The following is a 72,089-nucleotide window of genomic DNA, read 5'->3' as shown; positions in this document are numbered from 1 at the left end:
ATTTTCTTCCAGAAAGAACTGGCTTCACTGCCTGGAGTTCAGACTAGAGATGAGCGCCTGAAATTTTTCGGGTTTTGTGTTTTGGTTTTGGGTTCGGTTCCGCGGCCGTGTTTTGGGTTCGAACGCGTTTTGGCAAAACCTCACCGAATTTTTTTTGTCGGATTCGGGTGTGTTTTGGATTCGGGTGTTTTTTTCAAAAAACACTAAAAAACAGCTTAAATCATAGAATTTGGGGGTCATTTTGATCCCAAAGTATTATTAACCTCAAAAACCATAATTTACACTCATTTTCAGTCTATTCTGAATACCTCACACCTCACAATATTATTTTTAGTCCTAAAATTTGCACCGAGGTCGCTGTGTGAGTAAGATAAGCGACCCTAGTGGCCGACACAAACACCGGGCCCATCTAGGAGTGGCACTGCAGTGTCACGCAGGATGTCCCTTCCAAAAAACCCTCCCCAAACAGCACATGACGCAAAGAAAAAAGAGGCGCAATGAGGTAGCTGTGTGAGTAAGATTAGCGACCCTAGTGGCCGACACAAACACCGGGCCCATCTAGGAGTGGCACTGCAGTGTCACGCAGGATGGCCCTTCCAAAAAACCCTCCCCAAACAGCACATGACGCAAAGAAAAAAAGAGGCGCAATGAGGTAGCTGTGTGAGTAAGATTAGCGACCCTAGTGGCCGACACAAACACCGGGCCCATCTAGGAGTGGCACTGCAGTGTCACGCAGGATGTCCCTTCCAAAAAACCCTCCCCAAACAGCACATGACGCAAAGAAAAAAAGAGGCGCAATGAGGTAGCTGACTGTGTGAGTAAGATTAGCGACCCTAGTGGCCGACACAAACACCGGGCCCATCTAGGAGTGGCACTGCAGTGTCACGCAGGATGTCCCTTCCAAAAAACCCTCCCCAATCAGCACATGATGCAAAGAAAAAGAAAAGAAAAAAGAGGTGCAAGATGGAATTGTCCTTGGGCCCTCCCACCCACCCTTATGTTGTATAAACAAAACAGGACATGCACACTTTAACCAACCCATCATTTCAGTGACAGGGTCTGCCACACGACTGTGACTGATATGACGGGTTGGTTTGGACCCCCCCCAAAAAAGAAGCAATTAATCTCTCCTTGCACAAACTGGCTCTACAGAGGCAAGATGTCCACCTCATCTTCACCCTCCGATATATCACCGTGTACATCCCCCTCCTCACAGATTATCAATTCGTCCCCACTGGAATCCACCATCTCAGCTCCCTGTGTACTTTGTGGAGGCAATTGCTGCTGGTCAATGTCTCCGCGGAGGAATTGATTATAATTCATTTTAATGAACATCATCTTCTCCACATTTTCTGGATGTAACCTCGTACGCCGATTGCTGACAAGGTGAGCGGCGGCACTAAACACTCTTTCGGAGTACACACTTGTGGGAGGGCAACTTAGGTAGAATAAAGCCAGTTTGTGCAAGGGCCTCCAAATTGCCTCTTTTTCCTGCCAGTATAAGTACGGACTGTGTGACGTGCCTACTTGGATGCGGTCACTCATATAATCCTCCACCATTCTATCAATGTTGAGAGAATCATATGCAGTGACAGTAGACGACATGTCCGTAATCGTTGTCAGGTCCTTCAGTCCGGACCAGATGTCAGCATCAGCAGTCGCTCCAGACTGCCCTGCATCACCGCCAGCGGGTGGGCTCGGAATTCTGAGCCTTTTCCTCGCACCCCCAGTTGCGGGAGAATGTGAAGGAGGAGATGTTGACAGGTCGCGTTCCGCTTGACTTGACAATTTTGTCACCAGCAGGTCTTTGCACCCCAGCAGACTTGTGTCTGCCGGAAAGAGAGATCCAAGGTAGGCTTTAAATCTAGGATCGAGCACGGTGGCCAAAATGTAGTGCTCTGATTTCAACAGATTGACCACCCGTGAATCCTTGTTAAGCGAATTAAGGGCTGCATCCACAAGTCCCACATGCCTAGCGGAATCGCTCCCTTTTAGCTCCTTCTTCAATGCCTCCAGCTTCTTCTGCAAAAGCCTGATGAGGGGAATGACCTGACTCAGGCTGGCAGTGTCTGAACTGACTTCACGTGTGGCAAGTTCAAAGGGCATCAGAACCTTGCACAACGTTGAAATCATTCTCCACTGCACTTGAGACAGGTGCATTCCACCTCCTATATCGTGCTCAATTGTATAGGCTTGAATGGCCTTTTGCTGCTCCTCCAACCTCTGAAGCATATAGAGGGTTGAATTCCACCTCGTTACCACTTCTTGCTTCAGATGATGGCAGGGCAGGTTCAGTAGTTTTTGGTGGTGCTCCAGTCTTCTGTACGTGGTGCCTGTACGCCGAAAGTGTCCCGCAATTTTTCTGGCCACCGACAGCATCTCTTGCACGCCCCTGTCGTTTTTTAAAAAATTCTGCACCACCAAATTCAAGGTATGTGCAAAACATGGGACGTGCTGGAATTTGCCCATATTTAATGCACACACAATATTGCTGGCGTTGTCCGATGCCACAAATCCACAGGAGAGTCCAATTGGGGTAAGCCATTCCGCGATGATCTTCCTCAGTTGCCGTAAGAGGTTTTCAGCTGTGTGCGTATTCTGGAAAGCGGTGATACAAAGCGTAGCCTGCCTAGGAAAGAGTTGGCGTTTGCGAGATGCTGCTACTGGTGCCGCCGCTGCTGTTCTTGCGGCGGGAGTCCATACATCTACCCAGTGGGCTGTCACAGTCATATAGTCCTGACCCTGCCCTGCTCCACTTGTCCACATGTCCGTGGTTAAGTGGACATTGGGTACAACTGCATTTTTTAGGACACTGGTGAGTCTTTTTCTGACGTCCGTGTACATTCTCGGTATCGCCTGCCTAGAGAAGTGGAACCTAGATGGTATTTGGTAACGGGGGCACACTGCCTCAATAAATTGTCTAGTTCCCTGTGAACTAACGGCGGATACCGGACGCACGTCTAACACCAACATAGTTGTCAAGGCCTCAGTTATCCGCTTTGCAGTAGGATGACTGCTGTGATATTTCATCTTCCTCGCAAAGGACTGTTGAACAGTCAATTGCTTACTGGAAGTAGTACAAGTGGGCTTACGACTTCCCCTCTGGGATGACCATCGACTCCCAGCGGCAACAACAGCAGCGCCAGCAGCAGTAGGCGTTACACGCAAGGATGCATCGGAGGAATCCCAGGCAGGAGAGGACTCGTCAGAATTGCCAGTGACATGACCTGCAGGACTATTGGCATTCCTGGGGAAGGAGGAAATTGACACTGAGGGAGTTGGTGGGGTGGTTTGCGTGAGCTTGGTTACAAGAGGAAGGGATTTACTGGTCAGTGGACTGCTTCCGCTGTCACCCAAAGTTTTTGAACTTGTCACTGACTTATTATGAATGCGCTGCAGGTGACGTATAAGGGAGGATGTTCCGAGGTGGTTAACGTCCTTACCCCTACTTATTACAGCTTGACAAAGGGAACACACGGCTTGACACCTGTTGTCCGCATTTCTGGTGAAATACCTCCACACCGAAGAGCTGATTTTTTTGGTATTTTCACCTGGCATGTCAACGGCCATATTCCTCCCACGGACAACAGGTGTCTCCCCGGGTGCCTGACTTAAACAAACCACCTCACCATCAGAATCCTCCTGGTCAATTTCCTCCCCAGCGCCAGCAACACCCATATCCTCCTCATCCTGGTGTACTTCAACACTGACATCTTCAATCTGACTATCAGGAACTGGACTGCGGGTGCTCCTTCCAGCACTTGCAGGGGGCGTGCAAATGGTGGAAGGCGCATGCTCTTCACGTCCAGTGTTGGGAAGGTCAGGCATCGCAACCGACACAATTGGACTCTCCTTGTGGATTTGGGATTTCGAAGAATGCACAGCTCTTTGCTGTGCTGCTTTTGCCAGCTTGAGTCTTTTCATTTTTCTAGCGAGAGGCTGAGTGCTTCCATCCTCATGTGAAGCTGAACCACTAGCCATGAACATAGGCCAGGGCCTCAGCCGTTCCTTGCCACTCCGTGTGGTAAATGGCATATTGGCAAGTTTACGCTTCTCCTCCGACAATTTTATTTTAGGTTTTGGAGTCCTTTTTTTTCTGATATTTGGTGTTTTGGATTTGACATGCTCTGTACTATGACATTGGGCATCGGCCTTGGCAGACGACGTTGCTGGCATTTCATCGTCTCGGCCATGACTAGTGGCAGCAGCTTCAGCACGAGGTGGAAGTGGATCTTGATCTTTCCCTAATTTTGGAACCTCAACATTTTTGTTCTCCATATTTTAATAGGCACAACTAAAAGGCACCTCAGGTAAACAATGGAGATGGATACTAGTATACAATTATGGACTGCCTGCCGACTGCAGACACAGAGGTAGCCACAGCCGTGAACTACCGTACTGTACTGTGTCTGCAGCTAATATAGACTGGTTGATAAAGAGAAGATGTCTATGTAACTATGTATGTATAAAGAAGACTGAAAAAAATCCACGGTTAGGTGGTATACAATTATGGACGGACTGCCTGCCGAGTGCAGACACAGAGGTAGCCACAGCCGTGAACTACCGTACTGTACTGTGTCTGCAGCTAATATAGACTGGTTGATAAAGAGAAGATGTCTATGTAACTATGTATGTATAAAGAAGAATGAAAAAAACCCACGGTTAGGTGGTATACAATTATGGACGGACTGCCTGCCGAGTGCAGACACAGAGGTAGCCACAGCCGTGAACTACCGTACTGTACTGTGTCTGCAGCTAATATAGACTGGTTGATAAAGAGAAGATGTCTATGTAACTATGTATGTATAAAGAAGAATGAAAAAAATCCACGGTTAGGTGGTATTACAATTATGGACGGACTGCCTGCCGAGTGCAGAGACACAGAGGTAGCCACAGCCGTGAACTACCGTACTGTGTCTGCTGCGACTGGATGATAAATGATATAAAAAATATATATATATCACTACTGCAGCCGGACAGGTATATATTATATATTATATAATGACGGACCTGCTGGACACTGTCTGTCAGCAGAATGAGTTTTATTTTTATAGAATAAAAAAAAAAAAAACACACAAGTGAAGTCACACGACGAGTGTTTAACTTTTTCAGGCAATCACAATATAAGTATACTACTAACTATACTGGTGGTCAGTGTGGTCAGGTCACTGGTCAGTCACACTGGCAGTGGCACTCCTGCAGCAAAAGTGTGCACTGTTTAATTTTAATATAATATGTACTCCTGGCTCCTGCTATAACCTATAACTGGCACTGCAGTAGTGCTCCCCAGTCTCCCCCACAATTATAAGCTGTGTGAGCTGAGCAGTCAGACAGATATATATAATATTATATATAGATAATAGATGATGCAGCACACTGGCCTGAGCCTGAGCAGTGCACACAGATATGGTATGTGACTGACTGAGTCACTGTGTGTATCGCTTTTTTCAGGCAGAGAACGGATATATTAAATAAACTGCACTGTGTGTCTGGTGGTCACTCACTATATAATATATTATGTACTCCTGGCTCCTGCTATAACCTATAACTGGCACTGCAGTAGTGCTCCCCAGTCTCCCCCACAATTATAAGCTGTGTGAGCTGAGCAGTCAGACAGATATATATAATATTATATATAGATAATAGATGATGCAGCACACTGGCCTGAGCCTGAGCAGTGCACACAGATATGGTATGTGACTGACTGAGTCACTGTGTGTATCGCTTTTTTCAGGCAGAGAACGGATATATTAAATAAACTGCACTGTGTGTCTGGTGGTCACTCACTATATAATATATTATGTACTCCTGGCTCCTGCTATAACCTATAACTGGCACTGCAGTAGTGCTCCCCAGTCTCCCCCACAATTATAAGCTGTGTGAGCTGAGCAGTCAGACAGATATATATAATATTATATATAGATAATAGATGATGCAGCACACTGGCCTGAGCCTGAGCAGTGCACACAGATATGGTATGTGACTGACTGAGTCACTGTGTGTATCGCTTTTTTCAGGCAGAGAACGGATATATTAAATAAACTGCACTGTGTGTCTGGTGGTCACTCACTATATAATATATTATGTACTCCTGGCTCCTGCTATAACCTATAACTGGCACTGCAGTAGTGCTCCCCAGTCTCCCCCACAATTATAAGCTGTGTGAGCTGAGCAGTCAGACAGATATATATAATATTATATATAGATAATAGATGATGCAGCACACTGGCCTGAGCCTGAGCAGTGCACACAGATATGGTATGTGACTGACTGAGTCACTGTGTGTATCGCTTTTTTCAGGCAGAGAACGGATATATTAAATAAACTGCACTGTGTGTCTGGTGGTCACTCACTATATAATATATTATGTACTCCTGGCTCCTGCTATAACCTATAACTGGCACTGCAGTAGTGCTCCCCAGTCTCCCCCACAATTATAAGCTGTGTGAGCTGAGCAGTCAGACAGATATATATAATATTATATATAGATAATAGATGATGCAGCACACTGGCCTGAGCCTGAGCAGTGCACACAGATATGGTATGTGACTGACTGAGTCACTGTGTGTATCGCTTTTTTCAGGCAGAGAACGGATATATTAAATAAACTGCACTGTGTGTCTGGTGGTCACTCACTATATAATATATTATGTACTCCTGGCTCCTGCTATAACCTATAACTGGCACTGCAGTAGTGCTCCCCAGTCTCCCCCACAATTATAAGCTGTGTGAGCTGAGCAGTCAGACAGATATATATAATATTATATATAGATAATAGATGATGCAGCACACTGGCCTGAGCCTGAGCAGTGCACACAGATATGGTATGTGACTGACTGAGTCACTGTGTGTATCGCTTTTTTCAGGCAGAGAACGGATATATTAAATAAACTGCACTGTGTGTCTGGTGGTCACTCACTATATAATATATTATGTACTCCTGGCTCCTGCTATAACCTATAACTGGCACTGCAGTAGTGCTCCCCAGTCTCCCCCACAATTATAAGCTGTGTGAGCTGAGCAGTCAGACAGATATATATAATATTATATATAGATAATAGATGATGCAGCACACTGGCCTGAGCCTGAGCAGTGCACACAGATATGGTATGTGACTGAGTCACTGTGTGCTGTGTATCGCTTTTTTCAGGCAGAGAACGGATTATAAAGTAAACTGCACTGTCCTCACTAGTAAACTCTCTCCACTCAGTCTCTACACTTCTACAGTAACAGTACTCCTCCTAGTCAGCTCCAGTAAATCTCTCTCAGTCTCTTATAATCTAAATGGAGAGGACGCCAGCCACGTCCTCTCCCTATCAATCTCAATGCACGTGTGAAAATGGCGGCGACGCGCGGCTCCTTATATAGAATCCGAGTCTCGCGATAGAATCCGAGCCTCGCGAGAATCCGACAGCGTCATGATGACGTTCGGGCGCGCTCGGGTTAACCGAGCAAGGCGGGAAGATCCGAGTCGCTCGGACCCGTGAAAAAAAACATGAAGTTCTGGCGGGTTCGGATTCAGAGAAACCGAACCCGCTCATCTCTAGTTCAGACATTTGTAAAGGGAGTGCTACATATTCAGCCCCTTTTTTGTGCCTTCTGTGGCACCTTGGGATCTCAACGTGGTGTTGAGTTTCTTAAAATCACATTGGTTTGAGCCACTTAAAACTGTGGATTTGAAATATCTCACGTGGAAAGTGTTCATGTTATTGGCCTTGGCTTCGGCCAGGCGTGTGTCAGAATTGGCGGCTTTGTCATGTAAAAGCCCTTTTCTGATTTTCCATATGGATAGGGCAGAATTGAGGACTCGTCCCCAGTTTCTCCCTAAGGTGGTATCAGCTTTTCACTTGAACCAACCTATTGTAGTGCCTGCGGCTACTAGGGACTTGGAAGATTCAAAGTTACTGGACGTAGTCAGGGCCTTAAAAATTTATATTTCCAGGACGGCTGGAGTCAGGAAAACTGACTCGTTTTTTATCCTGTAGGCACCCAACAAAATAGGTGCTCCTGCTTCTAAGCAGACTATTGCTCGCTGAATTTGTAGCACAATTCAGCTGGAGCATTCTGCGGCTGGATTGCCGCATCCTAAATCAGTAACAGCCCATTCCACGAGGAAAGTGGGCTCTTCTTGGGCGGCTGCCCGAGGGGTCTCGGCTTTACAACTTTGCCGAGCTGCAACTTGGTCAGGGGCAAACACGTTTGCTAAATACTACAAATTTGATACCCTGGCTGAGGAGGACCTTGAGTTCTCTCATTCGGTGCTGCAGAGTCGTCCGCACTCTCCCGCCCGTTTGGGAGCTTTGGTATAATCCACATGGTCCTTACGGAGTTCCCAGCATCCACTAGGACGTCAGAGAAAATAAGATTTTACTCACCGGTAAATCTATTTCTCGTAGTCCGTAGTGGATGCTGGGCGCCCATCCCAAGTGCGGATTGTCTTGTATATAGTTATTGCCTAACTAAAGGGTTATTGTTGAGCCATCTGTTGAGAGGCTCAGTTATATTTCATACTGTTAACTGGGTATAGTATCACGAGTTATACGGTGTGATTGGTGTGGCTGGTATGAGTCTTACCCGGGATTCAAAATCCTTCCTTATTGTGTCAGCTCTTCCGGGCACAGTTTCCCTAACTGAGGCTTGGAGGAGGGTCATAGTGGGTGGAGCCAGTGCACACCAGATAGTACCTAATCTTTCTTTTAGAGTGCCCAGTCTCCTGCGGAGCCCGTCTATTCCCCATGGTCCTTACGGAGTTCCCAGCATCCACTACGGACTACGAGAAATAGATTTACCGGTGAGTAAAATCTTATTTTTTCCTCTGCATTTTCACCTCTCACTCAGCCCCACCACTTTCTTTGTCGGAGGGGTCTATTTACTAAGCCTTGGATGGAGATAAAGTCACTGGAGATAAAGTCCCAGCCAATCGGCTCCTAACTGTCATTTTTCAAACCCTTCCTGTGACATGGAATTTAGGAGCCGATTGGCTGGGACTTTATCTCCGTCAGATTTATTTCCATCCAAGGCTTAGTAAATAGACCCCTAAATCTCTATTTTTCCATCAGTGTCTCTACCACTCCCTCAGCCGTAACTGGCGGTGGGTCAGAGAGCATATGCGCAGGACCACTGGCAACACCTGCGGTCATACCATCAAAGTAGTAGTGTCCGTCCGCTGCAGCTTCCTCTCTGTAGTTATGTTCCGGTGGTCCCAGCTTCCTCTTCCGTGTCCACGGGAGGACGCTGGTGGGAGACAGCTGCTGCCCAGGACCAAACGTAAGTAAAAAAAAAAACATGCACGCACTCATTTGCTCACACTCACTCACTTGTAAAAGGGAACTCTACCTGCCATAATGTGTAAAAGGAGACTCTACCTTCCGTACTGTGTAAAAGGGAGCTCTGCCTGCCGTACTGTGTAAAAGGGAGCTCTGCCTGCCGTACTGTGTAAAAGGGTGCTTTACTTGTAATGTGTGATAGGGGCTCTACCTGGAGTAATGTATGACAGGGTCTCTATCTGGTGTAATAGAGCCATGCCCCTGTATTTTTGGCAGGGGGTGGCGCCGATGCTGTTTCCTGCACATAGCGCTAAAATGTCTAGTTACGGACCACCGGTCACAATACTGGCTCCTAAATCCCACCCGATCACAATACTGATGGTCAGCATACCGACCAGCAGGGACTATTCCCACTTGTGGGACACCCATAGAGCGGGAATAGACGAGTGCAGCAAGCCACCGAGTCTGCTGCTTGGCGTGCACAGTGAACCCACAAGGGGCTTTCTGCATTTGCCCTCACCAGCATACCGCTGTCATGATATCGCCGCCGGTATGCTGACTGGCGATCTCCTGACCGCCGGTTATGCATACCACACCCATACAGTATATATATATATAGAGAGAGAGAGAGAGAGAAAGAGAGGAACAAAATAAACAGCGGCACTCCGGGACTTTAAAGTAGCAAAAAGTAGTAGCATGGAATTCAGGAATTCATGCACCTGTGATGGTTTAATATAACTATCTTTTTGCTACTTTAAAGTCCCGTATTGCGGCTGTTTATTTTGTTCCTCTATTCTGGTCCTGCTACAGAGGGCACCAGGGCAGCTGATAACTACTACTGGAGTGCCGGACCACCCACTGCAATATATATATATATATATATATATATATATATATATATATATAGACGAACAAATAAAGGCGGCACTCAGAGACTTCAAAGTGTAAATCTTGTATTGCCCTAGGTTCACTAGGGCAATACAAGATTTACACTTTGAAGTCTCTGACTGCCACCTTTATTTGTTCGTCTGTCTGGATCTCCCTGGAGGGCACCGGAGCAATCAGCAAGTGAAGGAGGGAGTGCCGGTCCGTGGGGTATATATATATATATATATATATATATATATAGTCCAAACATTGGCACTCAATGGTTCATTGTTCATTTAGCAACAGTAAGCGCACAGCCAGTTTTGCAATGCTTTATTCACCAGTCGTCAGGCAGTATACGTTATGTCAAGTTTATTGTTGCTGAGACTGTACTGTATATAATTTTTTTTCTGGTGCCGTGGCAGCTAAAAATTATTGAAGGGGTGGCGTGTATATATTTGTGTGTGTGTGTGTGTCTATGTATATACAGTATATATATATATATATATATATAGGGGCGCATCTAGAAAGGAGGGGACCCCTTGTGCAGTGTCCGGGTGTGGGCCCCCTCTTCTCCCATCCCGTAGCCGGCAGCAGTGCTGTTAGCACTCTGTCTGAGAGCACTAGAGACTCTGGCACAATGCCAGAGTCTACAGCGCATGCACAAGTCTCTGAAAAAATGGCACGGCGGCCATTTATTTGGAGACCTGTGCATGCGCTGTAGACATGAGTTTCCACATTTTTTTCTTTTTTTTTACTTTTTCATACTTTATGATACACGTGGACTACGATTGGGAATGGTAACCTGTGCCAAGCACAGCAAGGCACCTTGCCCGAAGCATGACATGCGAACGCGGTGCACAAATTGGGGTTCCCGTCACTGTACAGTGAAACTACAGCAAAAAGATTTCAAAACTCATGTAAACCTTTTGACCTGTCGAACTAGACCATGTCGACCTAGAATCCCTATCGACCTAGTTACTGTCGACCAATAGTGGTCGACCTAGACACTGTTGACCTAAGTGTGGTCGACCTTCAATATCACACCCGATGGTTCTGCCCTTGTTGAGGAGGTGGAGTGGACAATTATCCTAATATATATATATATATATGAGCGTGGCTACATCTCTCTGTGTGTGTCTCTCTCTCTCTCTCTCTCTCTCTCTCTATATATATATATATATATATATGTTATCTATTTTTTTTTTTACTTGCAGCTCTGTTCAAACTGCATGCAGTCACAGGGCTTTAAACAAAGGACACTACGGAAAAGCACACCAAAAAGTACAAATAGATAGATTGATTGATATATATATATATATATATATATATATATATATTTTATTTGCAGCTTGGTTCAAAGAACACCTACCTGTACAATTTATACTAGAGTAGAGCGCAGCATACAGCAGTCACTTTATACTGCACAGCCACTTGTGAGTCCAGTCTCATTACAGCCACTACAGCAGAGTATAGCGCAGCTTTCAGCAGGGTGCCCCCTATAAACAGTCACAGCACAGCCACCTGTGAGACCGGAGTTTTAATACAGCCACTACAGCAGAGTATACTGCAGTTTTCAGCAGCATGCGTTAGTGTGAAATGGCACCGAGTCCTAATATGAATTGGGGGTACTGTCCGGCATAATGTATACTGGCAGCTCTGCAAAGTGACATAAGGTGAACTTAAGCACTACTGCGATTCATAAAAGAAACTAGAGCACCACTATGGGGCGTAACATTAAATTAGGCTCTACTATGGTTCAGAAAATGAACTAGGGCACTATTATAGGGCATGAAATGAACAACTGCTGCAGAGAAGTATCTCTTTAGAAGCATTGGGACAGGGGCCCCTTCAAAATGTTGCTATAGGGCCCACAAAGTTCTGTCTACGCCCCTGGTCACCAGCCGAACGAGAACTGTTTAGTGGTTAAATCACTATTACTGAAATAGTTACTGTGATTTCTCATCTACACCTGGGTATATCTCCTTGCCCAGAAGGGCTATCTAATGAATATTATAATTTACTGCAACAGCCGGTAGCTCTAGCTCTGGTAGATCTGTTTAATGATTTGGTGTATAATCATACCCCTTTCCCTCATTTCACAAATGCTACCACTGTATTACTTCCTAAGCCCCAAAGGTATGTGACATTACTAAATTCTTAAGGTGGGTACACACTGGAAGCTATATCTGCCGATCAATTGATTGGCAGATATATCTATGGACGTATTGGGCAGTGTGTTGAGCAAACACACTGCCCGATCTGTCGGGGACTGACGTCATGAACTGGGTGGGCGTGTACACATGCCCGCCCAGTTCAGCTGTCAATCACCGCCAGCCGTCGCAGCATGTTTACGGGCCGTCGGCCAACCGCCGTAGACACAGCAACGCGCCAATATATCGGTAGATATATTGACCGTCAGCTGTGCTGTGGAGCCGACGCGATATGTCTGTGAACGACGGAGTTCACAGACGTATCGTCCGTACACACTGGGCGACGGACCCGCGATATTTCGGCCGTTCACGAGAACGGACGATATATTGCCCAGTGTGTACGGGTCTTTACAGATCGACTAGTCTACTGATACTGAAGTTAAGCTTTTGACCAAGATAATGGCGGATAGGTTACAAAACATTCTATCTGACCTACTCACTCCACATCAAGTAGGGTTCATACACAGTCGACACTCAGCTCAGGGGGTTAGAGCAGCACTTGCTGCAGTAGCAGCTTCCTCTAGGTCAGTGATGGCTAACCTTGACACTCCAGATGTTGTTGAACTACACATCCCAGCATGCCCTGCTACAGTTTTGCTATTTGGCCATGCTAAAACTGATGCAGGGCATGCTGGGATGTGTAGTCCAATAACAGCTGGAGTGTCAAGGTTAGCCATCACTGCTCTAGGTCAAACTCGAACAATAAAATCTTACTAAGCCTTGGCACAGCTAGGGCCTTTGACACAGTCTTATGGCCTCATCTTTTTTTGGTTCTGCAAAAAGATTCTTTGGTACGTTTTTATAAACATTACCAAATACCTAAATATGTCCCCTATTCAAATATAATGATTAATGGTAATTGAAGTGCAAGATTGGAAATGTATTTATTCTAATCATTTTTATAGCCAAAACTCTGGAGTAAAAAGTCTATGGCAGGTGAGACACCTATCTTTCCTGGACATCTCTAATCCAAACTAACCAAATTTCCAGGAGTTTATACTGCTACACCTGTGTATAATGGCCACATGTACCCTTTGGCTCATATATTGTTTGTAAATTTGGCTCTGGTGATAGCCAGTGTCCCCTGAGCCATTTAGCTCACCGCACGTCCCTGGTATAGCACCTGTTAGGGATGTCCCCTATCACCCATACTACTTAATATTTCTATTGATCCCCTATTCTGCATCCTAGAAGCAGCCAAAACTTTTAAAGGCATATCTGTGGGATGAAGGGTGGTTAAACTAACAGTATTTGTGGATGATGTACTTCTTTAGATTTCTAACCACGCTGAATCTCTAACCCATATTTTTGAAGTATTGAGATGCTTTGACGTATCAGGATTTGTGGTAAATCTGTAGCTCTTTCCCTGGGAAATGGGACATTTCAGAATCGGATCCTTGGAGATACTCCAATGAAATGGGCTAGAGACAACATCACATGTTTAGGAGTCAAAATTCCTCATCAGCTATCTAACCTATATACATTTAATTACACACCTATCATTAAGCGGATCTCAGATGAGCTTGAAAGCTGGAAAAACCTTCCCCTGTCATACTTAGGATGATTAAATCTAATCAAAATGATTTCTTTCCTGAGACTAATGTATCTCATTCAGGCCCTCCCACTATTTATCACGCAAAAAGATGTGCAACTTCTTTATACACTTTTTAGACATTTTATCTGGTATGGTAAAAGGCCAAAGATCAGCTTGATTAAATTACAACAGCCTAAGTGGAATGGAGGGGTGGGGTCCGCAATATACAGCAATGTAATAAGGCAGCAATGTTTAGGTATTTATCCGATTGGCTCTCTGGATGAGACAACTATGCTAATACCTCTCTGCAGAGGGAATTATTAGGAAGGGGGTAATTTGATTTTCTTTCAACATCTCCATGACTAGGATGTCCCCTTGCTTACACAAGATTAACCTTTATTATGGAATACAAAAAAGCATGGCATTGGGTCAGAAATAAAGCGGGCTTAAACTCCCATAAATCATTGTTTTTTCCATTCATAGGCAATTCCGACTTTCAGAATGGCCAGGCAACGTATCTGGTCACGATATGGGAGGTAAGTGGTATTGGTAATCTGGGATGCCTGGTTGATAGGGATACACATCAGGTCCTTACAGTTACTGAAGCAGTGGAGATACATGGCACTTTGATGGGATATCCTCTGGCCTTCCTGCAAGCCAAACATTATACTACATCTATGATACGGATGTTCTCGGACAATGAATGGGAAAATCCAGAATATGCCCTTCTAACTAAACCTCATATGTTGAAATAAAGCTATTTCCCATTATTATCAACATTTCAGAATCAATTTAGATCAGGGGTTCTCAAACTCGGTCCTCAGGACCCCACACAGTGCATGTTTTGCAGGTAAAGGGCTGGCACAGTGGTTGTCTAAATTTCCTAATTATGAAATCAAAGATTTTCTTGCTGCTCTTTCAACTTCATGCAGAATCTTGCCCTCTTCAACATACAGTATACAGACAGGGTTAGACTGGCCCACAGGGGTACAAGGGAAACCACCGGTGGGCCCTACTACCTGGGGGCCCACCCCCTCCTCTAGGGATCAGGTTCCAGACTGTGCTGTTACTAGTCTAGTACATTATCTTGCACAGTATTTACTGTATATATTTATCTAGGGGACCAACACTTGCAAAATGGTTAAGCAAACCAATGTGGTGGCTGGGCACACCCCCTCTAGATACTGGCCACACCCCTGAACATGGGCCCCTACCACTGCATTCCCCTGGTGGGCCCTACATGCCCCAGTCCGACACTGTATACAGAAATGTTTTTAGACATTTTTCACAGAGCTTATCTGTCACCACATAGGAGTTTCCTCATGGGAAGATCTCATACCCATGCCTGCTATAGATGTGGGGAACCCAATGCAGATCTTTATCACTGTCTTTGGCCATACCCGTTAGTTAGGAGATTCTGGTTGCAAGTTAAACAATATGCTGAAGCATCATTACTTATCTATGTTCCCTTCACAGCAGAATGGGTAATATTTGGCATGTTTCCACCCTCAATGAGAGTCAGCAAGGATGTAGATGACTTCTTTTATTGGTCAGTACGGCAGCCCGCAAGAAAATACTACAGCATTTTTGAGATATCTTCAATTCATGGTAAAACACGGTATTTAAATTTGTCTTGGTGATGATTTAAATTGTATCTTTTCATTGCCGGATATTGAAATTCTATTTTAAATACACTCTATCTGCGACCATACATGTTATGTATTTGCATATTGTCTTCTTTTTTGAAAATACTGTATCTTATCTCCCTACAATGAAGAGACTGTACACTGAAAATGTTGTATTTACAATGTCTTTATTGTATGACATGTAGTGTTTTAATAAAAACTTTTCTAAGATAAAAATATGCAATTTATATATTTACTCTGTAATTATAGGCGGAGCTATAATAAATATATAGGTATATAAGTTAAAATTCATTTGTATACAAAATTTTGTTACAACTGAAGAATCTTCTCTCAGAAGGGTTTGTTGCCCCTGAAGATCTTCTGGACAGTGACCCTTGTACACCCTGGGTTAAGACTCATAGAACTCACCAGCAGGTCTTCTTGCCTATAATAGCCGCTTTTCCCATAAGGCTTTAAGTGCCTACCGGTACTGGGATGCCATCAGGACTTACGCCACTGGTGGTAGTATGAGCTTAACCTTTGACTGAGTGACCCGAGTCAATGCCGATAGAACGAAAGACTCAAAGAAGAGAGGAGCTGCTCAAAGACAGAAAACAAGAGAAAGAGGGTGGTACTATAGTGCCAGGGAAAAACGGGGAGATCCAAAGAGGTAAACACTGGAGTCTGCGATCGAGGACAAGACAGGAGTAACTAGGTCTAGAATACAATAGGGATATGAGAGCTCAGAACCAGTAGGTGGAATACTGGAAATGGTAGTGACGTGTAACAAATTGACAGGGGAGCGCAGCCATTACATGATATACAGTATAAGAGGAGTAGGATATTGGAGCTTTGGATGTAGAGGCTCACAAACTTACGCAGAGTGTAAATTTACATAAATGATGTTATAATAGTTGGATGACTTATTATATCCCTCTCCTTTGTGGGAGGATGATAGAGAAAAAAAAGTCCGGCCTCCACCTTCCCCATAGCCGGCCAATCACACTCCTTAGATCTTACTTCTCTATCATCCTCTGATGGATACTGGAGCTTGGGACGTAGAGGCTCAGAAGCTCACTGCAGTGTACATTTAAATAAATGATGTTATTATGGCAAGGATGGCAAGGATGTTTAAAGATCTTATCTTCACTGAGGAAACGTCAGATGATATAGTTACTGGTTACAAGGGCCTCAGAGAATGGATGGGTGATGTTATGCCATATCAAGTGCAGCAGAGCTCATGAAGGGTTCCCCGATGTAATCTGCAGCAGGACAGCTATATCCTGGTCTCAAATGAGAATCCCCGGAAGAGTTCCTGGTGGACGGAACTAATTGGTGACTCACAGGCTGATGGTGTAGCTGACAGAAGATCTGAGAACGCCAGGTCTGGAAGCGACTTCTTAGGTGGCTGCAGAGAGAAGAAATAAGAGACGTGTATTTTATCTAAATAGGGAGAGAAAACGCCCTTACTGTATATATGTCAGACGAAATCTGGTCATGTGACCGGTGCTTGAGATCCCGGTGGTCACCATGCTAACTCTGGCATCCTGAGAGATCAAAAGCCCTATACAGTCGGCATGCCGACTAACAGGGACTATTGTCACTTGTGGGTGTCCACGACACCCATAGAGCTAGAACAGAACCTGTGGTGAGCACAGCAAGCCATGAGCCCGCAAGGGGCTTTGTTGCCCTCGCCTTTCCCCCCGGAATTCTGTGGCTGGGATCCCGGGGTCGGTATGCTGACGGCTGGAATCCCCACCGCCAGCCCCAACACTGTCAAGACAATACAAGTATATAATAATATTGTATTCATATCAGGGGAATTCACATTCACCTGTACCAATTATCATCTGGCTGCAATCTATATACAACGACTACACCAAATGTCAGTAAGAAATGAGCCATGGCAGCTTTATACATACACACCACAGACACACAAAGTACAAGACTCTTAGACCGCCAGCTTTTAACATGGGTTATTGCACATGAGTGCACATAACCCGTGTTGCTGTGTGGTCTGAAAGGGCCCAGTTGCAATAAACTGTTTCAAGTTACCCGGTATTCCAACTCAGGTAGCGAGCAGGGTTGAACACGTGTTCAACCCGGCTCGCTGTACTGTGTGAACAGGAAGCTGGGTCAATGCAACCCATTTCCCATTCACTCTGTGTGGACAGGCAGCGCTTGGAGATCATGTGATCTCTAAGCATAGCCCCCACCGCATCCCTGCTGACGTCACCGGTGGCGAGGGGCCTGAGGCAGGTTGCATGCAGGCAGTGTAAAGGGGTATAACAGTGCACTTACTTTGCTGGGTATGAATGGGGGTGGTATCTTGCGGGCCTCTAGCCTCTCCCAATCCATACTCCAGAAGAAGGGATGGTCTCTAATTACACCATCCACACCCAGACGCTTATCAGGATCTTCACACAGGAGCTGAAAAGAGCAACAAGAACATAATTATTTAACAGCTGAGCTGCAAATGAAATTGTGACCCATATATAGCTAGACATTCATTAGATATTATTTACCTACAGCATCAAACAAGTTACAGTCAGGCTTTTGCCACATCATATTCAAGAATAAATGTGTGATAGGTAAAAGGTCATTTACACTTAATCATTTTTTAGACTTCAAAAGAAATGTGTATATGATATCTGTGTTTGAAATGATGTATGTTGGGTTCTCAGGTCAGTCATTTAATACATTGCACAGATATGAAATACACATGCTGCGTGTCTGCGCTGGGGTTACCCCCACACATAATGCATAACACACACAGCAGTAACCAGGGCTCCCATCAGTAAATGTGGAGATAAGTAAAAAAAACAGACAAGGCCGATTCCGCCTGCTCCTCCCCCTCTCCTCTTACTGGGTATCAGATAGGAAATGCTCCATGCCTGACCATCAGGAGGGATCAGAGTAACAGGAGTCATGCTAGCCATACATCAGACCAACTTTTCTCCAACACTCCAAACTTCCAACCATCCAACTTGTCTGTTCAACTAAAACAGTGCCCCACACATCTCACCAACTTTTTACCAGTGCTCCACACATCTAACCAACTTTCTCTAACGTCCTAAGTGGATGCTGGGGACTCCGTAAGGACCATGGGGAATAGCGGCTCCGCAGGAGACTGGGCACATCTAAAGAAAGCTTTAGGACTATCTGGTGTGCACTGGCTCCTCCCCCTATGACCCTCCTCCAAGCCTCAGTTAGATCTCTGTGCCCGAACGAGAAGGGTGCACACTAGGGGCTCTCCTGAGCTTCTTAGTGAAAGTTTTAGTTTAGGTTTGTTATTTTCAGTGAGACCTGCTGGCAACAGGTTCACTGCATCGAGGGACTAAGGGGAGAAGAAGCAAACTCACCTGCGTGCAGAGTGGATTGGGCTTCTTAGGCTACTGGACATTAGCTCCAGAGGGACGATCACAGGCCCAGCCATGGATGGGTCCCAGAGCCGCGCCGCCGGCCCCCTTACAGAGCCAGAAGACAGAAGAGGTCCGGAAAATCGGCGGCAGAAGACATCCTGTCTTCACCAAGGTAGCGCACAGCACTGCAGCTGTGCACCATTGCTCCTCAGCACACTTCACACTTCGGTCACTGAGGGTGCAGGGCGCTAGGGGGGGGCGCCCTGAGCAGCAATAAAAACACCTTGGCTGGCGAAAATACATCACATATAGCCCGCAGGGCTATATGGATGAATTTTAACCCCTGCCAGAATCCATAAAAAAGCAGGAGAAAAGTCCGCGAAAAAGGGGCGGAGCCTATCTCCTCAGCACACTGGCGCCATTTTCCCTCACAGCTCCGTTGGAGGGAAGCTCCCCTAGCTCTCCCCTGCAGTCACTACACTACAGAAAGGGTTAAAAAAGAGAGGGGGGCACTAATTAGGCACAGTATTAACAATACAGCAGCTATAAGGGGAAAAACACTTATATAAGGTTATCCCTGTATATATATAGCGCTTTGGTGTGTGCTGGCAAACTCTCCCTCTGTCTCCCCAAAGGGCTAGTGGGGTCCTGTCCTCTATCAGAGCATTCCCTGTGTGTGTGCTGTATGTCGGTACGTTTGTGTCGACATGTATGAGGAGAAAAATGATGTGGAGATGGAGCAGATTGCCTGTAATAGTGATGTCACCCCCTATGGGGTCGACACCTGAGTGGATGAACTGTTGGAAGGAATTACGTGACAGTGTCAGCTCTGTATAAAAGACAGTGGTTGACATGAGACAGCCGGCTACTCAGCTTGTGCCTGTCCAGACGTCTCATAGGCCGTGAGGGGCTCTAAAGCGCCCGTTACCTCAGATGGCAGATATAGACGCCGACACGGATACTGACTCCAGTGTCGACGGTGAAGAGACAAATGTGACTTCCAGTAGGGCCACACGTTACATGATTAAGGCAATGAAAAATGTTTTACACATTTCTGATAATACGAGTACCACCAAAAGGGGTATTATGTTCGGTGAGGAAAAACTACCTGTAGTTTTCCTGAATCTGAGAAATTAAATGAGGTGTGTGATGATGCGTGGTTTTCCCCCGATAACAACTGATAATTTCTAAAATGTTATTGGCATTATATCCTTTCCCGCCAGAGGTTAGGGTGCGTTGGGAAACACCCCCTAGGGTGGATAAAGCGCTCACACGCTTGTAAGGGCTCTACCCTCTCCTGAGATGGCCGCCCTTAAGGATCCTGCTGATAGAAAGCAGGAGGGTATCCTAAAATGTATTTACACACATACTGGTGTTATACTGCGACCAGCAATCGCCTCAGCCTGGATGTGCAGTGCTGGGTTGGCGTGGTCGGATTCCCTGACTGAAAATATTGATACCCTAGATAGGGACAGTATATTTTTGCCTATAGAGCATTTAAAAGATGCATTTCTATATATGCGTGATGCACAGCGGAATATTTGCCGACTGGCATCAAGTCTAAGTGCGTTGTCCATTTCTACCAGTAGAGGGTTATGGACACGTCAGTGGTCAGGTGATGCGTATTCCAAACGGCATTTGGAAGTATTGCCTTAATAAGGGGAGGAGTTATTTGGGGTCGGTCTTTCAGACCTGGTGGCCACGGCAACAGCTGGGAAATCCACGTTTGTACCCCAGGTCGCCTCTCAACATGAGAAGACGCCGTATTATCAGGCGCAGTCTTTTCGTGGACAAGCGGGCAAAATGTTCCTCATTTCTGCCCCGTGACAGAGGGAGAGGAAAAAGGCTGCAGAAATCAGCCAGTTCCCAGGAACAGAAACCCTCTCCCGCCTCTGCCAAGCCCTCAGTATGACGCTGGGGCTTTACAAGCAGAATCAGGCACGGTGGGGGGCCCGTCTCAATGAATTTCAGCGCGCAGTGGGCTCACTCGCAAGTAGACCCCTGGATCCTTCAGGTGATATCTCAGGGGTACAAATTAGAATTCGAGACGTCTCCCCCTCGCCGTTTTCCTAAAGTCGGCTTTACCGATGTCTCCTTCTGACAGGGAGACAGTTTTGGAAGCCATTCACAAGCTGTATTCCCAGCAGGTGATAATCAAGGTACCCCTCCTGCAACAGGGAACGGGGTATTATTCCACACTGTTGTGGTACCGAAGCCGGACGGCTCGGTGAGACCGATTCTAAATCTAAAATCTTTGAACACTTACATACAGAGGTTCAAATTCAAGATTGAGTCACTCAGAGCAGTGATTGCGAACCTGGAAGAAGGGGACTACATGATGTCTCGGGACATCAAGGATGCTTACCTTCATGTCAAAATTTACCCTTCTCACCAAGGGTACCTCAGGTTTATGGTACAGAACTGTCACTATCAGTTCAGACGCTGCCGTATGGATGGTCCACGGCACCCCGGGTCTTTACCAAGGTAATGGCCGAAATGATGATATTCCTTCGAAGGAAGGGAATTTTAGTTATCCCTTACTTGGACGATTCCCTGATAAGGGTAAGATCCAGGGAACAGTTGGAGGTCGGTGTAGCACTATCTCAGGTAGTGTTGCGGCAGCACGATTGGATTCTCAATATTCCAAAATCACAGCTGGTTCCGACGACTTGTCTTCTGTTCCTAGGGATGATCCTGGACACAGTCCAGAAAAAGGTGTTTCTCCCGGAGGGGAAAGACAGGGAGTTATCTGAGCTAGTCAGGAACCTCCTAAAACCGAGCCAAGTCTCAGTGCATCAATGCACAAGGGTTCTGGGTAAAATGGTGGCTTCCTACGAAGCAATCCCATTCGGCAGATTCCACGCAAGAACTTTCCAGTGGGACCTGCTGGACAAATGGTCCGGGTCGCATCTTCAGATGCATCAGCGGATAACCCTGTCACCAAGGACAAGGGTGTCCCTCCTGTGGTGGTTGCAGAGTGCTCATCTTCTAGAGGGCCGCAGATTCGGCATTCAGGACTGGGTCCTGGTGACCACGGATGCCAGCCTGCGAGGCTGGGGAGCAGTCACACAGGGAAGGAATATCCAGGGCTTATGGTCAAGCCTGGAGACATCACTTCACATAAATATCCTGAGGCTAAGGGCCATTTACAATGCTCTAAGCTTAGCAAGACCTCTGCTTCAAGGTCAGCCGGTGTTGATCCAGTCGGACAACATCACGGCAGTCACCCACGTAAACAGACAGGGTGGCACAAGAAGCAGGAGGGCAATGGCAGAAGCTGCAAGGATTCTTCGCTGGGCGGAAAATCATGTGATAGCACTGTCAGCAGTATTCATTCCGGGAGTGGACAACTGGGAAGCAGACTTCCTCAGCACGACCTCCACCCGGGAGAGTGGGGACTTCACCCAGAAGTCTTCCACATGATTATAAACCGTTGGGAAAAACTCGACAGGTATTGCGCCAGGTCAAGGGACCCTCAGGCAATAGCTGTAGACGCTCTGGTAACACCGTGGGTGTACCAGTCAGTGTATGTGTTCCCTCCTCTGCCTCTCATACCCAAGGTACTGAGATTGATAAGATGGAGAGGAGTAAGCACTATATTCGTGGCTCCGGATTGGCCAAGAAGGACTTGGTAACCGGAACTTCAAGAGATGCTCACGGAGGATCCTTGGCCTCTACCTCTAAGAAGGGACCTGCTCCAACAAGGACCCTGTCTGTTCCAAGACTTACCGCGGCTGCGTTTGACGGCATGGCGGTTGAACGCCGGATCCTGAAGGAAAAAAGGCATTCCGGATGAAGTCATCCCTATCCTGATCAAAGCCAGGAAGGATGTAACCGCAAAACATTATCACCGCATTTGGCGAAAATATGTTGCGTGGTGCGAGGCCAGTAAGGCCCGACGGAGGAAATTCAACTGGGTCGATTCCTACATTTCCTGCAAACAGGAGTGTCTATGGGCCTGAAATTGGGGTCCATTAAGGTTCAAGTTTCGGCCCTGTCAATTTTCTTCCAAAAAGAACTAGCTTCAGTCCCTGAAGTTCAGACGTTTGTAAAAGGGGTACTGCATATACAGCCTCCTTTTGTGCCTCCAGTGGCACTTTGGGATCTCAATGTAGTTTTTTGGGTTCCAAAAGTCACATTGGTTTGAACCACTTAAATCTGTGGAGTTAAAATATCTCACATGGAAAGTGGTCATGCTGTTGGCCCTGGCCTGGGCCAGGCGCGTGTCAGAATTGGCGGCTTTATCCTGTAAAAGCCCTTATCTGATTTTCCATTCGGACAGGGCGGAATTGAGGACTCGTCCTCAGTTTCTCCCTAAGGTGGTTTCAGCGTTTCACCTGAACCAACCTATTGTGGTGCCTGCGGCTACTAGGGACTTGGAGGACTCCAAGTTGCTAGACGTTGTCAGGGCCCTGAAAATATATGTTTCCAGGACGGCTGGAGTCAGAAAATCTGACTCGCTGTTTATCCTGTATGCACCCAACAAGCTGGGTGCTCCTGCTTCTAAGCAGACTATTGCTCGTTGGATTTGTAGTACAATTCAGCTTGCACATTCTGTGGCAGGCCTGCCACAGCCAAAAATCTGTAAATGCCCACTCCACAAGGAAGGTGGGCTCATCTTGGGCGGCTGCCCGAGGGGTCTCGGCTTTACAACTTTGCCGAGCAGCTACTTGGTCAGGAGCAAATACGTTTGTAAAATTCTACAAAATTGATACCCTGGCTGAGGAGGACCTGGAGTTCTCTCAATTGGTGCTGCAGAGTCATCCGCACTCTCCCGCCCGTTTGGGAGCTTTGGTATAATCCCCATGGTCCTTACGGAGTCCCCAGCATCCACTTAGGACGTTAGAGAAAATAAGAATTTACTTACCGATAATTCTATTTCTCGTAGTCCGTAGTGGATGCTGGGCGCCCATCCCAAGTGCGGATTGTCTGCAATACTGGTACATAGTTATTGTTACCAAAAAATCGGGTTATTGTTGTTGTGAGCCATCTTTTCAGAGGCTCCTTCTGTTATCATGCTGTTAACTGGGTTCAGATCACAAGTTGTACAGTGTGATTGGTGTGGCTGGTATGAGTCTTACCCGGGATTCAAAATCCTTCCTTATTGTGTACGCTCGTCCAGGCACAGTATCCTAACTGAGGCTTGGAGGAGGGTCATAGGGGGAGGAGCCAGTGCACACCAGATAGTCCTAAAGCTTTCTTTAGATGTGCCCAGTCTCCTGCGGAGCCGCTATTCCCCATGGTCCTTACGGAGTCCCCAGCATCCACTACGGACTACGAGAAATAGAATTATCGGTAAGTAAATTCTTATTTTTCATCAGACCAACCAACCTTCCAACTTCTGTCCAACTTGTGATGTCACTGAAGTAGGCGGACAGTGCCTGCCTACAGTTCTTCAGTTTTGTTTTGTTTTTTAATTTCAAAACATGCAGAAGTGTCTTTTTTTCAGTGAAACTGGGCTTTTCTTTCACCACCATACATTTATTAGATTTACTTATTTTTATACTGAACTATGGATACCAGCATGGTTGGGCTGCCAAGGCAAATATATATATATATATATATATATAAGATGTAGATATTCGGCACTCCCAATGTAGTAAAATGTACAGCTTGCCTGGTGCCCTCTTTTTTGGAGGCACAAGTATTATTTATATATTTTTAAAAAGATTATTATTATATATATATATATATTTTTTTTTTTTTTAAATGGAATGGGAAAAACCCGAAAAAAATTTGCGTGGGGTCCCCCCTCCAACGCATAACCAGCCTCAGGCTCTTCGAGCCGGTCCTGGTTCTAAAAATCCGGGGGAAAAACGGACAGGGGATCCCCCGTATTTTTAAAACCAGCACCGGGCTCTGCGCCTGGTGCTGGTGCAAAAAATACGGTGGACAAAAAGAGTAGGGGTCCCCCATATTTTTTACACCAGCATCAGGCTCCACTAGCTGGACAGATAATGCCACAGCCGGGGGTCACTTTTATACAGTGCCCTGCGGCCATGGCATTAAATATCCAACTAGTCACCCCTGGCCGGGGTACCCTGGGGGAGTGGGGACCACTTCAATCAAGGGGTCCCCCCCCCAGCCACCCAAGGGCCAGGGGTGAAGCCCGAGGCTGTCCCCCCCCATCCAAAGGCTGGAATATTGTTTTTTCCAGTAGTACTACAAGTCCCAGCAAGCCTCCCCCGCAAGCTGGTACTTGGAGAACCACAAGTACCAGCATGCGGGAGAAAAACGGGCCCGCTGGTACCTGCAGTTCTAATGGGAAAAAAATACCCAAATAAAAACAGGAGACACACACCGTGACAGTAAAACTTTATTTCACACGTCGACACGCACATACTTACCTATGTTGACACGAAGCAGTCGGTCCTCTTCTCCAAGTAGAATCCACGGGTACCTGAAAATAAAAGATAATTATACTCATCTGATCCAGCGTCCTTATACGTAATGCCACCCCTGTAGTAGTAGCATCCTTATACGTAATGTTCCCCCAGTAGTAGTACCGCCCTTATACATAATGCCCCCCCAGTAGTAGTAGCATCCTTACATGTAATGCCCTCCCAGTAGTAGTAGCACCGTCCTTATACATAATGCCCCCCAGTAGTAAGAGTCCTTATACATAATGCCCCCCAGTAGTAAGAGTCCTTATACATAATGCCCCCCCAGTAGTAGCGTCCTTATATGTAATGCCCCCCCAGTATTAGTAGCCTCCTTATACATAATGCCCCCCCAGTAGTAGTAGCATCGTTATATGTAATGCCCCCCTGTAGTAGTAGCGTTCTTATACATAATGCCCCCCCAGTAGTAGTAGCATCGTTATATGTTATGCCCCCATGTAGTAGTAGCGTTCTTATACATAATGCCCCCCAGTAGTAGTAGCATTGTTATAGGTAATGCCCCCCCAGTAATAGTAGCATCCTTATACATAATGCCCCCCCAGCAGTAGTATCGTTATATGTAATGCCCCCCCCAGCAATAGTAGCGTCCTTATACGTAATGCCCCCCTATAGTAGTAGCGTCCTTATACGTAATGCCCCTCCTATAGTAGTAGCGTCCTTGCATGTAATGGCCCCCCTAGCAGTGGCGTTCATAAAGCGCGCACACACAGACATACCTCACACACACACAATTCACACATATATACAGACACACACACACACACCCCACCTTGCACACACACACATCTCCACCATACACACACACACACACTTCACATATATACAAACACACACACACACACACACACACACACACACACACACACATATATACAAACACACACACACATATATACAAACACACACACACACACTCACTTCTCTCTCACCCTCCACTTACCAAGTCTGGCTGGCCGTCACTGCAAAGCTGTCTGGTCCCGTGTAGCTCCGCCCCTCTATTCAGTGTAGCTCCACCCCCTCGTGCCGCCGTAGCTCCGCCCCCTTTTCAGACCCCGCACTGCACAGCCCGCTGTCACAGGTGATTGGGGGGGGCGGGCTTTTCATGCTGCCGGCACAGTAGGCGGACACTAGCAGGCAGTGTCCGCCTACTTATCGTTCAGTTGGGGAGAAAGTTTCCCCTACACCTGAACGATTGGTTGGGAAAATCAAACAGGTTTGATTTTCCCAACTAGTTGGACAGACCGTTTCTGTCCGTTTTTCAGCGTGTGGGAGCAAACGGCTGATAATCGTTTCCTCCCACACACTGCCAGATTATCTTTCCAACCAGCCAACTAGTTGGCTGGTTGGAAAGATATCGTCCTGATGTATGGCCAGCTTAAGACATACACCCAGGGCAGAGAAGTGTAACTTGCACCTTATGTAGAAATTGGAAATTGTCTCTGAACACTGATGCAGGACACTGAAAAATATTAAAACCTTTCCTTGGGAACCTGTAAGACCAATATAGATGCTTTTCAAAGGGTAATTTCTTCTTAATTGAGATTATAGACTAAGAGGCCCATTTATCAAACAGTATTTGTGGCTGTGTCACCAAAAACACCGGTTTCCGTGAGCTTTCCACAAATACTATGTATCCCTGGAATGTATGAAGGAGGGATCGCTGTAGGTATCTCCGATACTTGCTGTGATCCCTCCATTGCTATGGTGGATGCAATGCTGCCCAATGTAACAATATTGGGAAACACAGAATGTGATGGCAGATAAGAACCATTGATCATTATTTCTTTGTAAGGGTATCTTTATGTCTATCCCATGCATGCTTAAATTGCTCTACTGTCTTACTCTCTACCACCTCTGATAGAAGGCTATTCCACTTGTCCACTACTCTTTCTGTGAAGTAATTTTTCATCAAATTTCCCCTGAACCTACCTCCCTCCAGTTTCAGTGCATGTCCTTGTGTTCTAATACTTCTCTTCATTTGAAGAATGTTTCCCTCCTGGACTTTGTTAAAACCCTTGATATGTTTGAAAATTTCTATCATGTCCCCCCTTTCTCTTCTCTGCTCCATACTATACATATTGAGATATTTTAGTCTTTCTGGGTAAGTTCTGTGATGTAGGCCATGCACCATTTTAGTTGCCCTTCTTTGTACAGTCTCTAATGTATTAATATCCTTCTGAAGATATGGCCTCCAGAATAGAACACAGTATTCTAGATGAGGCCGTACCAAGGACCTATACAGTGGCATTATTACTTCTTTATTTCTGCTGCTGATTCATCTCCCCATGCAACTAAGCATCTGACTAGCCTTCCTCATTGCTTTGTTACATTGCTTACCTGCCTTTAAGTCACCTGAACTAGTGACTCCTAGATCCCTTTTCCTCCTCAGTAGTTTCCAGTATAGTGTCATTAAAACTATATTTAGCTTTTGGACTTTTGAGACCCAAGTGCATGATTTTGCATTTTTTGGCATTAAACTGTAATTGCCACACTCTTGACCATTCCTCTAGTCTACCTAGATCCTCATTCATTTGTTTTACCCCTCCTGGTCCTCCTGGTGTGACTACCATGTTGCATACCTTTGTGTCATCTGCAAAAATACTTTCCCTTTAATGCCATTAGCAATGTCACCAATAAAGATATTAAAATGCACTGGTCCAAGTACAGATCCGTGGGGTACTCCACTGGTAACATTTCCCTCCTGTGAATGCACTCCATTCACTACAACTCTCTGTTTTCTATCTTGCAACAAAGACAAAGAGTGATCTGGCAACCTGAGCTGCATACTCAGCACTTACTCACACTCACCTTTTCAATGATGTTTTCAGCATCATGATCTAATGAAAAGTCCTGTATGTCAACTAGCCTGCTATCTTCCGGGGATTGTCCGGTCAGCATTTGGAATAGGACAACTCCAAATGAGAACCAGTCTGCCGAGGTGTTATACCCGAGGAAATCTTCCATCTGCCAATAGAATGACATGATTTACTATATAATATAGGTTTATTCAATAATGATAATATAAGTCTGAACAGTATACACTGTTTCCATTGGGGAATGCACATGTATCAAAGGAAATAATACATACATGTAACACATCACTGATTAGAATAATTATACTGGTAAATGTTATAAACATAAAAAGTAATATATTTTATTTACTGATTTTATCACTTTATGGGGCCTATTTATCAATAAATATTTGTGGAAAATCCTCCCAAAACACATGTTGTCATGAGGTACCTGTAAGTAATAAGTATTCTAATAATATATGTGCAGGGGAGCACAGCAGCTATTGGAGACACAGTACCTGCTGTGGTTCCCTGTTTTCACTCACAATAGCAGCCCCATAAGTTTCTATAGGGACTGGTGTTTTGCTGAATTTACCAAGCTCCTTGGCCCCATATCTCATGCCATATCAAGAGTAACTGGAGAGGGATCCTATGGATACCTATAAATCATAAACCTATGGATCAGTACAAATTAGAAACCTATATGGGCTGCGTTTGTGAGCAAAGATGGGAGGCCGCAGCAGATATCTCCGATACTGGCACACCCCACTTGTCCTGGCACAGTCAGCAGACCGCGCATGTGCAATAGTGCGCCCAGATCCTGAAGATCCCTCCTCCTACATGTTGGTGGGGATGATAGTAGTAACCCTTAGTGGTACCAGCTTTACTCAAACATTTACAACCAAGGGGATCATTCTACACACTCTGAATCCTCTTTCAATTGATAACAGAGCTAACACCATATGAAGATGGCATTTACTAACACTGTCAAACTCCACAAACATTTACTTTTCTGAGCTTGATAAATAGCACAACCGTAACATTCCCGCACATTGTAGTGGGACTGCAGTGTGCTCCAGTGCCGTAACTACGTGGCACACAGCGCAGTCGCACTGAGGGCGCAATGGCCAGCGGCTTGGTATGAGTGAATTTGACTCATTACAAGTCGCCTGTGCCGGAGGAGCAGAGGGAGTAGCGGAGAAGGAGGAGGAGGGAGCCGCAGCAGCGCTATGTAATTGGTAGCGGCGCCGCTGCAGCAGTCCCTCTCCTTCAGCATTGGCTGGCCCGGCGCTGCTGTGAATGCTGGGATGCGCTTCCCTCATCCCAGCATTCACAGCGGCGGTGACCAGCCAATGCTGAAGGAGAGGTACAGCTGCATGCGGCGCCGACGGCAATTACAGTGCGCTGCTGCGGCTCCCTCCTCCCTACTCCTCCTTCTCCCCTGCCACCCGGAGCTGCCAGCACCAAGGAACCTGACTGCCTGAGAGCTGGTAAGTATCATCTATTCTTTTCTATCTATCTATCTATCTATCTATCTATCTATCTATCTGTCTACCTAATGTGTAAAAGTGGGACGCTGTCTGCCGTGATGTGTAAAAAAGGGGACGCTGTCTGCCGTAATGTGTAAAAAGGGTAATCTGTCCGCAGTAATGTGTAAGAGGGGCTGAACGTGGTGTAGTGGTGCCTCTATGCGGCGTAATTTGAATAATGGAGACTACTATAATATGTAATGTGAATTGGTATTGTTTTGTTGCCACACCCCTTCCCCATGAAGTCTCGCCCCTATATTATTTGCGCGCGACTAGGCTAAATGTAATAGCCTCCGAGTTGCTGGACTTTGTGCGTCTGCCCGTTTTTTAAAGTAGCAATCATTTATATGGCAAAACCAAACTGATTTTGCCTTAAAAATTATTGCTGGATTAAAAAATGGGCAGACTCACACTAATGGGCAAAACCACATTGCACTGCAGGTGGGGCAGATGTAACATGTGCAGAGAGACGTCGATTTGGGTGGGGAGTGTTCAAACTCAAATCAAAATTGCAGTGTACAAATAAAGTAGCCAGTATTTACCCTGCACAGAAACAATATAACCTACCCAAATCTAACTCTCTCTGCACATGTTACATCTGCCCCACCTGCAGTGCAGCATGGTTTTGCCCATTAGTATGCTTTTTTGATTTGGTAACAAACCTGAATAACCCCCTCAGTCAGCTCGGGAGGCAATTACATTTAGTCCCATATATGAGAAATCCACTAATATCCTTTATGACTCACCTCGGGGGCAATATAGCCTGTTGTTCCTGCATATTCAGTGGCGACGTCTCCTTCATGCATGTTGTTTAATGCAAGGCCCAAATCTGCAATCTTAATATGGCCGTCTCCATGGATGAGAATATTCTCTGGTTTGATGTCTCTGTAAAAAGGAAGATCCTCTAAGTAATACAAGCTGCTGAGATGGACCAGCACATGACATAACTTACAATTACATCTTTCAATATGTAATTAACACTACAAAGGGTTTTCCCATAATCAGTGTGATTGCGGGCATTCCCACAAAGCCACACCCCTTTTCATGAGGCCACTGCCCCTTTTCGTGGGTATGTGCCTTTGGCGCGCAGCAGTGTCCCTACTTGGACAGTGACGATGTTGGGAGGTATGTCTCATATAGACCAAGCTCAGTGAGGGTGTATCACTGCGGCTATTCTAGGTGTAAGAGTAAATATGGCTGTGACCAGGTGTATCTATTACACCTAGTATAGGGTAGGTACAAGTGTGCACTGATAGCAGTGACTAGAAGTAAACCAATCATACACATAGGAGGCGGGCGCACAGCAAGACGCCTACAGCTCTGCATATGGGGAATATACACACGTCTTCCATGCATGCAGCTCAGGGTGATTTCCATACAACCCAGCATCAGGCCCTATCTGTGTATGGTCAGTCTCCTGCACTCATCATTGTAAATAAGACACAAGTGTACAAAGACATATAAGCGTCAGAACTGAGACAGGAAACAATGATCTACTACAATGAGAGGACAGATGTACTTACCGATGGATGTAGCCCTTGGAATGCAGATGTTCCAGTCCACACACAATCTCCGCTGCATAGAAACTGGCAGAGAAAGAAAGGAAACTGCTGTAACCATAGGTAACAGGCTCAGAAAGAGGCTACACACAGAATTACACCTGTACCATGTGACACTGGGGTGTACAACTCACTACATAAATACATAACACACTGATAACACCTCTCCCCTACTGCTCAGGACGGTATAGCACACTGGGGGCCATTTATCATAGATTGCATATTCAATGTGATCTGAGCGGGATCTTACCTCCCAGGATCACATTGCAATATGCGATCACAACGAGCAGATGTATCAATCAGCACCTGCAGGGACAAGGGCTCCGAAAGGATCTCAACCCTGCCATGTGCTGTGATGGCTGCCGGGGCTCCTGCGCATGCGCGGTCAGCTTATATTAATACAATGCCTCCATCCACCAATCCCTGTAACCCTGAATGTATTCCCTGACCAGACTCTCATCCACTCAGTCTCCTTTCAGCTCTTACGTTGCCGTGTTTAGGTCCAAGGCACCAGTTCTTTCCAATAGGTCATAAAGGTCTCCTCCATTGGCATACTCCATTCCCAGGAAGAGGAGCTCCTGTTAGAAGACATATTATGATATATGAATGTTCCTAATCATTGGCATCTACAGACAGCACATAACTCACTGTGATTCCCAGTTTTCAATTGCAAAAACTGCCTCCATAGATTTCTGTGGCGATTGCTTCAATGCTAAATTTACCAAGTCCCAGAATGTAAAGCATGACATCGTTTGGCCTCGGTAACTAACACCATCTTGGCCCCGGTAGGTAACACCATCTTGGCCCCGGTAGGTAACACCATCTTGGCCCCAGTAGGATACACCATCTTGGCCCCGGTAGGTAACACCATCTTGGCCCCGGTAGGTAACACCATCTTGGCCCCGGTAGGTAACACCATCTTGGCCCCGGTAGGTAACACCATCTTGGCCCTGGTAGGTAACACCATCTTGGCCCCGGTAGGTAACACCATCTTGGCCCCAGTAGGTAACACCATCTTGGCCCCAGTAGGTAACACCATCTTGGCCCCGGTAGGTAACACCACCTTGGCCCCGGTAGGTAACACCATCTTGGCCCCGGTAGGTAACACCATCTTGGCTTCCCGGTAGGTAACACCATCTTGGCCGCAGTAGGTTAGCCGTTGTAGTCTATGGGCTATATTCCACAAAAGGTACTAGGAGGGGATCTATAGGATCCCTCCCTGACACTCCCCGCTCACACATGTGCAGTCAGCAGACCGCACATACAGAGCAGCGTGTCCGGCCCTACAACATGAAAGTAAAGAGATCGTATTGGTGATCTCTATACTATTACACATCACTAGAACAGACACCTATCAGAGCCCCTATAGTTGCAAATGATTTTTATTACATGCCGCTAGTCTTCAATTTCTTGTGGCGATAAGTTAAAACTATAGGGTATAATTAATAAATGGGCTAATGAGTAAATTATTTGATACGATGGATAGAGACAGAATATCTGAATTTCCTGTGGGTTGTGCATTGTCTGCATCAAATCCAACCGCAAAATACAGGGTGAGTTTTTTTAGTCAGGTTAAACATAAGTGCTGAATTACAGATGCAGTGTGTAATAGAGTAGAGGTATGATACTAGAATAAAAGTACTACATAAAATTGTTTTCTACATAAAAGTCATCTTAGTATTATTATTATACATGGAAAGATGCCCAGAAATAGCATCTGCTCCAGTACGTGAGGATTCCCAGGAAGGAAAAAAGTCCCAGGTTGCAGCGGCTGCATGTGACCTCACGCAGCCACTGCAGGCCACCCCCATAATGGCCTGAACATGCCTGCGTTGTCCGTACCTCGCCCAGCCAACAGCATTCTAATGCCGTTGGCACGCCCCCTCCCGCCCTGCGACTGTCTCTGCCTATCAATCAGGCAGAGGTGATCGCAGCCTAGAGATGCTTTTAGCATCTCACTTGGCTCCCGGGTGTGGACGCGCTGTGCGCCCCCTGCATGTGCGCACTCCACAAAGACATTAAGACTACGATGGCTGCCGCTGCAGCGATTCAGTCTGAATTCCCCCCAAGACCAAGAGGGTTAGTAGAAATATACATGAACTTACCTCAGTCTGGAAGGCAAAAAGCCCTCGGACGACAAAGGGCGTCCTGACAGCCTGCAGTGCCTCTCTTTCCACCAGCACAGATCTTATCATATCTTCTTCCACCACAACTCTTTTCTTAATGACCTTCACTGCAAGCTGCCTTCTGGTGACAGTGTCAGATGCCAGTAACACCTGTACGGTACAGAGAGACGTTACAGAAGCCGGAGGAAAGAGGTATGGCTCATACAGTAACTAATGAGAACATTCTGTGTCAGGAGATAAGAGAATGGAAGCACAAATGCCTGGAATGAATAAAGTAAGATATGTTGGTCTTGATTACATTGCATTGTCCATGTTGTGGGGTAATTGGGGAGGTCTGGTCACTGCTGTTCTGTGTAGCAGAGGTGAATGGGCGCTGCACACACCTGCCATGGTGCTGAGGATAGTGAGAGGTCATTATGAAGGAGACCAGATGAGGATAAAGGGCAGCCGTGTGCTTTCCATGCACCCATCCATGATACAGATATACCCTATATATGACAGAATGCCCCTGTCCTGTTCCAATCCCCTCCAGTATTGAGTTGTAAGCTATAGTGTGGCATTTGATAAACACACTAACCAGACAATGGGCCTAATTCAGACCTGATCGCTCACTAGGGGCTTTTTGCACTGCTGCAAGCAGATAGTCGCCACCCATAGGGGAGTGTATTTTCACTTTGCAAGTGTGCGATCACATGTGCAGCCGGGCGGTACAAAAAAGCTTTGTGCAGTTTCTGAGTAGCCCAGAGCTTACTCAGCCTCTGCGATCACTTCAGCCTGTCCGGGGCCGGAATTGACATCAGACACCGCCCTGCACACGCCTGGACACGCCTGCGTTTTCCAACCACTCCCAGAAAATGGTCAGTCGCCACCTACAAACGCCCTCATCCTGTCAATCTCCTTGCGATCGGCTGTGTGAACAGATTCTTTGTACAATCCATCGCTGGGCAACGATCCGCTTTGTACTTGTACGATGCGCCTGCGCATTGCGTTGCATATGCATGCACAGTTCTGACCTGATCGCAGCGCAGCCGAAAAACCTAGGGATAAATTTACTAAGATGGGAGTTCTATTTAAGATGGGATGTTGCTCATAGCAACCAATCAGATTCCAGGTATTATCTTCTAGAAGGTGCTAATTAAATGAGAAGTAGAATCTGATTGGTTGCTATGGGCAACATCCCATCTTAAATAGAACTCCCATCATAGTAAATGTACCCCCTAGTGTGTGATCAGGTCTGAATGACCCCCAATGCCATATGTTTGGAGCTGGGACAGTATGTGGGTAACTAGGAGATGTATATGATGGGCACTTTCTTATTATGTGCACAGAAATATTGTTACCACAGCATGCACATACAGGATTTATTTCTGTGCTATAGTAAAAAGTATTATTTTTCTCCAGAGTATTCATTTAAATGTAAATGTGCCAACTGTATTGTGCAGTGACTATCAAGGTGCTGCCCGCTTCCCTTACCCAGTAGCTGTCTCTGGAAATAGGCAGTGTGGCTGCTTATACAGAACTGACAGGCATGTGGGAGACACCAATGTCACTTCAGTGTCCAACCTGCTACCCCATCATTACATTAATATAAACAGTTAACATTTTCTATATTGCATTCTCCTATAATATTGTTTGAATGAACGTATATCCTAGAGGTATATCAGCAGATATATCAGTACAGACCCCCCAAAATCTGCCCAAATCCTCCCTGCAGAAAATACAACCCACCCCCCCCCACTCACACACACCACCTTTTCCACGGGTAGCAGTTGATTTGCCTGCGGACACAATACCAATGGTCATAATCCCAACAGCCATTGACCGACACTCAAAATAGTAAAATACCAACATGGTCAAAATACCGACATTCATTATGCAAACATGTCAAAATGCTGACATGCTTTTTTAAGGACTTTTTGCCCCAAAACAGACTTATTCATACTTTACCATCCCAGTGGACCTGGAGGGGGAATATAATAGTGTGTCGAGTACAGAACACTTAGACGGTGACCATGTTGACCTATGTCGACATGGACACAAACCCCCCCAGAAAAACTCATGTCAGTATTGTGGCATGTTGGTATTTCAAATGTCGATATTCTGACTATGTTGGCATGTTCATCATGTCGGCATAATGGATGTCGGTATTTTGACTGTGTCGGTATTTTGATTGTCAGTCAATGGCTGTCGGGATTATGACCGTTAGTATTGTGTCCGTCGGTAAATCACAATGAACCCCTTTTCCACATGTAACATTATTCACATCAGTAAAGATAGGCTGCATTTACACACAGACACAAATGGGATTTGGACACAACCCTATATAAATGACTATTGTGTAACCAATGTCACTATGGCAGGTTATTATATATAGCTGTGTGTGTATATACAGTTAGCATAATGGTGACAACATGAGAAATCAGACAGAAAACACAAATCTTACTCTTCCGTAGCTGCCCCGACCGAGCTCTTGGTGGTAAATGAACCGCCCGATGGATAATGGTGTTCTGCAGCCGGGGCCGCTGCCTCCTATTGGGGTAATAAAGGAAGAGGTTATACATCTACTCTTTATATAAATGATGAGTCAGACAGTGGATATTATACAAATCAGTATTCAGCTGCTGCATCGGGGCCTATGGCATCTTGTATTTTAAGGCCCATTGTGAAGGATATTTAAACCAAATACAAGTTATTTTTGTTTTCTAAAAGTGCCACACATATAATTTCCACACATTTACATGTGTTATTAGTTCTTTTATTTTATTAAATACAATTTGTATTTTAGTGCAGCTACAGACATCTTTACATCATTAACAACAAAAGTCCCCAATTCACAGTCACTTACAGCAATATATTGTCACTGTGATGTGTAACATGTTATCCGTTTGGATGGTCGACAGTCATTAGGTCGACTGCCATTAGGTTGACCACTATTGTTCGACATCGACACATGATTGACACATGAAAATGGTCGACACGACAGGTCAACACATGAAAAGGTTGGCATGGCTTTTTTTTTTTAAATAGATTTTTCAATTTTCCATACTTTACCATCCACGTGGACTACGGTTGGGAATAGTAACCTGTGCCGAGTGCAGAGGCAGTGGAGCGAGACACCTTGCCCGCAGCCATGCAAGGGGATGTGGTAAACTAATTGGGGTTCACTAATTGGGGTACCTGGTCATGTTACGGAAAAAATTACACCAAAAACAGTTCAAAAATCCATGTCAACCTTTTCATGTGTTGACCTGTCATGCGTCGACCATTTACATGTGTCGACCATTTGTCCATGTTGACCAATAGTGGTCGACCTAAGGACTGTTGACCTTAACATGGTCGACCATTCTTACCGGAACCGTGTAACGCGCTCCCAATTCCTAATAACTATTAGGGTGTATTATACATACAGGGCTCTATGGGGTTTATAACACAGCTCAGTCACTTAGCACAGTCTCTTACTCCATATTATTCACTGATTTTTCTGGTGTAGACATATCTTAATTATTACAGGTGACTATTATATCCTCTGCAGTTATATATCCTGTCTGGGTTTTTTTCATTCAGTGTATAACAGGAAAAGCCTGATTCATCTACCTGAGATATACAAGTTATATTCCACTATATACTATAAATCATGGGTCTTCAACCTGCGGCTCTCCAGCTGCTGTGGAACTACACATCCTAGCATGCCCTGCCTCAGTTTTAGCATACCTTAATATCAAAACTGTGGCAGGGCATGCTGGGATGTGTAGTTTCACAGCAGCTGGAGGGCCACAGTTTGAAGACCTATGCTAAATGATAATTTCAACTCAGTGATAAAATGATGATGAGGAGTAATCAGTAGTGAGGTGCACGGGGACCTGTATGTTATACACACACTATATATATATATATATATATATATATATATATATATATATATATATATATATATATATATATATACACAAATCGCATTCTAACATTTTTTCTTATTTTTTAAAAAGAAATTCATATAACAGCTATTTGACCTAATTTAATTACACCAAATAGTTTTTGTATGGCCACTAATATACTTCTATAATGTTTTCCTATGTTAGTTTGGCTTTTTGCAGGGTACAGGCAGATTTCCCCATTTTCTCCTATACTTATCTCTGCTTTTGCCGGCTTGAATTATTGTGTGGATCCCGTTTTTGGGAGTGCACAGGGTGTGATAAGTGGATTTTGGGGGTGATAGGTGTGATAACATTAGATGTGATGGATACCCCCCCCTAAGTAGTGCTTGGTATAACTTGGCCACAGGCAGGTTCCAGGTAACAGCTGGGGGCAGGGGGCGGGGCTAGGCAGCACAACCGACCAACTGTCATTTCCGTGCCCCAGGGAAGCAGCAGGGATCATTATCTGCGTTTAATATAAAAGGCCGATTACAGGTAATCCCAGGCAGGGCCTCTAGCAGCTAAGTAGCCAATAGTGTAACAGCCCCCATCACTGGTACACTGAGAAAGTACAGCAAAAGAAGTAGATTTGTTATTTTAGAGGTGATGAAATATGCCCTATATGAGAATTTGGCACTATTATGTAGGACATTTACTAGCTGACTGTAGTGGGGATCGCTCCAAGCTTCCAGGCCTCTAATGCCCATTTATCTGGCAGATTGAACCCAATTCAAACAATGTACTTCAATCTCTCATCTAATTTATGGATGCCACAATACCACACTCTGGGTCTTATGTACTAAGCCTTGGGGAGTGATAAAGTAGAGAGAGATAAAGTACCAGCCAATCAGATCCTAACTGCCATGTTACAGTCTATTTTTGAAAAATGACAACTAGGAGCTGATTGGTTGGTACTTTATCCCCCCTCAAAGCTTAGTACATCTGCCCCTCTATGTGAAAGAAACACTGAAATAAATGAACAGTCAGCTACAGTTTGATCTATAGTTAGTAGCAGTGGAGCAAGTTCTCCATATTAAGAGTTTTCTGTGAAAACCATTAATACCTCCTTACCTGGTCTGTCCAATGGAGGGGTGAAATCACTGCCCTTGACCTTCTCTTGGACCACGGCCACATCCAGATGTCTCCTTTTCTGCTTTCTATGCTCATCATCTTGGTGTTTCACCCTCTTCTGCTGTCCTGTCCCTTCTTTTATCTGACGTTTCCTCTTTTTCTTGCCAGTCACAGCCTCAGGGGAAGATGGTTTCTCCCTTTTGTACAGATGACTCTCTGCAGTGAGACTCGACCTGTTCCCTGCTCCAGTCGGAGGGTTCTCATATTCTCCAAGCTCGTTGATTGTAATGAGCTGGAATTCGATGACATCTTCCCCGTTGGGATTTTGAGGACTGCTAGATGGTACAGCACCTCTGCTATTTGCTCCTCCAATCTTTCTGTCTCTGCTCTTCTCTCCACTTCTCTTCTCTCTGCACCTCTCCTGTGCGCTCCTCTTCACTCCATGCCTCTTCTTTATGCTTTTCTTCTCTTCTCGCATCGCTTTTTGGGGTTGGGGTCGCCACTTTCCTTCACTGTGCTCCATCGCTGGCTGCTCAGCTCGGTCTGTTCACACCAACTGTCATTCTGGCTCACGGAATGCTGGGATGGCAGTGGCCGTGAGACCAGCTGCATGCCCCCTGTACTGGCTGTCTTGTATTGCTGAGGCCCCCATATCATTTAATAGGAAGTTATCAGTAATGCTGGTTATTAAACTTTTTTTCCAAACTTTTCACCAAAAGTTAAACCCATTTATATATAGTGTTATGATGGGAGAAAGCTGAAAAACACAGAATTATTGGACAGGCTGACAAAAAAACTTTGATGAGATGTGTACACTCACCACAGCCTTAGCTATGGAACGTAAGAAGACTAAGGACTGAGGGCGGAGTGAATAGCTGACTTGACCCGTGTCCATTATTTTCTTTTATATATATATATATATATATATATATATTAAGCAGGGATGGTGTGGCGCACACGGCTGTATAGGAAAAAGTAAACTCACAGAACCACCATGGTTATCAACGTTTCAATCTTAATGTATATTTTCTTCAGTACCATACAAAATCTACAGTAATATTGAAAAATTGATAACCATAGTGGATCTATAAGTTTTTATCTCCTACACAGCTGTGAGTACCGCACCATCCCTGCTTAATATGTGACTATTTATGTGAGGGCACTGGGTTCAGCTGCATATATATATATATATATCTATATATATTGAGGTAAAATCAGAGTAGCACCCAACGCGTTTCGTCCCTCATGGACTTCACCCCTTGATGAAGTCCATGAGGGACGAAACGCGTTGGGTGCTACTATTTTCTGTGTTTTTATGTACTCTTTTATGAATTTTGGCATATATGTCTCTGACTTTTTTAGCTTAGCCTTTTGCTTCTTTTTTTTATCTAATATTTCTTGACTAGGCTGCATTTGAATATTGTTATTATTTCACATATTACCCCTTTATAGTGCTTTGTCTTTTAAAATTAAATTATATATTTTTATAGCACCTGGTTTTTACATTATTGATTAGACACCTTTGGTCGTTTGCAAATACCTCATCCCCCTGCACCATTTTCTAACTTGTAGGCATATATACCAGTGCCTACATATATTTTTGAGGTTCTTAAGCTGACGCCCTAACATTTTGAAGGGAGTGTCCACCAGGCTATGTTCTGTTAATTATTTCGGAACGTATCTTTCCCGTACTGTCGTAAATACCTTAGATACTACATCTGTGGCGCTGCTAGCTTCTTTTGTACATATATATATATATATAAAAATATAGATAGATAGATAGATAGATAGATAGATAGATAGAGTAAAGCTAAATGTTACTATACACCTACATATATATTCCTAAGAAATGCACTGGCAGGGTTTGTACCTTTGGCCCTTTTACATATTCTCCTACACTTAAGGGCCCTACAGACTGGGTGACCCGCCGCTGAGTTGCCCGACCGCCGATGCGGCAGGCAGGAGACCCGGCGGCGGGGGGACGTGAAGGGGGAGTGGAGTTTCTTCACTCCCCCATCTCTCGGCGCCATAGCAATGCATGCTAATATGGCCAATCTTGTCCATATTGGCCTGCATGCATAAGCGATGGGGCACCAACGATGAACGAGCCCAGGGCCGCGCATCATTCATCGTTGGTGCCTACACACTGCACGATATGAATGAGTTCTCGTTCCTATCGTGCAGTGTTATCTGCCAGTGTGTAGGGCCCTTTACATTTTCTGTATTATCCACTAGGACTTGAGGGGAGAGATGCAGCAGCAGGACCCATTAATTGCCTTAATGTAGCAGGTCCTGCCAAGCAATCTCATACCTCTCCAGCTGGGTCTAACATCACATGACCAGTAGTGCAACTTCACTATGACAGACCTTTAAGTTTCCAATAAATAGCACAATAATAGTTTTGAAATATTTCAAACTCCTGCCGCATGTTTTACTAAATAGTAATATATCTATCTATATATGGGATGTAGTTATGATCCAGGTGGTCAGAATACCGACGCTAGGATCCCTGCTACCAGAATGCCGACAGGGGGCCAAGGGCTATTCCCACTTGTGGGTGTCCACGCATAGAGTGAGAATGAGTCCGCAGCATGGCGTGGGCAGCGAGCATAAATCATTTATGCTAGAAAGCATGTTAACACATGTCAATGGACATGCAGGTGCCCAGTATACACATCATAGGAGAGTCATGTCTCTCTTACGGTGTATACTGGGCACCTGCATGTCCCGAGGAAGGGTCCCACTACGGTCCCGAAATGCTGCATAGACGTTTTGCATGTGCTAGCAGTTTTGCCTTGATGTGTACCATTGACATGTGTTGACATGTTTTCTAGCATGACTGATTTATGCCCATTGGCTATGGATAATATAATGTGATTAATTGGATTGGATAGCTACGTTATATATAAAATATACAGGATTGTTAGATCGAAAAATAGATAGATAGATAGATAGATAGATAGATAGATAGATAGATAGATAGATAGATAGATAGATAGATAATGTGATCAGCTACTGGGGTGCACTCTACCAAACCATCAATGCACCTCCGGAGTGCGGGGCTCAACAGTCTAAGCTCCAATATAAAAAGAAAATTTTCACGTCACGCCATTTACAACATTTTGGATTTTATTACCCATCTTCAGGCAACATACAAATAGTAAATAATAAAATCCTACCTTATGTAACAACACCGGGTGGCGGGGAATGTAATAGGGTGGGAGAATCAGGAACTGAGAGATTCTGTGAGAGTTCTCCTGTTTCTTTAAAGTGGCGATCATTTATATGGCATAATCAACCTGGTTTTGCCATGTAAATGATTGCTACTCTCACTTTCTGATTCTCACACCCTATTACATTCCCCCCCAAGTGTAGCCCTCCGGCAGTGCATGCGGGACTTCCAGGATTTCCCCGACTCTGGCTCCATAAACTCACTCCCCCTGTTGCACCAGCAACCTGTCATCTGTAACAAAAGTGAAATATGTTATCACCACATACATGCATGTATATAAAGTGCCAAGAGTGTAATAATATATCTATATAAAATTCATAAATGTAAATAACCATAATAAAATACTAATTACTTAATATCTATTAAAATACTGAAACTACATAACACAATCTATACTATACCAACAAATTTTTATTGAATATTCTAGAAAGAAGGGACTATTGTATAGAGTAAATGATGCTATTGCATCTATTATCTATAAAAAATCATAATAGGATTCCTATTTTGATATATTTACATTTTTTAATGTCGTTTTGCAGCTTTACTGATTACTTCTAAGCCCAGGGCTGGCTCCAGGCCTACCAGTGCCCTGAGCGAGAAAATTTCGAAGCGCCCCTCCCCCCATGGAAAAGTGGGCACGGCCTTGCAACTGTACATTATCAAACTATCAAATATTTTCACACCCCCTATACACACACAATTAGCAGCCTTACCTACAAACGCCCACAGTAGTGTTCCTTACAAATAATGTCTCCAGTATAGTGTCAGATACACATAAGGACCCCAGTAGTGCAGGATACACTTATGCCCGCAGTAGTGCAGTGCTAGATACACATATGCCCCCAGCAGTGCTAGATACCCATATGCCCCCAGCAGTGCAGTGTCAGATACACATGATATGCCCCCCCCCCCCCACAGTGCAGTGCTAGATACATTATATCTCCCCACATTGTCAGATACACATTATATACCCCCAGCAGTGCCAGATACACATATGCCCCCAGTAGTACAGTGCCATATACACATTATATGCCCCCCTCCACAATGCAGTGCCAGATATACATTATATGCCCCCAGCAGTGCCAGATGCACATTATATGCCCCCACAATGCAAGATACACATGATATGTTCCCACAGTGCCAGATATACATTATATGCCCCCCACAGTGCCAGATACACATAATATGCCCCAACAGTGCTAGATACACATAATATGCCCCCACATTGTCATATACACATTATATGCCCTCAGCAGTGCCAGATACACATAATATGGCCCCACATTGTAAGGTACACATAATATGCCCCCACATTGTCATATACACATTATATGCCCCCAGCAGTGCCAGGTATGCATATGCCCCCAGTAGTGCAGTGCCAGATACACATTATATGCCCCTAGCAGTGCCAGATACACATTATATGTCCCCACAATGCCAGATACACATTATATGTCCCCACAGTGCCAGATACACATTATATACCCCCACAGCACCAGATTCACATTATATGTGCCCCCACAGTGCCAGATGCACATTATATGCCCCCACAGTGCCAGATATACATAATATGCCCCACATTGTCAGATACACATAATATGTCCCAGCAATGCCAGATACACATATGCCCCCAGTAGTGTGGTGCCAGATACACACTGTATGCCCAAAGCAGTGCCAAATACATATATGCCCCAAATAGTGCAGTGCCAGGTACACATTATATGCCCCCACAATGCCAGATACACATTATATCCCCACAATGCCAGATACACATAATATGCCCCCAGCAGTGCCAGATACCTTTATGCACCAATAGTGCAGTGCAAGATACACATTATATGCCCCCCACAGTGCCAGATACATGTTATATGTGCCCCCACAGTGCCAGATACATGTTATATGTGCCCCCACAGTGCCCAGGGCCGGCGATGGGGGGATGACAAAGGGGAACTAAGGATCAGAGAGACCCCAAATATATACCATTTAATGCACGGCTGGGATGTGAGCCATCTTGTCCAAATATGGCAGCGGGCTGTAGTCACACAGTGACTGTGCAGCACAAGTGTGCCCTCGCTCTTCTGGTTACAGCTCTGTTGCAGGCAGTTACAGGACATATATTAACAGTTATTAACAGCAAATTCCATTGCGAGTATATATATATATATATATATATATATATATACACATATATATATATATATAATCTGAAGGGGCCCCAGAGATATCACTGAATGGGGCCCCAAGATTTCTGTTGCCGGCCCTGACAGTGCCAGATACACATAATATGCTGGAAGACTTGGTATCTGCACACTCAATATATAATATTTAGATAGTGTGAGTGTATGTGATTCATCACCATACACCCACTAACATAAGCCCCTCTCTTATATCATGGACAATACTCAGTGTACTCAGGGGGTGCTGTCAACTACAGTATGCATAAACTGAAACTGGGAGGAAAAAAGAGGAGGAACCTTTATCATAGACGCACTAGGAAAAAAGTTGATTGTCATAAAATATAACCTTTATTGTTGTATATTAAAATAGGATATATATTGGTTTATTATCCCACACTACGGTGAAACATAGAGGTCAAAATTACAACACTAACAAATATGTGAATCCAAAAGGAATGAAAAAATGTGAATAAAGAGTTAAAAACGTGTCCACGTGTACTTGCTAGTGTATAACACTCTCTGGTTGCTATACTTGTCTGAGTGTTACCAGCATTTGGTCACTCACATTATGATATTATCAAAAAACGATCTCAGTTTATAGTGAATTGGTCCCACTGTCCGGATATCTGTCTTGGAAGTATATCACATCATGTGTACACCTACCACTCAACAGCTGTTACTTCATAGGAAAGCATCCATAATATAGAGGCTGTGAGTATAGGTAGGTGTGAATATATTCACTGATCTCTCGTTGAAGGTCACTTCAGTTGTAAATGTCTTCAATTACTATCACTGTATATTGTATCACGTATGCACCAACCACTCGGCAGATGTTACCTCATAGGAAAGCATCAATAATATAGAGGCTGTGAGTGTAGGTAGGTGTGAATATATTAATTGATCTCCCGTTGCAGGTTACTTTAGTTATAAATGTCTTCAGTTACTATTACCGCATATCCCCTGTATATATACTCCCAGATGAGATTCAACTGGGATACCTCCAAATGTCAGAACGTCTCGCACTCACTATCTATACCATTGAAGGAGTTAATCTGGGTAATTTGGTCAGACGTGTGGGTAGAGTTGCTTTAAGGGTTATAGCAATCCCAATTTCTCTAACGTCCTAAGTGGATGCTGGGGACTCCGTCAGGACCATGGGGAATAGCGGCTCCGCAGGAGACAGGGCACAAAAATAAAGCTTTAGGATCAGGTGGTGTGTACTGGCTCCTCCCCCTATGACCCTCCTCCAAGCCTCAGTTAGGTTTTTGTGCCCGTCCGAGCAGGGTGCAATCTAGGTGGCTCTCTTAAAGAGCTGCTTAGAAAAAGTTTTTTAGGTTTTTTATTTTCAGTGAGTCCTGCTGGCAACAGGCTCACTGCATCGAGGGACTTAGGGGAGAGAATTTCAACTCACCTGCGTGCAGGATGGATTGGATTCTTAGGCTACTGGACACCATTAGCTCCAGAGGGAGTCGGAACACAGGTCTCGCCCTGGGGTTCGTCCCGGAGCCGCGCCGCCGACCCCCCTTACAGATGCTGAAGATTGAAGGTCCGGAAACAGGCGGCAGAAGGCTTTTCAGTCTTCATGAAGGTAGCGCACAGCACTGCAGCTGTGCGCCATTGTTGTCACACACTTCACACCAAGCGGTCACGGAGGGTGCAGGGCGCTGCTGGGGGCGCCCTGGGCAGCAATATTTTATTACCTTAAGGCAAAAGAATACATCACATATAGCCATTAAGGCTATATGTATGTATTTAACCCATGCCACTTATCTAAATCCACGGGAGGAAAGCCCGCCGAAATAGGGGGCGGGGCTTATTCTCTTCAGCACACAGCGCCATTTTCCTGCTCAGCTCCGCTGTGAGGAAGGCTCCCAGGACTCTCCCCTGCACTGCACTACAGAAACAGGGTAAAACAGAGAGGGGGGGCATTTTTTGGCGATATACTGGATATATTTAAGCTGCTATAAGGAACAACACTTATATAAGGTTGTTCCCATATATATTATAGCGCTTGGGTGTGTGCTGGCAAACTCTCCCTCTGTCTCCCCAAAGGGCTAGTGGGGTCCTGTCTTCGATAAGAGCATTCCCTGTGTGTCTGCTGTGTGTCGGTACGTGTGTGTCGACATGTATGAGGACGATGTTGGCGTGGAGGCAGAGCAATTGCCGATAATGGTGATGTCACCCCCCAGGGAGTCGACACCGGAATGGATGGCTTTGTTTATGGAATTACGTGATAATGTCAGCACATTACAAAAATCAGTTGACGACATGAGACGGCCGGCAAACCAGTTAGTACCTGCCCAGGCGTCTCAGACACCGTCAGGGGCTGTAAAGCGCCCTTTACCTCAGTCGGTCGACACAGACCCAGACACAGACACTGAATCTAGTGTCGACGGTGATGAAACAAACGTATTTTCAAGTAGGGCCACACGTTATATGATCACGGCAATGAAGGAGGCTTTGCATATCTCTGATGCTGCAAGTACCACAAAAAGGGGTATTATGTGGGGGGTGAAAAAACTACCTGTAGTTTTTCCTGAATCAGAGGAATTAAATGATGTATGTGATGAAGCGTGGTTTAACCCAGATAGAAAAATGCTAATTTCAAAAAAGTTATTAGCTTTATACCCTTTCCCGCCAGAGGTTAGAGCGCGCTGGGAAACACCCCCTAGGGTGGATAAGGCGCTCACACGCTTATCAAAACAAGTGGCGTTACCGTCTCCGGATACGGCCGCCCTCAAGGATCCAGCAGATAGGAGACTGGAAACTACCCTAAAAAGTATATACACACATACTGGTGTTATACTGCGACCGGCCATCGCCTCAGCCTGGATGTGCAGTGCTGGGGTCGTCTGGTTGGATTCCCTGACTGAAAATATTGATACCCTGGATAGGGACAGTATTTTATTGACTATAGAGCAATTAAAGGATGCTTTCCTTTATATGCGAGATGCGCAGAGAGATATTTGCACTCTGGCATCGAGAGTAAATGCGATGTCCATATCTGCCAGAAGGAGTTTATGGACGCGACAGTGGTCAGGTGATGCGGATTCCAAACGACATATGGAAGTATTGCCGTATAAAGGGGAGGAATTATTTGGCGTCGGTCTATCGGATCTGGTGGCCACGGCAACTGCCGGAAAATCCACCTTTTTACCTCAGACCCCCTCCCAACAGAAAAAGACACCGTCTTTTCAGCCGCAGTCCTTTCGGTCCTATAAGAACAAGCGGACAAAAGGACAGTCATATCTGCCTAGGGGCAGAGGAAGGGGTAAGAGAGGGCAGCAAGCAGCCCCTGCCCAGGAACAGAAGCCCTCCCAGGGTTCTGCAAAGCCCTCAGCATGACGCTGGGGCCTTACAAGCGGACTCAGGAACGGTGGGGGGTCGACTCAAGAATTTCAGCGCACAGTGGGCTTGCTCACAGGTGGACCCCTGGATTCTGCAGGTAGTATCTCAGGGTTACAGGTTGGAATTCGAGAAGTCTCCCCCTCGCCGGTTCCTAAAGTCTGCTTTGCCAACGTCTCCCTCAGACAGGGAGACGGTATTGGAAGCCATTCACAAGCTGTTTGCTCAGCAGGTGATAGTCAAGGTACCCCTCCTACAACAGGGAAAGGGGTATTACTCCACGCTATTTGTGGTACCGAAGCCGGACGGCTCGGTAAGACCTATTCTAAATCTGAAATCTTTGAACCTGTACATACAAAAATTCAAGTTCAAGATGGAGTCACTCAGAGCAGTGATAGCGAATCTGGAAGAAGGGGACTTTATGGTGTCCCTGGACATAAAGGATGCTTACCTGCATGTCCCAATTTGCCCTTCACATCAAGGGTACCTCAGGTTCGTGGTGCAAAACTGTCATTATCAGTTTCAGACGCTGCCGTTTGGATTGTCCACGGCACCTCGGGTCTTTACCAAGGTAATGGCCGAAATGATGATTCTTCTGCGAAGAAGAGGCGTATTAATTATCCCTTACTTGGACGATCTCCTGATAAGGGCAAGGTCCAGAGAACAGCTGGAGGACGGAGTAGCACTAACCCAAGTAGTGCTGCAACAACACGGGTGGATTCTGAATTTTCCAAAATCTCAGTTGACCCCGACAACACGTCTGCTGTTCCTGGGAATGATTCTGGACACAGTTCAGAAAAAGGTGTTTCTTCCGGAGGAGAAAGCCAGGGAGTTATCCGAACTTGTCAGGAACCTCCTAAAACCAGGGACAGTGTCTGTACATCAATGCACAAGAGTCCTGGGAAAGATGGTGGCTTCTTACGAAGCGATTCCATTCGGCAGATTCCACGCACGAACTTTTCAGTGGGATCTGCTGGACAAATGGTCCGGATCGCATCTGCAGATGCATCAGCGGATAACCTTATCGCCACGGACAAGGGTGTCTCTTCTGTGGTGGTTGCAGAGTGCTCATCTGTTAGAGGGCCGCAGATTCGGCATACAGGACTGGGTCCTGGTGACCACGGATGCCAGTCTGAGAGGCTGGGGAGCGGTCACACAAGGAAGAAACTTCCAGGGAGTATGGTCAAGCCTGGAGATGTCTCTTCACATAAATATACTGGAGCTAAGAGCGATTTACAATGCTCTAAGTCTGGCAAAACCCCTGCTTCAGGGTCAGCCGGTGTTGATCCAGTCGGACAACATCACGGCAGTCGCCCACGTAAACAGACAGGGCGGCACAAGAAGCAGGACAGCAATGGCAGAAGCTGCAAGGATTCTTCGCTGGGCGGAAGATCATGTGATAGCACTGTCAGCAGTATTCATTCCGGGAGTGGACAACTGGGAAGCAGACTTCCTCAGCAGACACGATCTACACCCGGGAGAGTGGGGACTTCATCCAGAAGTCTTCCACATGATTGTGAACCATTGGGAAAAACCAATGGTGGATATGATGGCGTCCCGCCTCAACAAAAAACTGGACAGGTATTGCGCCAGGTCAAGAGATCCTCAGGCAATAGCTGTGGACGCTCTGGTAACACCGTGGGTGTTCCAGTCAGTGTATGTGTTCCCTCCTCTGCCTCTCATACCAAAAGTACTGAGAATTATACGGCAGAAGGGAGTAAGAACGATACTAGTGGCTCCGGATTGGCCAAGAAGAACTTGGTACCCGGAACTTCAAGAGATGCTCACGGAGGATCCGTGGCCTCTACCTCTAAGACGGGACCTGCTTCAGCAGGGACCGTGTCTATTCCAAGACTTACCGCGGCTGCGTTTGACGGCATGGCGGTTGAACGCCGAATTCTAAAGGAAAAAGGCATTCCGGAAGAGGTCATTCCTACACTGGTAAAAGCCAGGAAGGAGGTGACTGCACAACATTATCACCGCATTTGGAGAAAATATGTTGCGTGGTGTGAGGCCAGGAAGGCCCCCATGGAGGAATTTCAACTGGGTCGATTCCTACATTTCCTGCAAACAGGATTGTCTATGGGCCTCAAATTGGGGTCCATTAAGGTTCAAATTTCGGCCCTGTCGATTTTCTTCCAGAAAGAATTGGCTTCAGTTCCTGAAGTCCAGACTTTTGTGAAAGGAGTACTACATATACAGCCCCCGGTTGTGCCCCCAGTGGCACCGTGGGATCTTAATGTAGTCTTGGATTTTCTCAAATCCCATTGGTTTGAGCCGCTCAAATCGGTGGAGCTGAAGTATCTCACATGGAAAGTAACCATGCTACTGGCCCTGGCTTCGGCCAGGAGAGCATCAGAATTGGCGGCTTTATCATATAAGAGCCCATATCTGATTTTCCATACGGACAGGGCAGAACTGCGGACGCGTCCTCATTTTCTGCCTAAGGTGGTGTCAGCGTTTCACCTGAACCAGCCTATTGTGGTGCCTGCGGCTACTAACGAGTTGGAGGATTCCAAGTTGTTGGACGTGGTCCGGGCATTGAAAATATATATTTCAAGAACGGCGGGAGTCAGAAAGTCTGACTCACTGCTTATATTGTATGCACCCAACAAGATGGGTGCTCCTGCTTCTAAGCAGACGATTGCTCGTTGGATTTGTAGCACAATTCAACTTGCACATTCTGTGGCAGGCTTGCCACAACCTAAATCTGTCAAGGCCCATTCCACAAGGAAAGTGGGCTCATCCTGGGCGGCTGCCCGGGGAGTCTCGGCATTACAACTCTGCCGAGCTGCTACTTGGTCAGGGGCAAATACGTTTGCAAAATTCTACAAATTTGATACCCTGGCTGAGGAGGACCTTGAGTTCTCTCATTCGGTGCTGCAGAGTCATCCGCACTCTCCCGCCCGTTTGGGAGTTTTGGTATAATCCCCATGGTCCTGACGGAGTCCCCAGCATCCACTTAGGACGTTAGAGAAAATAAGAATTTACTTACCGATAATTCTATTTCTCGTAGTCCGTAGTGGATGCTGGGCGCCCATCCCAAGTGCGGATTGTCTGCAATACTTGTACATAGTTATTGTTACAAAAAAATCGGGTTGTTATTTGTTGTGAGCCGTCTGTTCAGAGGCTCCTACGTTTGTCATACTGTTAACTGGGTTCAGATCACAAGTTATACGGTGTGATTGGTGTGGCTGGTATGAGTCTTACCCGGGGTTCAATATCCTTCCTTATTGTGTACGCTCGTCCGGGCACAGTATCCTAACTGAGGCTTGGAGGAGGGTCATAGGGGGAGGAGCCAGTACACACCACCTGATCCTAAAGCTTTATTTTTGTGCCCTGTCTCCTGCGGAGCCGCTATTCCCCATGGTCCTGACGGAGTCCCCAGCATCCACTACGGACTACGAGAAATAGAATTATCGGTAAGGAAATTCTTATTTTTAGTATACAGCAACCTACATACCCATTAATCAGGATGCGGTCAACATCCCGCTGGACGGGATCCCGGCGGTCGAAATACCGACGCCGGAATCCCGACTGCCACAATCCCGACCGCCACAATCCCGACATATTCTCCCTCCGTGGGTGTCCACGACACCCATAGAGGGAGAATATAATAGTGTGCCGAGCGTAGCGAGGCACCGTGCCCGCAACACGGCGAGCGAAGCGAGCCCGCAAGGAGCTGCATTCCGCTCGCCACCCCTGTCGGGATTCCGGCGTCGGGATTTCGACCGCCGGGATCCCGCCCAGCGGGATTACGTACTGATCCCCATTAATCCTTATTGGTCTTATTTTATGAGACTGGAAGCATAGGGTGGTGTTGCTTTTTTAGGGGTATAGCAACCCCTGTTCTACTAAAAAGCAATCAACGAATAGAGACACCTTAGTTCTTGTGTATCAAAACTTCTCAAACTCACTGTCTGTGCCATTAAAGGAATAATCCTTATTAATGTAGCTAGAAGTGTAGATAGAGTAGCTATTTAGGGGTATAGTAATCCCAGTTTTCATGTCAAACAGCCCACATACATAATAATAAGAATTTACTCACCGGTAATTCTATTTCTCGTAGTCCGTAGTGGATGCTGGGGACTCCGTCATGACCATGGGGAATAGCGGCTCCGCAGGAGACAGGGCACAAAATTTAAAAGTTTGATCACTAGGTGGTGTGCACTGGCTCCTCCCCCTATGACCCTCCTCCAAGCCTCAGTTAGGATACTGTGCCTGGACGTACACAATAAGGAAGGATATTGAATCCCGGGTAAGACTCATACCAGCCACACCAATCACACTGTACAACTTGTGATCTGAACCCAGTTAACAGTATGATAACCGAAAAGAGCCTCTTAAACGAAGGCTCCCAACCATAATAACCCGATTATTGTAACAATAACTATGTACAAGTATTGCAGACAATCCGCACTTGGGATGGGCGCCCAGCATCCACTACGGACTACGAGAAATAGAATTACCGGTGAGTAAATTCTTATTTTCTCTGACGTCCTAAGTGGATGCTGTGGACTCCGTCAGGACCATGGGGATTATACCAAAGCTCCCAAACGGCCGTGAGAGTGCGGATGACTCTGCAGCACCGAATGAGAGAACTCCAGGTCCTCCTTAGCCAGGGTATCAAATTTGTAGAATTTTACAAACGTGTTCTCCCCTGACCACGTAGCTGCTCGGCAGAGTTGTAATGCCGAGACCCCTCGGGCAGCCGCCCAAGATGAGCCCACCTTCCTTGTGGAGTGGGCATTGACAGATTTAGGCTGTGGCAGGCCTGCCACAGAATGTGCAAGTTGAATTGTGCTACAAATCCAACGAGCAATCGTCTGCTTAGACGCAGGAGCACCCAGCTTGTTGGGTGCATACAGTATAAACAGCGAGTCAGACTTCCTGACTCCAGCCGTCCTTGAAATATATATTTTTAATGCTCTGACAACGTCCAGCAACTTGGAGTCCTCCAAATCGCTAGTAGCCGCAGGCACCACAATAGGCTGGTTCAGGTGAAACGCTGATACCACCTTAGGGAGAAACTGAGGACGCGTCCGCAGTTCTGCCCTGTCCGAATGGAAAATCAGATATGGGCTTTTGTACGATAAAGCCGCCAATTCTGACACTCTCCTGGCCGAAGCCAGGGCCAGTAGCATGGTTACTTTCCATGTAAGATATTTCAAATCCACCGATTTGAGTGGCTCAAACCAATGGGATTTGAGAAAATTCAAAACTACATTGAGATCCCACGGTGCCACTGGAGGCACAATCGGGGGCTGTATATGTAGTACTCCTTTTACAAAAGTCTGGACTTCAGGAACTGAAGCCAATTCTTTCTGGAAGAAAATCGACAGGGCCGAAATTTGAACCTTAATGGACCCCAATTTGAGGCCCATAGACAATCCTGTTTGCAGGAAATGTAGGAATCGACCCAGTTGAAATTCCTCCGTCGGGGCCCTCCTGGCCTCACACCACGCAACATATTTTCTCCAAATGCGGTGATAATGTTGTGCAGTCACCTCCTTCCTGGCTTTGACCAGGGTAGGGATGACCTCTTCCGGAATGCCTTTTTCCCTTAGGATCCGGCGTTCAACCGCCATGCCGTCAAACGCAGCCGCGGTAAGTCTTGGAATAGACACGGTCCCTGCTGAAGCAGGTCCCTTCTTAGAGGTAGAGGCCACGGATCTTCCGTGAGCATCTCCTGAAGTTCCGGGTACCAAGTCCTTCTTGGCCAGTCTGGAGCCACGAGTATCGTTCTTACTCCCCTTTGCCGTATAATTCTCAGTACCTTGGGTATGAGAGGCAGAGGAGGGAACACATACACTGACTGGTACACCCATGGTGCTACCAGAGCGTCCACAGCTATTGCCTGAGGGTCTCTTGACCTGGCGCAATACCTGTCCAGTTTTTTGTTGAGGCGGGACGCCATCATGTCCACCATTGGTCTTTCCCAATGGACCACAATCATGTGGAAGACTTCTGGATGAAGTCCCCACTCTCCCGGGTGAAGATCGTGTCTGCTGAGGAAGTCTGCTTCCCAGTTGTCCACTCCCGGGATGAACACTGCTGACAGTGCTATCACATGATTTTCTGCCCAGCGAAGAATCCTTGCAGCTTCTGCCATTGCCCTCCTGCTTCTTGTGCCGCCCTGTCTGTTTACGTGGGCGACTGCCGTGATGTTGTCCGACTGGATCAACACCGGCTGACCCTGAAGCAGAGGTTTTGCCAGGCTTAGAGCATTGTAAATTGCTCTTAGTTCCAGTATATTTATGTGAAGAGACGTTTCCAGGCTTGACCACAAGCCCTGGAAGTTTCTTCCCTGTGTGACCGCTCCCCAGCCTCTCAGGCTGGCATCCGTGGTCACTAGGACCCAGTTCTGTATGCCGAATCTGCGGCCCTCTAACAGATGAGCACTCTGCAACCACCATAGCAGAGACACCCTTGTCCTTGTCGACAAATTTATCCGCTGATGCATCTGCAGATGCGATCCGGACCATTTGTCCAGTAGATCCCACTGAAAAATTCGTGCATGGAATCTGCCGAATGGAATCGCTTCGTAAGAAGCCACCATTTTTCCCAGGACTCTTGTGCATTGATGCACAGACACTTTCCCTGGTTTTAGGAGGTTCCTGACGAGTTCGGATAACTCCCTGGCTTTCTCCTCCAGGAGAAATACCTTTTTCTGAACAGTGTCCAGAATCATCCCTAGGAACAGCAGACGTGTCGTCGGGATCAGTTGGGATTTTGGAAAATTCAGAATCCACCCGTGCTGTTGGAGCACTACTTGGGTTAGTGCTACTCCGACCTCCAGCTGTTCTCTGGACCTTGCCCTTATCAGGAGATCGTCCAAGTAAGGGATAATTAATACGCCTTTTCTTCGAAGAAGGATCATCATTTCGGCCATTACCTTGGTAAAGACCCGGGGTGCCGTGGACAATCCAAACGGCAGCGTCTGAAACTGATAATGACAGTTTTGTACCACGAACCTGAGGTACCCTTGGTGTGAAGGGCAAATTGGGACATGAAGGTAAGCATCCTTGATGTCCAAGGACACCATAAAATCCCCTTCTTCCAGATTCGCTATCACTGCTCTGAGTGACTCCATCTTGAACTTGAATTTTTGTATGTACAGGTTCAGAGATTTCAGATTTAGAATAGGTCTTACCGAGCCGTCCGGCTTCGGTACCACAAATAGCGTGGAGTAATACTCCTTTCCCTGTTGTAAAAGGGGTACCTTGACTATCACCTGCTGAGAATACAGCTTGTGAATGGCTTCCAATACCGTCGCCCTGTCGGAGGGAGACGTTGGCAAAGCAGACTTTAGGAACCGGCGAGGGGGAGACTTCTCGAATTCCAACCTGTAACCCTGAGATACTACCTGCAGGATCCAGGGGTCCACCTTCGAGTGAGCCCACTGTGCGCTGAAATTCTTGAGGCGACCCCCCACCGCCCCTGAGTCCGCTTGTAAGGTCCCAGCGTCATGCTGAGGCCTTTGCAGAAGCCGGGGAGGGCTTCTGGTCCTGGGAAGGAGCTGCTTGCTGCAGTCTCTTACCCTTTCCTTTGCCTCGGGGCAAATATGAATGTCCTTTTGCCCGCTTGTTCTTATAGGAACGAAAGGACTGCGGCTGAAAAGACTGTGTCTTTTTCTGCTGGGAGGTGACCTGAGGTAAAAAGGTGGATTTCCCGGCTGTTGCCGTGGCCACCAAATCCGATAGACCGACCCCAAATAATTCCTCCCCCTTATACGGCAATACTTCCATATGCCGTTTGGAATCCGCATCACCTGACCACTGTCGCGTCCATAAACTTCTTCTGGCAGATATGGACATCGCACTTACTCTTGATGCCAGAGTGCAAATATCTCTCTGTGCATCTCGCATATAAAGAAATGCATCCTTTAAATGCTCTATAGTCAATAAAATACTGTCCCTATCCAGGGTATCAATATTTTCAGTCAGTGACTCCGACCAAGCCACCCCAGCACTGCACATCCAGGCTGAGGCGATTGCTGGTCGCAGTATAACACCCGTATGTGTGTATATACTTTTTAGTGTATTCTCCAGCCTCCTATCGGCTGGATCCTTGAGGGCGGCCGTCTCTGGAGACGGTAATGCCACTTGTTTTGATAAGCGTGTGAGCGCCTTATCTACCCTAGGGGGTGTTTCCCAGCGCGCCCTAACCTCTGGCGGGAAAGGGTATAATGCCAATAACTTCTTTGAAATTAGCAGTTTTCTATCGGGGGTAACCCACGCTTCATCACACACTTCATTCAACTCCTCTGATTCAGGAAAAACTACAGGTAGTTTTTTCACACCCCACATAATACCCCTTTTTGTGGTACTTGGCAGTATCAGAGATATGCAAAGCCTCCTTCATTGTCGTGATCATATAACGTGTGGCCCTACTGGAAAATACGTTTGTTTCTTCACCGTCGACACTGGATTCGGTGTCCGTGTCTGTGTCTGTGTCGACCGACTGAGGTAAAGGGCGTTTTACAGCCCCTGACGGTGTTTGAGACGCCTGGACAGGTACTAACTGGTTTGCCGGCCGTCTCATGTCGTCAACCGACTTTTGCAGCGTGCTGACACTATCACGTAATTCCATAAACAAAGCCATCCATTCCGGTGTCGACTCCCTAGGGGGTGACATCACCATTACAGGCAATTGCTCCGCCTCCATGCCAACATCGTCCTCATACATGTCGACACACGCGTACAGACACACAGGGAATGCTCTGATAGAAGACAGGACCCCACTAGCCCTTTGGGGAGACAGAGGGAGAGTTTGCCAGCACACACCCAAGCGCTATAAATATATAGGGACAACCTTAAATAAGTGTGTTCCCCTTATAGCAGCTTAAATATTATTAATATCGCCAAATAAGTGCCCCCCCTCTCTGTTTTTACCCTGTTTCTGTAGTGCAGTGCAGGGGAGAGCCTGGGAGCCTTCCTAGCAGCGGAGCTGTGTAGGAAAATGGCGCTGTGTGCTGAGGAGAATAGGCCCCGCCCCCTTTTCGGCGGGCTTCTTCTCCCGGTTTTTCTGAAAACCTGGCAGGGGTTAAATACATCCATATAGCCCCAGGGGCTATATGTGGTGTATTTTAGCCAGAATAGGTACTTTTCATTGCTGCCCAGGGCGCCCCCCCCAGCGCCCTGCACCCTCAGTGACCGTTGGTGTGAAGTGTGCCGAGAGCAATGGCGCACAGCTGCAGTGCTGTGCGCTACCTCATGAAGACTGAGAAGTCTTCAGCCGCCGGTTTCTGGACCTCTTCTCTTTTCGGCATCTGCAAGGGGGTCGGCGGCGCGGCTCCGGTGACCCATCCAGGCTGTACCTGTGATCGTCCCTCTGGAGCTAGTGTCCAGTAGCCTAAGAAGCCAATCCATCCTGCACGCAGGTGAGTTCACTTCTTCTCCCCTAAGTCCCTCGTTGCAGTGAGCCTGTTGCCAGCAGGACTCACTGAAAATAAAAAACCTAACAAAACTTTTTCTAAGCAGCTCTTTAGGAGAGCCACCTAGATTGCACCCTGCTCGGACGGGCACAAAAACCTAACTGAGGCTTGGAGGAGGGTCATAGGGGGAGGAGCCAGTGCACACCACCTAGTGGTCAAACTTTTAAATTTTGTGCCCTGTCTCCTGCGGAGCCGCTATTCCCCATGGTCCTGACGGAGTCCCCAGCATCCACTTAGGACGTCAGAGAAAATACTTATAAGTCTTAGTTTGTCTGACTGAAAGTATGAGGGAAGTTGCTTATTTTTGGGGTATAGGAACCCCAATTATGATATTAAGCAACCGGCATACAGGTAGACCTTTATTCTTTTGCTCATCCCACCTATATTCTGATACTAAAGATGAAGTTGGGATACAAATATCCAGATATAATCATCAGTGGGATCCACAGTGCCAGATACACATGCCCCCACAGTGCCAGATACACATGCCCCCACAGTGCCAGATACACGTGCCCCCACAGTGCCAGATACACGTGCCCCCACAGTGCCAGATACACATGCCCCCTGTAGTGCTGCCGGCCTCTCCTGCTGCCGCCGCCGCAGCTGCTTCTGTGTGAGGGGAGGAGAGTGCAGCGTGCGCCTCTCCTGCCCCTGAGTCCTGTCTCCAGCGGCCCCCTGATGCTCAGCCACAGTTGTCTTATTTTTATGTGACAGCCAGTGCTGCAAGTATGGTGGTACAGGACAGTACCGCGTACTGGTAAGAAATTGACAGCCTGACCACCTTGCTTGCAGCTGTTGTGTGTGAGGGGAGGAGAGCGCAGCGCGAATGCCAAATAATTGGCATTCAAATGAATGCCAAATAATTGGCATTCAAAATAAAATGAAATCGAAGGACACAAAACAGATTTATAAAAATTATATTTTGGGTTATTTCTCAGCCTTCAAGTAGATCATTATGCATGTCAAAAGAATGTCAAAGACTGTAGATGTGCGTTTTTTTTGCACATTTACAAATGTGTCTGAATTAGGCCCAATGGGGGTAATTCCAAGTTGATGGCAGCAGGAAATTTTTTAGCAGTTGGGCAAAACCATGTGCACTGCAGGGGGGGGCAGATATAACATGTGCAGAGAGAGTTAGATTTGGGTGGGTTATTTTGTTTCTGTGCAGGGTAAATACTGGCTGCTTTATTTTTACACTGCAATTTAGATTGCAGATTGAACTCACCACACCAAAATCTAACTCTCTCTGCAAATGTTGTATCTGCCCCCCTGCAGTGCACATGGTTTTGCCCAACTGCTGAAAAATTTCCTGCTGCGATCAACTTGGAATTACCCCCAATATGCTTATCTGTACTATTGTGATCTTTTCTAAATTGGCTGACAACAAAATGTTTTATTTTATTTTTTTTATTTTATGAATTCTATAAAATTGTGGGGGTCATTCCGAGTTGATTGCTCGCTGCCAATTTTCGTAGCACAGCAATCAGGTAAAAAAACGTCAAAACTGCGCATGCGTACGGGCCGCAGTGCGCACGCGCAACGTACTTGCACAAAAAAGTATGTAGTTTTACACAAGGTCTAGCAACTCTTTTCCGTCGCTCTGTTGATCGGTGAGTGAGTGACAGGAAGTGGGTGTTTCTGGGTGGTAACTGACCGTTTTCCAGGAGTGTGCTAAAAAACGCAGGCGTGTCAGGATAAAACGCAGGTGTGCCTGGGGAAATTGGGAGTGGCTGGCCGAACGCAGGGCGTGTTTGTGATGTCAAAGCAGGAACTAAATAGACTGAAGTGATCGCAAGGAAGGAGTAGGTCTGCAGCCACTCTGAATCTGCATGAAAAAATTTCTGCACTGTTCTGCTAACCTTTCGTTCGTACTTCTGCTAAGCTTATATACACTCCCACAGGGCGGCGGCTTAGCGTTTGCACTGCTGCTAATCTTTCTGTCGCACTTCTGCTAAGCTTATATACACTCCCAGAGGGTGGCGGCTTAGCGTTTGCACTGCTGCTAATCTTTCTGTCGCACTTCTGCTAAGCTTATATACACTCCCACAGGGCGGCGGCTTAGCGTTTGCACTGCTGCTAATCTTTCTGTCGCACTTCTGCTAAGCTTATATACACTCCCAGAGGGCGGCGGCTTAGCGTTTGCACTGCTGCTAATCTTTGTCGCACTTCTGCTAAGCTTATATACACTCCCACAGGGCGGCGGCTTAGCGTTTGCACTGCTGCTAATCTTTCTGTCGCACTTCTGCTAAGCTTATATACACTCCCAGAGGGCGGCGGCTTAGCGTTTGCACTGCTGCTAATCTTTGTCGCACTTCTGCTAAGCTTATATACACTCCCACAGGGCGGCGGCTTAGTGTTTGCACTGCTGCTAATCTTTCTGTCGCACTTCTGCTAAGCTTATATACACTCCCACAGGGCGGCGGCTTAGCGTTTGCACTGCTGCTAATCTTTCTGTCGCACTTCTGCTAAGCTTATATACACTCCCACAGGGCGGCGGCTTAGCGTTTGCACTGCTGCTAATCTTTCTGTCGCACTTCTGCTAACCTTATATTCACTCCCAGAGGGCGGCGGCTTAGCGTTTGCACTGCTGCTAAAAGCAGCTAGCGAGCGATCAACTCGGAATGAGGGCCATTGTCCTATGATACATTCATAGCAGGGATACATTATACAGATGTAAGGGTATTCTTTACTAAAGCTACATAACAAAATAATGTACTATTAAAGAATAAAGCTTGAAATTAAAATATGAAGGTTTTCTTTTATATTTAAAAATATGAGGTATTGCTTGATCTACATTTATACACTGTAGGGTGTACTTGGAATACACAATTAATGGGATACTTTGATAAATACAAAAAGAAGGTTCATTTGTTTGTGACTATCTCTAGAAGCTGATGACGCATCTCGCTTTCCTCCAATGTGTAGAAACTTGCAGAGTAATATTACAGTATATGTGGATCACAGACTGATGGTATGAGTTACAGAGAGTGAGGGCTGTCAGTGTAGGTGCAGTGGTCTGCCTGTTTTTGCATGACCAAACAATATATAGATATAGTTGAGGGCAGTTTTAAGGAAATTCCTCAATGTGTTGATGGTCACATAATATTTTTTACTCCAGTAAGGCTTATCTCCCAAATAAAACATACAACATGCTGGATACAGTGACAGAGATGTACTAAGCCTTGAAAAGTGATACATTTCACAGTGATAAAGTACCAGCCAATCAGCTCCGAACTGCCATGTTACAGGCTGGGTTTGAAAAATGAAAGTTAGGAGCTGATTGGCTGGTAATTCATCACTTTCCAAGGCTTAGTACATCTGGCCCAGTGTATGAGATGTAACAGAAAATGTGTATTCATTCCAATAAAGATTGTTTGGTGTAGTAGTCACTGATTGCTGCTGCCAGAGGCTGTGTCCCAAAAGACTACATTGTCGTGGCCTAGTTTTCATTTGGCTCCTCTGATTTTGGTGCTGCTCCCCTCACCACCAGCCTCTAACCATATGCAGTGGAATCACTGCAAAGCCAATAATGGACACAGGAGAGAGGTGTGAAAACAGCGGCTGGTTGGCGCCTGCACTGCCGTTCTGTGCCGGAATTCTGCCTCCGTACTCGAGGCCGGGGCTCACGTCGCTGCTGCTGTCTTGCTGCTGCAGACTGCTGGAGCTGAAAACCAGTTTACTGGGTGAACCAGACACAGCTCCTATTTCTGTGCAAGATGCCCGCTGTCACAGGGACATGTCTGATCCCAGGTCCTATCACCCAAGTTCGCTTTTGAATCTCAATGATAACATTTTAACGAAAATCCTGGCGGAGCGCTTGAAGCTTGTTTTACCTTCAATAGTATACCGGGATCAGATGGGTTTCATCATGGGGAGGAACTCTGTAACAAATATTCGGCATGTTCTAGCTGCAGTATGCGATTCCCAGTGCACTATGTTGAGGGTTCCCAGAGCTATACTTTCTTTAGATGCCGACAAAGCCTTCGACATGGTGCACCGGAAACACTTGTATGATTCATTACGATGATTTTCTTTCCCGAATAAATTCCTACGCATATCCCTGTTCGCCGATGATACGCTTCTATTCCTTTCCTATCCTGAACATTCTATTCCGACTGCCCTTAATATTATTTATAACTTTTTTAATTGACCAGTTATATTTATTCTTTTTAAAAAATATTTTTTGAAGACTAATTAGTTTTACTATTGCGCCTGAGAGTATATGCACAAGCAGACATAGTTTTCTAAAAGAGAATCTTTAATTTATTTTTTAAAACAAATTCTATTTGTCTGTATGTGTATATAGTACCTGTAGAAAGGGAAATATATAACCTTAATATTATTGCTCAATTTGGCTGTTTCTCAGGCTACAAAATCAATATTAATAAATCAGAACTTCTTATTTTAAAAGGGGCCTCCCCTGGTTTACCTGTGACAGATAATCCCTGTACTATTAAAATAATGGAATCTAAAATTAAATACCTAGGCATCCAAATTCCCAACAAATTGGAGAATTTATATAGATAGAATTATCTCCCAGCAATTTCTTCTATGGAAAAATCACTGGATAAATGGCATAATTTACCTTTGTCACTACTTGGTAGAGTGGAAGTTATAAAAACAGTGCTCTTTCCAAGATTGATGTACATAATGCAAATGTTGCCCATTAAGCTAACAGTAAAAGATAATGAGGGTCATTCCAAGTTGATTGCTCGCTAGCAGCCGTGCAAACGCTATGCCGCCTCCCACTGGGAGTGTATCTTAGCTTAGCAGAAGTGAGAACGAAAGGATCGCACAGCGGCTACAAAATAATTTTGTGCAGTTTCAGAGTAGCTTCAGACCTACTCAGCACTTGCGATCACTTCAGACTGTTCAGTTCCTGGTTTGACGTCACGAACACGCCCTGCATTCGCCCAGCCACGCCTGCATTTTTCTTGGTATGCCTGCGTTTTTCCGAACACTCAGTGAAAACAGTCAGTTGACACCCAGAAACGCCCACTTCCTGTCAATCACTCTGCGGCCAGCAGTGCGACTGAAAAGCTTTGCTAGACCTTGTGTGAAACTACATTGACCGTTGTGAAAGTACGTTGCGCATGCACATTGCGCCGCATACGCATGCACAGAAGTGCCTTTTTTTGCATCATCGCTGCGCAGCGAACATTTTCAGCTAGCGATCAACTCGGAATGACCCCCATTGCCCGCATTATGAAATTGTGTACCCGCTTTATTTGGAGGTCCAAAAAAACAAGAATTTCACAACTGAAATTACAACTGCCGAAACAGAACAGTGGAATAGGTCTTCCTAATCTCACATACTATTCCCGGGCTCAGGCCCGGCGCTACCCGCTCAGCAAAGGGATGCAAAGCAGGTAGGCGCCTGATTGGAGAGGCGCCTTCCTGCTCTGCATCCCTGTGCTGCGCTGCCTGAGCCTGGCCTGACCCCCTGCTGCTGCTGCCGCCTGCAAATGCAATGTGACAGGCAGTAGCGCCGTCCGTTTAAAGTAGAGATGAGCGGGTTCGGTTTCTCTGAATCCGAACCCGCCCGAACTTCATGTTTTTTTACACGGGTCCGAGCGACTCGGATCTTCCCGCCTTGCTCGGTTAACCCGAGCGCGCCCGAACGTCATCATCACGCTGTCGGATTCTCGCGAGGCTCGGATTCTATCGCGAGACTCGGATTCTATATAAGGAGCCGCGCGTCGCGGCCATTTTCACACGTGCATTGAGATTGATAGGGAGAGGACGTGGCTGGCGTCCTCTCCGTTTAGAAATTAAAATAGATAGGAGAGTGAGAGTGAGACACTTCATTTACTTACTGGAGCTTAGGAGGAGTTATACTAGTGACTGATGACCAGTGACCTGACCACCAGTGCAGTTTTATAATTTATTATTATTTAATAATCCGTTCTGTTCTTGTTCTCTGCCTGAAAAAAACGATACACAGTGACTCAGTCACACTCACATACCATATCTGTGCTCAGCCCAGTGTGCTGCATCATCTATGTATAATATCTGACTGTGCTCACACAGCTTAATTGTGGGGGAGACTGGGGAGCAGTTATAGGTTATAGCTGGAGCCAGGAGTACATATTAAACAGTGCACACTTTTGCTGCCAGAGTGCCACTGCCAGTGTGACTGTCCACTGACCACTGTGACCAGTGACCTGACCACACTGACCACCAGTATAGTATATTGTGATTGAATGTCTGCCTGAAAAAGTACACTCGTTGTGTGACTTGTGTGGTGTTTTTTTATTCTATAAAAATTAAAAAAACTCATTCTGCTGACAGACAGTGTCCAGCAGGTCCGTCATTATATAATATATACCTGTCCGGCTGCAGTAGTGATATATATATATTTTTTATACCATTATTTATCATCCAGTCTATACTAGCAGCAGACACAGCACGGTAGTTCACGGCTGTAGCTACCTCTGTGTCGGCACTCGGCAGTCCATCCATAATTGTATACCACCTACCCGTGGTTTTTTTTTTCTTTCTTCTTTATACATACTACATCTCATTATCATCCAGTCTATATTAGCAGCAGACACAGTACAGTACGGTAGTCCACGGCTGTAGCTACCTCTGTGTCGGCACTCGGCAGTCCATCCATAATTGTATACCACCTACCCGTGGTTTTTTTTTCTTTCTTCTTTATACATACTACATCTCATTATCATCCAGTCTATATTAGCAGCAGACACAGTACAGTACGGTAGTCCACGGCTGTAGCTACCTCTGTGTCGGCACTCGGCAGTCCATCCATAATTGTATACCACCTACCCGTGGTTTTTTTTTTCTTTCTTCTTTATACATACTACATCTCATTATCAACCAGTCTATATTAGCAGCAGACACAGTACGGTAGTTCACGGCTGTAGCTACCTCTGTGTCGGCACTCGGCAGTCCATCCATAATTGTATACCACCTACCCGTGGTTTTTATTTTTCTTTCTTCTTTATACATACTACATCTCATTATCATCCAGTCTATATTAGCAGCAGACACAGTACAGTACGGTAGTCCACGGCTGTAGCTACCTCTGTGTCGGCACTCGGCAGTCCATCCATAATTGTATACCACCTACCCGTGGTTTTTTTTTTCTTTCTTCTTTATACATACTACATCTCATTATCATCCAGTCTATATTAGCAGCAGACACAGTACAGTACGGTAGTCCACGGCTGTAGCTACCTCTGTGTCGGCACTCGGCAGTCCATCCATAATTGTATACCACCTACCCGTGTTTTTTTTTTTCTTTCTTCTTTATACATACTACATCTCATTATCATCCAGTCTATATTAGCAGCAGACACAGTACAGTACGGTAGTCCACGGCTGTAGCTACCTCTGTGTCGGCACTCGGCAGTCCATCCATAATTGTATACCACCTACCCGTGGTTTTTTTTTTCTTTCTTCTTTATACATACTACATCTCATTATCATCCAGTCTATATTAGCAGCAGACACAGTACAGTACGGTAGTCCACGGCTGTAGCTACCTCTGTGTCGGCACTCGGCAGTCCATCCATAATTGTATACCACCTACCCGTGGTTTTTTTTTTCTTTCTTCTTTATACATACTACATCTCATTATCATCCAGTCTATATTAGCAGCAGACACAGTACAGTACGGTAGTCCACGGCTGTAGCTACCTCTGTGTCGGCACTCGGCAGTCCATCCATAATTGTATACCACCTACCCGTGGGTTTTTTTTTCTTTCTTCTTTATACATACTACATCTCATTATCAACCAGTCTATATTAGCAGCAGACACAGTACAGTACGGTAGTCCACGGCTGTAGCTACCTCTGTGTCGGCACTCGGCAGTCCATCCATAATTGTATACCACCTACCCGTGGTTTTTTTCTTTCTTTCTTCTTTATACATACTACATCTCATTATCAACCAGTCTATATTAGCAGCAGACACAGTACAGTACGGTAGTCCACGGCTGTAGCTACCTCTGTGTCGGCACTCGGCAGTCCATCCATAATTGTATACTAGTATCCATCCATCTCCATTGTTTACCTGAGGTGCCTTTTAGTTGTGCCTATTAAAATATGGAGAACAAAAATGTTGAGGTTCCAAAATTAGGGAAAGATCAAGATCCACTTCCACCTCGTGCTGAAGCTGCTGCCACTAGTCATGGCCGAGACGATGAAATGCCAGCAACGTCGTCTGCCAAGGCCGATGCCCAATGTCATAGTACAGAGCATGTCAAATCCAAAACACCAAATATCAGTAAAAAAAGGACTCCAAAACCTAAAATAAAATTGTCGGAGGAGAAGCGTAAACTTGCCAATATGCCATTTACCACACGGAGTGGCAAGGAACGGCTGAGGCCCTGGCCTATGTTCATGGCTAGTGGTTCAGCTTCACATGAGGATGGAAGCACTCAGCCTCTCGCTAGAAAACTGAAAAGACTCAAGCTGGCAAAAGCACCGCAAAGAACTGTGCGTTCTTCGAAATCCCAAATCCACAAGGAGAGTCCAATTGTGTCGGTTGCGATGCCTGACCTTCCCAACACTGGACGTGAAGAGCATGCGCCTTCCACCATTTGCACGCCCCCTGCAAGTGCTGGAAGGAGCACCCGCAGTCCAGTTCCTGATAGTCAGATTGAAGATGTCAGTGTTGAAGTACACCAGGATGAGGAGGATATGGGTGTTGCTGGCGCTGGGGAGGAAATTGACCAGGAGGATTCTGATGGTGAGGTGGTTTGTTTAAGTCAGGCACCCGGGGAGACACCTGTTGCCCGTGGGAGGAATATGGCCACTGACATGCCTGGTGAAAATACCAAAAAATCAGCTCTTCGGTGTGGAAGTATTTCAACAGAAATGCGGACAACAGGTGTCAAGCTGTGTGTTGCCTTTGTCAAGCTGTAATAAGTAGGGGTAAGGACGTTAACCACCTCGGAACATCCTCCCTTATACGTCACCTGCAGTGCATCCATAATAAGTCAGTGACAAGTTCAAAAACTTTGGGCGACAGCGGAAGCAGTCCACTGACCAGTAAATCCCTTCCTCTTGTAACCAAGCTCACGCAAACCACCCCACCAACTCCCTCAGTGTCAATTTCCTCCTTCCCCAGGAATGCCAATAGTCCTGCAGGCCATGTCACTGGCAATTCTGACGAGTCCTCTCCTGCCTGGGATTCCTCCGATGCATCCTTGCGTGTAACGCCTACTGCTGCTGGCGCTGCTGTTGTTGCTGCTGGGAGTCGATGGTCATCCCAGAGGGGAAGTCGTAAGCCCACTTGTACTACTTCCAGTAAGCAATTGACTGTTCAACAGTCCTTTGCGAGGAAGATGAAATATCACAGCAGTCATCCTGCTGCAAAGCGGATAACTGAGGCCTTGACAACTATGTTGGTGTTAGACGTGCGTCCGGTATCCGCCGTTAGTTCACAGGGAACTAGACAATTTATTGAGGCAGTGTGCCCCCGTTACCAAATACCATCTAGGTTCCACTTCTCTAGGCAGGCGATACCGAGAATGTACACGGACGTCAGAAAAAGACTCACCAGTGTCCTAAAAAATGCAGTTGTACCCAATGTCCACTTAACCACGGACATGTGGACAAGTGGAGCAGGGCAGGGTCAGGACTATATGACTGTGACAGCCCACTGGGTAGATGTATGGACTCCCGCCGCAAGAACAGCAGCGGCGGCACCAGTAGCAGCATCTCGCAAACGCCAACTCTTTCCTAGGCAGGCTACGCTTTGTATCACCGGTTTCCAGAATACGCACACAGCTGAAAACCTCTTACGGCAACTGAGGAAGATCATCGCGGAATGGCTTACCCCAATTGGACTCTCCTGTGGATTTGTGGCATCGGACAACGCCAGCAATATTGTGTGTGCATTAAATATGGGCAAATTCCAGCACGTCCCATGTTTTGCACATACCTTGAATTTGGTGGTGCAGAATTTTTTAAAAAACGACAGGGGCGTGCAAGAGATGCTGTCGGTGGCCAGAAGAATTGCGGGACACTTTCGGCGTACAGGCACCACGTACAGAAGACTGGAGCACCACCAAAAACTACTGAACCTGCCCTGCCATCATCTGAAGCAAGAAGTGGTAACGAGGTGGAATTCAACCCTCTATATGCTTCACAGGTTGGAGGAGCAGCAAAAGGCCATTCAAGCCTATACAATTGAGCACGATATAGGAGGTGGAATGCACCTGTCTCAAGCGCAGTGGAGAATGATTTCAACGTTGTGCAAGGTTCTGATGCCCTTTGAACTTGCCACACGTGAAGTCAGTTCAGACACTGCCAGCCTGAGTCAGGTCATTCCCCTCATCAGGCTTTTGCAGAAGAAGCTGGAGACATTGAAGGAGGAGCTAACACGGAGCGATTCCGCTAGGCATGTGGGACTTGTGGATGGAGCCCTTAATTCGCTTAACAAGGATTCACGGGTGGTCAATCTGTTGAAATCAGAGCACTACATTTTGGCCACCGTGCTCGATCCTAGATTTAAAGCCTACCTTGGATCTCTCTTTCCGGCAGACACAAGTCTGCTGGGGTTGAAAGACCTGCTGGTGAGAAAATTGTCAAGTCAAGCGGAACGCGACCTGTCAACATCTCCTCCTTCACATTCTCCCGCAACTGGGGGTGCGAGGAAAAGGCTCAGAATTCCGAGCCCACCCGCTGGCGGTGATGCAGGGCAGTCTGGAGCGACTGCTGATGCTGACATCTGGTCCGGACTGAAGGACCTGACAACGATTACGGACATGTCGTCTACTGTCACTGCATATGATTCTCTCAACATTGAAAGAATGGTGGAGGATTATATGAGTGACCGCATCCAAGTAGGCACGTCACACAGTCCGTACTTATACTGGCAGGAAAAAGAGGCAATTTGGAGGCCCTTGCACAAACTGGCTTTATTCTACCTAAGTTGCCCTCCCACAAGTGTGTACTCCGAAAGAGTGTTTAGTGCCACCGCTCACCTTGTCAGCAATCGGCGTACGAGGTTACATCCAGAAAATGTGGAGAAGATGATGTTCATTAAAATGAATTATAATCAATTCCTCCGCGGAGACATTGACCAGCAGCAATTGCCTCCACAAAGTACACAGGGAGCTGAGATGGTGGATTCCAGTGGGGACGAATTGATAATCTGTGAGGAGGGGGATGTACACGGTGATATATCGGAGGAGGATGATGAGGTGGACATCTTGCCTCTGTAGAGCCAGTTTGTGCAAGGAGAGATTAATTGCTTCTTTTTTGGTGGGGGTCCAAACCAACCCGTCATATCAGTCACAGTCGTGTGGCAGACCCTGTCACTGAAATGATGGGTTGGTTAAAGTGTGCATGTCCTGTTTATACAACATAAGGGTGGGTGGGAGGGCCCAAGGACAATTCCATCTTGCACCTCTTTTTTCTTTAATTTTTCTTTGCGTCATGTGCTGTTTGGGGAGGGTTTTTTGGAAGGGCCATCCTGCGTGACACTGCAGTGCCACTCCTAGATGGGCCCGGTGTTTGTGTCGGCCACTAGGGTCGCTTATCTTACTCACACAGCTACCTCATTGCGCCTCTTTTTTTCTTTGCGTCATGTGCTGTTTGGGGAGGGTTTTTTGGAAGGGACATCCTGCGTGACACTGCAGTGCCACTCCTAGATGGGCCCGGTGTTTGTGTCGGCCACTAGGGTCGCTTATCTTACTCACACAGCTACCTCATTGCGCCTCTTTTTTTCTTTGCGTCATGTGCTGTTTGGGGAGGGTTTTTTGGAAGGGACATCCTGCGTGACACTGCAGTGCCACTCCTAGATGGGCCCGGTGTTTGTGTCGGCCACTAGGGTCGCTTATCTTACTCACACAGCTACCTCATTCCGCCTCTTTTTTTCTTTGCGTCATGTGCTGTTTGGGGAGGGTTTTTTGGAAGGGACATCCTGCGTGACACTGCAGTGCCACTCCTAGATGGGCCCGGTGTTTGTGTCGGCCACTAGGGTCGCTTATCTTACTCACACAGCTACCTCATTGCGCCTCTTTTTTTCTTTGCGTCATGTGCTGTTTGGGGAGGGTTTTTTGGAAGGGACATCCTGCGTGACACTGCAGTGCCACTCCTAGATGGGCCCGGTGTTTGTGTCGGCCACTAGGGTCGCTTATCTTACTCACACAGCTACCTCATTGCGCCTCTTTTTTTCTTTGCGTCATGTGCTGTTTGGGGAGGGTTTTTGGAAGGGACATCCTGCGTGACACTGCAGTGCCACTCCTAGATGGGCCCGGTGTTTGTGTCGGCCACTAGGGTCGCTTATCTTACTCACACAGCTACCTCATTGCGCCTCTTTTTTTCTTTGCGTCATGTGCTGTTTGGGGAGGGTTTTTTGGAAGGGACATCCTGCGTGACACTGCAGTGCCACTCCTAGATGGGCCCGGTGTTTGTGTCGGCCACTAGGGTCGCTTATCTTACTCACACAGCTACCTCATTGCGCCTCTTTTTTTCTTTGCGTCATGTGCTGTTTGGGGAGGGTTTTTTGGAAGGGACATCCTGCGTGACACTGCAGTGCCACTCCTAGATGGGCCCGGTGTTTGTGTCGGCCACTAGGGTCGCTTATCTTACTCACACAGCTACCTCATTGCGCCTCTTTTTTTCTTTGCGTCATGTGCTGTTTGGGGAGGGTTTTTTGGAAGGGACATCCTGCGTGACACTGCAGTGCCACTCCTAGATGGGCCAGGTGTTTGTGTCGGCCACTAGGGTCGCTTAGCTTAGTCATCCAGCGACCTCGGTGCAAATTTTAGGACTAAAAATAATATTGTGAGGTGTGAGGTATTCAGAATAGACTGAAAATGAGTGGAAATGATGGTTTTTGAGGTTAATAATACTTTGGGATCAAAATGACCCCCAAATTCTATGCTTTAAGCTGTTTTTTAGGTTTTTTTGAAAAAAACACCCGAATCCAAAACACACCCGAATCCGACAAAAAAAATTCGGTTAGGTTTTGCCAAAACGCGGTCGAACCCAAAACACGGCCGCGGAACCGAACCCAAAACCAAAACACAAAACCCGAAAAATTTCCGGCGCTCATCTCTAGTTTAAAGCCCGACCTCCTTCCCTACAGAGGCATGATGAGCGGATGGAAGGTGGGCGTAGCTATACTGACTAAAGGGGGCGGGGTTACATGAACGAAAAGGGGCGGGGCTAAAAGGGATCCCCAAGCTGAGGCAGATCCCTTCCAGTCAACCAGCCTGTGATACTGTAAGTGGGTGGAAAAAAGGTGAGAGAAAGTGTGTGTATGTACTGTGTGTATGTACTGTCTGTATATATGTATATGTGTGTGTTTGTGTGTGTGTGTATGTACTGTATGTATATCTGTATATGTGTGTATGTATGTGTATATGTATGTGTGTATGTATGTATGTATATGTGTTTGTGTGTGTATAGGTTTCACTTCTGCAGGCATTAACGGTAGATGGCAGAGGTGGAACTTTCGCTGCAGCAGCCAGTGCAATGCATGGGTGCCCACAGCACTTGGGGGGGCCTCAACCAGTGGCTCAGTCAGCAGGACTTATAACGGTGCGATGCAGCTAGCCATGGGCTACAAGGAGAAAGGTGGTCCCCTCCCCTCCCTGACCTGCCCCTCCTGTCACCAGGGCCGGCGTAACACGCTCAGCGAAGGGATGCAAAGCATGGAGCACTGGGCTGGAGAGGCGCTGTCCCTGCTCTGCATCCCTGCTGCTGTGCGCTTGTCACACTGTAGCGTCCTGGCGTTGGCTACCATAGTCTCCGGCAACGAGAAGCGGCTCTTCTTCACCGGTCCACACGGCTCTCTTCTCTGGTGAGGTCACGGTCTCCCTCCCCTCTCCCCTCCACCTCTTAATTAATTGTTCAGCACCGCACTGCACCCGTCCCCTCCTGTGGACGGTATGTATAATGTATGTATAATTATGTATAATGTATATGTAATGTATGTATAATTATTTATAATGTATGTGTAATGTATGTATGGAAGTTTTTTGGTTTTATTTTACTAATAGCAGTGTGCAGACCATAGGCATCATGGCACCCCCCACTCACAAGCTTGCCACCGGTTAATGTGTCCCCCCATGCTGCCGTTTAATGTCGCCCTCGAGGCGCCCGGTCACGTCTCGTTCGTGTGCCATGTAGTGTCTCCACGCTTCTCCTGTCGACTCCCCAGTATGAGGTTCCTGGAGCACAGGAGAGCTGCTCTGTTGATGGGGCTTGTGAGGAGACGGAGGAGCGGGACACGACGGGAGCTCTAGTCACACTTGCTCTGGCTATCTGTCTTAGCGCCGCGGCTCCTGTGTGAGGCTGCTGCCACTGTCCACAGAGGGAACAACGGCATCCGGGACCCGGGAGCTGTGGGGAGCAGGTGACATTCTTGTTTAACTTAGCGAGCGAGAGCGAGTACCTTTCACTACCATCCTGCCCCCCCTGCTCCGCACCACTGCTCTCATCCTGCCCCCCTGCTCTGCACCACTGCTCCTATCCTGCTCCGCACCACTACTCCCATCTTGCCCCCTCCTGCTCCACACCACTGCTCCCATCCTGCCCCCCTGCTCTGCACCACTGCTCCTATCCTGCTCCGCACCACTACTCCCATCTTGCCCCCTCCTGCTCCACACCACTGCTCCCATCCTGTCCCCTCCTGCTCCTCACCACTGATCTTATCCTGCCCCCTCCTGATTGGCTGCAGGTCCTCTGCGGATTTGAAATAGTGGCGCTGTGGTCATAGGAGCCGCAGTGCCGCCAACCACAGCTTCCTCCTCCTTGCACTGCCCTCTGCCTCCTCCTCTGCTACACCGCCGCCGCCCTCAGCCACCCTGCCGCCGCACTCAGTCCTCCTCTGCACTTCCGTACCATGCCGACCACAGCCTCCTAATACACCGCACCGCAGACCACAGCATCCTCAGCACCGCCGCTGCTAAATAGGTAATCTTACCCTGCTGCCTTTCTCTCTCCCTAGTCCCTATTGTATGCCCTTACTATCCCTCTCTCTCACGCTCCCTTTCTCTATGTCCCTGCTGTCACTTTCCCTCTCCCTGTCCCTATGACCCTGCCGTCACTTTCCCTCTCTCTCTCTCTCCCTGTCCCTGCTGTCACTCTCCCTGAATTTTGTCTCCATGTGGCATAATTTTAATTTCGGCTCTTTCTGTGTGCTATAATATGAATTTTGGCTCATTGTATGAGCTATAATATGAATTTCGGCTCATGCTGTGTGCTATGATGTGAATTTCGGCTCATTCTGTGTGCTATAATGTGAATTTCGGCTCATGCTGTGTGCTATAATGTGAATTTTGGCTCATTCTATGAGCTATAATATGAATTTTGGCTCATGCTGTGTGCTATAATGTGAATTTCGGCTCATGCTGTGTGCTATAATGTGAATTTCGGCTCATTCTGTGTGCTATAATGTGAATTTCGGCTCATGCTGTGTGCTATAATGTGAATTTCGGCTCATTCTGTGTGCTATAATGTGAATTTTGTCTCTTTCTGTGTGCTATAATGTGAATTTTGGCTCATTCTATGAGCTATAATATGAATTTCGGCTCATGCTGTGTGCTATGATGTGAATTTCGGCTCATTCTGTGTGCTATTATGTGAATTTCGGCTCATGCTGTGTGCTATAATGTGAATTTTGGCTCATTCTATGAGCTATAATATGAATTTCGGC

The 72,089-nt window shown here is 46.3% G+C and overlaps 1 protein-coding gene across 1 annotated transcript; it reads right to left on the bottom strand.

The window, feature by feature from the left end:
* Positions 1-15,727: 15,727 nt before the first annotated feature.
* Positions 15,728-38,847, bottom strand: LOC135034725 (protein kinase C delta type-like). The gene is made up of 9 exons (XM_063954285.1): positions 38,260-38,847; positions 35,718-35,803; positions 33,254-33,424; positions 31,635-31,726; positions 31,113-31,175; positions 30,336-30,474; positions 28,077-28,232; positions 17,807-17,935; positions 15,728-16,913 (listed from the first exon to the last, which is right to left on the bottom strand). Exons 1-9 carry the CDS (start codon positions 38,780-38,782, stop codon positions 16,782-16,784), a joined length of 1,491 nt encoding a protein of 496 aa, XP_063810355.1. The 5' UTR covers positions 38,783-38,847; the 3' UTR covers positions 15,728-16,781.
* Between the last annotated feature and the right edge of the window lie 33,242 nt (positions 38,848-72,089).

Source organism: Pseudophryne corroboree, chromosome 2 (assembly GCF_028390025.1).
Source record: "Pseudophryne corroboree isolate aPseCor3 chromosome 2, aPseCor3.hap2, whole genome shotgun sequence".
NCBI lineage: Eukaryota > Metazoa > Chordata > Amphibia > Anura > Myobatrachidae > Pseudophryne > Pseudophryne corroboree.
This window is presented reverse-complemented; position numbering and strand designations above follow the sequence as displayed.

Excerpts from the sequence above, each read along its gene's own strand:
- LOC135034725 (XM_063954285.1), bottom strand. The coding sequence starts at position 38,782 with ATGGAGCACAGTGAAGGAAAGTGGCGACCCCAACCCCAAAAAGCGATG. Across the intron at positions 35,804-38,259 it reads CCCTCCATTGGACAGACCAG|GAGGCAGCGGCCCCGGCTGC; the intron begins GTAAGGAGGTAT and ends TTACCCCAATAG. Across the intron at positions 30,475-31,112 it reads TCCAAGGGCTACATCCATCG|AGACATCAAACCAGAGAATA; the intron begins GTAAGTACATCT and ends TCCTTTTTACAG.